Genomic DNA, 70,243 nt, shown 5'->3' with positions numbered 1-70,243 from the left:
GGAAATTTTCTTTTTCCATTCTTCATTATTTTTCTCATTTTGATACTTTTGCCATAGAAAGGCAGTTCACTCATATTGCTAGCTTGACAAAGGAATGAAATATTTAGAGTCTGCTCCCTAATGTAAAATGAAGGATCAGGAAATGTATTTTGCTTTGAATTTGTATCAAAAGTTGAAGTCAGAGCCTCTAGAAAACATAATACGTGGCATCGCACCATAATATTGAAATATATATGAGAAAACTCGAGAGCATGCGTCATCTTATGATACATATAAAAACTAATCTTCTGCCATCCGATGCTCGATAATGTCACGCGTTACATTACGTCATTCAATATGAATTATAATGCGTATGTCTTTATCGAAACGATGGGAAATACGTATATCGGCAGTTCTCATTGACCTAATTATAAATATGAGACCTGATGGCATATGGAAGAAAAGTCAATACGAAAAGGTCAACTATATAATTTCAGCTCTCTATATGTTAGTTGCACGCCAAAAGTTCTGATATCCGCTCTCTATTAATTGATTAATTAATTAGTTTAGCACATTTAAAAAGCATTCTCAAGCCAATAAATTCTAAAATACAAGGATGACTTGTATTTGATGTTTACAAAGAAAATGTCAACTCAATATTTATGCATTAATGCAACAAATATAAATATCAATTAGATATGTATTGATTTGGTCATTCTCTGTCTCCAAAAGTTTTTCGATATACATATGTTAATTGTTTCATTAAATGGCCACGCTTAATATGCCTTTTTCTTTTTCCTTTTTTTTTTTCCTAGTTATAAGGGGTGTTCATAGATGTTTGTAAGGCGATAGAGAGACAGGAAAATAAAGGGACATTGAAAATTTCACTGGTTTAATTAAATATAGAATTTCTTGATCTCAAGTGAGGGCATGTATAATTGTATTACACCTTTTTACTATGATTAATATGATTATTAAGATAATGTATATATGTATGCATGTGTATGTATGTGTAGGGAAAAATTAAAACATTGCGATTGTAAGAAAACTAGGACCACGTGACTCATATTGGTGGGTATCCCTTAATTAAAAAGATATATAAAAGTCAAATGAGATCTTTTTCTTGCCCTCTAATTGTAATCAATCTTTCCATGAACCATGCATGATCTCTACTTAATTAGTCTTTATTATTCAATTTCCAAATCTACATCTCTACGTGTCATCATGCTTTCTATGCCACACGTCGAGATTAGCAGCCGCAAAATCTCGTAAGAAAGGGGGAAACATACGTATTCAATGTGAGAAAGATGATTTGGGATAAAGGTGATGTGTTAAGTTATCGAGGACTATGGATAGCAGATTTAGAAGAGGTATTCATACTTATGTTTATAACTGCGAATTGTATGCTCTTTTTTTTTTCCTAATTACTTTTACGGTACGTTAGGTTTGCCGGCATACTAAAAAGTACTAAAAAAATACGTTTAAAAACTATAAATCCCATGAAAAGTAATGTTCGACAATTGCTGGAGTCGATCCAACAACAAGAACATGCTTTGGGGTTTATATACACCAGAAGTTTTATTTTCAGGAAATTAGTGTTCATTTTGCTGTTGATCGCTTTGTTCATCATGTTTAAGGAAGGGCTCCTTCCAGAACATATAAATAATTTAAGATTTTATGCAATAAGGCTTTTCTCAATCACACATTTTTCATGGAATGTGTTAGGTTAATTATTCATCATGAACATATAGTTTACTCATGGTGGTTCGAAAACTAAATCTAACCTACTTATTACCATGATATTACTATGAACCAAAAGATCATTAAGTGGTAACTAGTTCATCCAAAATCCGCACTTGAATATTTTTATGCACTTTTCCACCTTACCGACGTCCGAGAAATTAATTATCAATCGCCAAGATGATGAAAAGTTCAGAAAAAGTAGTGGATTCGGTGCAATTGCAATTGTCTTCAAACTGGAAATAAAAATGTTATGGATTTAAATTTTCATAATTAGAATTTTCCTAAACACTTTGATCATTTTCCTCTCTTTTGTTTCGTATTGGGCTCATGAACTTCCTTTATAACTTTTAAAAAGAAAAAACACACTCATGATGCGTGCTTTTAGCCCCTAAAGAAAAAAAAAATGATGATGAAAAGTGCCAGGGCAAATCATGGAATAAGGAAAAGATTTAGTTGTTTAATCCGCCATGGATAAACTAATACCTCCCTTTCCACTACTAAGTGACACATTTACCATTTGCTTTGTTTTAAATTATTACTGCTTCCTGCACCACCAAAAAAAAGAAGAGGCAACAAATAGATATAAATTTGGTGGGTTTGGCAAAAAGATTGTGCAGGTGTTTTACATAGGCAATTGCAATTATAAACTACATATACTATAATAAAAAGTGCATGTATATGCAAAGTAGAACAAACTATTGGGACCATGAAGGTGGAAGCTGAGAGGCTGAACGGAAAGCAAAGTTCATATGAATTGGGTGATTGAGTTGGGTAAATTCTGGTTTACAACTGATTGTTTAAACTAATTTTGATGGGTTCCTTTCATGTTTTTTGACAAGCACCAAGCTGTCATATTGAACTTTCGTTAACCAGCTTGTAATTGAATGACACCGGATTTTGGTACTGGTTTTAGAGCTAGGCTAATTAATAAAGTGAAACAAGTGATATATGTGTTCTTATTACAAAGAAATGGCATGCATGATATCATATGATATCTTTCGTTAACCAGCTTGTAATCGAACGTACCACATGAAGGCAACAGATGTGCATTTTTTTTCCTCTTTCGGTTAATACCGGGGCCAAAGCCCTTTATTTAGAAAAATCAAACAATGCATAGTATAGGGACCGTAGTCCCGATTACATCCTCAAAAAGAAGCTAACACAAACAAATCTGCAGTTCGATATCGTGAACACTGCACTTGAGCAACCATCAGGAGTGCTCGTCATGGATCACATTTCGCGGGATGTATGTGCCCATTTATGTAGTCGTTCATTCATATATATTTATTTATTCTGGGACTTCGGCCCTCGTTGCGTTGCATTGGCCCTTTACCAGGATATACGTACACTCACATATAAACAAAGAGAATGCAATAAACAATTATTCATAACATAACATGCATCCAGCTCCTTTCGTCTCCCATGTTGTCCAAAGGGATGTTTCCGGTCGCCTTCTCCTTTCATCAACCCCTTTTTGTTTTCTTTTGCCCACTCTCAAGTGAAAACCATCCACTAGCCCAAAATCAAACTATAATAGAGATTCTAAATTCGATTATCGCGGATGTAGCGAATTTTTTAATTTGAATTTTTATTTTTTATATGAAATTTATGGATTTCATGTTGTATTCCACTGGGAAAAAATTACGGTTGTCACTCGACCACGATTTAACAGTGCCCAAAGCTTAACCGACACACAGAATACGAAGGACTATTTATACTGGATTAACGTCGGAACGATCGATCCAGTATAATCGGTCGTGTTGGTATTGAATAGATCATTCATGAGCTGAGACCATCCGAATAGTTTGGGATAGAAGAAACTCTGTTCCGAGCCCGTCTCAATCCATCTCCCGGTCAAGATCACGCGCCCATTGCCACAGCACGTGACACGTGCACCTCACTCTCTTCCCGGACTCTCCTTCTCCGAGGGGGGCCCAAAGCCCATGAATATGAATGAATTAGAATTAGCTGGAGGGAGATTCCGTGTGTAAAGTTTCAAGCTGGCTATTGAAAGCAGCTTCTCTCACTGTCTCGTTCCCTTCTCTCTCTCTCTCTCTCTCTCTCTCTACAAAACTATTGGGAGCCTAACCCTATAAATACCCATTCCCCTTCACTCCCTCCCCTTCACAACTAGCTTCTTCTCCTTCTTCCCCTACTGATCATCGCGTCACATTTCTCAACAAACCCCTCCCGAGACTTAAAACAAAAGTCACAATAACAAAAGCAAGACATGGTTCAACTCTTCTCCCTGGCCTTGATCTTCCTCTTTATCTACCTCGTCCATATCCTCGTTAAGTTCTTGCTCTCACCCGACCGCCGCCGCCCCAAGCTGCCCCTCCCGCCGGGCACCCTCGGGTGGCCCTACGTCGGGGAGACCTTCCAGCTCTACTCCCAGAACCCCAACGTCTTCTTCGCCTCCAAAGTGGAGAGGTAGACTAGACACCTGAATCGATAAATTAGTCACCCGCCCGGTATTGCTAGACTCCGGGTTGTCCGATGTTTGTACTGATATGGTCGGGTTTTTTTTTTTTGTTAATTAGGTATGGTCCAATCTTCAAGACCCACATACTGGGGTGCCCCTGCGTGATGATATCGAGCCCGGAGGCGGCCAAGTTCGTGCTCGTGACCAAATCCCACCTGTTCAAGCCCACATTCCCGGCCAGCAAAGAGAGGATGCTGGGCAAGCAGGCCATCTTCTTCCACCAGGGCCAGTACCACTCCAAGCTGAGGAAGCTCGTCCTCCGCGCCTTCATGCCCGACTCGATCCGCTCCAAGGTCTCCGACATCGAGTCCATCGCCCTAGACTCCCTCAAGTCCTTGGAGGGGAGGTCCATCGACAACACCTTCCTCGAATTGAAGACGGTGAGTTGAGTTCACTCTTGAATATTCACCAAAAGAAATGGACAAAAGAAAACAGAGCTTCCCCTGTTTCTTCCAAAAATAGAGCAAATCATCGGATGGATAAAAGATAATAATTGTTTCTAAAGCTTCGGCTGATCAAATTCTGGTCGGGTTTCGTGTCTGCAGTACGCGTTCAATGTGGCGCTGTTGTCCATCTTTGGGAAGGACGAGATCAAGTACAGAGAGGACCTGAAGAGGTGCTACTACATTCTCGAGAAGGGATACAACTCCATGCCCATCAACCTGCCGGGGACGCTGTTCCACAAGTCAATGAAGGCCCGCCGGGAGCTCAGCCAGATCCTGGCCAGGATCCTCCACACCCGGCGGCAGATGAAGCTCGACGACCAGCAGCACCCCGACCTGCTCGGCTCCTTCATGGGGGACAAGGAGGGGCTCACCGACGAGCAGATCGCCGACAACATCATCGGCGTCATCTTCGCCGCCCGGGACACCACCGCCAGCGTGCTCACCTGGATCATCAAGTTCCTCGGCGAGAACCCCAGCGTCCTCGAAGCCGTGACGGTGAGCAAAAAAATCACACACACACTCAGCCAGCCCCCCAATTCCTCCTCCCCACTTTGCAGCCGTAGGATCTAACCGGGTCCCACCAGCTGATGAGCTCACTCTCTCTCTCAGCTGGTCCCCACCAATCAATCATTATTTTATTTATTACATATATATTTTATGTTTAGTAAATTAATTAAAAGTTCGTATGTATATGGTGGCTTGGCCGTACAGGAGGAGCAAGAGGCTGTGATGAGGAGCAAGGAGGAGAGTGGAAAAGAGAGGCTGTTGACTTGGGAAGATACCAAGAACATGCCTTTGACTTCAAGAGTGATCCAAGAGACCCTAAGGGTTGCTTCAATCTTGTCCTTCACCTTCAGAGAAGCTGTTGAAGATGTTGAGTATGGAGGTGAGCTACTTCAGTTCAACCCTTTTGTCATTTCTATTTTTCCCCATTAAAAAGCCGTATTTCCTTATCGGGTTTTGCTGATATCCTTTTTCATCTCGATAATCGCTCTCAGGGTACCTCATTCCGAAAGGATGGAAAGTCTTGCCCCTCTTCAGGAACATTCACCACAGCCCGGAGCTCTTCCCCGAGCCGGAGAAGTTCGACCCATCCAGATTCGAGGTAAATATTTTCGCGAAGAGAAATAACTTTTGATATTTCTTCTTCTCTTCGGCTTTGAAATGATAAAATGGTTATTCAGCGCGTACGGTTATAAAAAATTCCTCCTTAACTGATTTGTTGCCTACTGACAACCTGACAGGTCGCACCAAAGCCCAACACATTTTTGGCATTTGGCAACGGGACCCACTCATGCCCAGGGAATGAGTTGGCTAAATTGGAGATTTTGGTACTTCTACATCACTTGACCACTAAGTACAGGTTAGTATATATTTCATATCTTTATTTATTTTATTTATTTCCAAAAAAGCAGAGGAAAAAAAAAAGGGTTTACACTTTTTTTTCCAATGACAGCTGTTTTTTGCTATTTTTAGTTAGGAACTGAGGTTGGGCTTCTATGGTGTGCAGATGGTCGTTGATGGGTTCTCAGAACGGAATTCAGTATGGGCCCTTCGCTCTTCCCCAGAATGGTCTGCCCATCAAGTTATTCCGGAAATAATGCAATTTCTCCTCAACTAATGTTCGGACTCTCGAACTCAAAAAAAAAAAAAAAAAAAGTTAAGTATGCCAAGCACAACAGCGAGTGGGCGGGTCGGTTTGGATCTCGTTTGTGCTCCGTCTTGATCCAATACTACTAAGTGGAGCAGCGAGCACTCGGATTACGGACCTACTAGATGATATATGATGGTTGCAAGTCGCGACGTATTAATAACTCAGTGGACGCCCCATATACAGGAAGACTTCTCAGATTCTACTCGATCAAAAGATCTAACTCGTGGAAGCAATTAAGAAGGGAGCCAAGTGTACATAGCAAGCCCTTGACACTCATTTATCTCAAAAGAATAAGATGATAAATGAAAACCAATAGAAAGAAGAACAAGAGAATAGCAGATGGCAAGCGATTAAAATTCATATTCTTTTGTTTTGAGAAATGGCAAAATAGGTAGGTTCAGTGGATGGGATCAAATGTATGTAATTGGGTTTTTTGGCCAAGATTTTTTTTTTCTTTTGTCTTCTTTTATCATTTGCAAATGAAGTCCGCAAGGCAATAATCAATAGACAATTTCTCATGGAATTCTTCCTCACATATTTTGCCTATTCCTCTCTCTATCTGAATTATTTCAGTCATTTATATTCCTTTCTGCAAAAAAAGAAAAGGGGGAAAAAAAAAAAGAGGAGTCAAATTGGCATATATGTTTGCTTTTTCCAAACACGAGTTTGACGAGTTTCATGTAGAAAGACGTACATAAACATCAATCTATTCTTCGTGCTCTCTCATGGGGCCAGGATTTCCGACAAAACAAGTTACGTACTTCAGTCCTATACGTACTATTACGAAAATGGATTGAAGTTAGCCACCCTTCTTTCTCAAAGTGAAAGCAAAATAGTTCTCTTCGACAATGTTTGGGAGTTGTTTTTAATAGAATATATATCTTGTGAAATTTGTATTAACTCTTATACCAGCCAATGTCTGGTCGTCGGGATAATGAGTCAGATAAGATTTTTAACATCCTAAACCCACGTTCGGGGATCATAGAATAGGGATTGGGTTTGGGTTTCATCAGGATATAATTATTGAGGATCTTGTTCTAGTTAGGGGGCAAGTTAAGCGTGGATAAGGATATTATTTTATCCAAAAAGACATAAATTGCCTTGCTCCTGATTTCAATTTACGAAAGTTACCATCATCACTTTCTTATTTGGGCCTCCTACTGTTGACTGAAGAAATAAGGTCACTGATGAACTCTGTAACCACCGACGACCTCAATTAGCGTGATGGGTGGTTGGCATCTAGACATCACCGTGCCTCTTGCCCTCCTCCTCTCTCTGTTCGTTGAGAGAGAGAAGGGGGACGATTTTCACAGCGGTGGTGGCCCAACACCGACCACCACTACCCAGATGAGGTTGCCAGCGATCTCTAGGCGCGGGCCTTACAGCCCGATAATCGTCCCCCTCTCTCTTAGCTCGAAGAGAGAGGAAGTATATCAAGGCTGCGGTGGCTTAATTCCTGCCATCACAGTCCCGATTCTCTCTCTCCCCCGACGAGAAAGAGAAGGAGGATCATTTTCACAATAGTGGTGCCTGACGTCGGCCACCACTGCCCAGACAAGGTCGCCGTCGACCTCTGAGAGCGTTGATGACCTTGCCAGGGCGGTGGTCGCCGGTATTGAGCAATCACTGCCCATCCCTTCATCTCCATTTCATGATCTCTCTTTTTTTAGAATTTTTATTTAAAATCTAATTTTCAAAGTTTATTACTTTTAAAATTACAAATATTTATTTTGGGGGATAAGTTGGTCATTTCACTTTAATATCCTAGTCTTAAACCTAAAGATACTCTAAAAACTTGATTAGAACATTGTAAATCCAAGGAATCTAAAATCCCATCCCATCCCACCCAGCCCTATGCTAATCCTTAATCCGACGATCAAAATTAGCCTATGAGTTTGAGGATTGGGCTCATTCCAACTCAAAAACTAATTGGACTAATGAATGATGGAGCAAGTCTCATATAAATCTCAAGTTATATGTAACCGATGTGAGAATTGTCATGTATTATTTTGACTTCCCAACATACTTGTTGAGAATTTTATGAGAAATAGATCATGTACCAGCCACTTGGAGATGAACCCAACACTTGTAAGCCCAATAAACCTTATGACAAGGTATAACAGGAATTTTACGCTGTCATGTCATGCCCATGATTAGGGCAAGCATTCAGGCTTGTGTGTCTAATACGTGATGGCTTAATAGTATAAAAGCTCACTTATGTAATTGACATGTGAAGGAGTTTTTCAATGTGATTTAAATTCATGTATTAAATTGACACGTGAAGGTAAATGTTAAAGTGAACGTTAAAGATTATTTATCTCATTTAAACCTAATAAAAAACATAAATATGCTATCTGATTGTGGCGATTGTAATTGTCACCACAATCAATTTTTTTATATCAAATCATCTATCAATTTAAACTTCAAATTTATTTTTTTATAGATTGGCGACCTCTAACGATTCTTGAGGTTTGTACAATTGTTTACACATCCACACAACTTTTAGAGATCCAAGGCCGATGGCTCCACCGTCCACCATATCTAAGCTTACAGCTAGCTATACATTCATCGGTGCATGTTATATGATTTGACGTACAACGTATAAAGCAAAGAATTGAGATTGTTCAAATGACTACAACTCATTATTGGATTTTGACCAACCGAAAAACATGTCGTCCATAGTTGAATGCGGAAAGTTTTTCCAAATAATACAAGCCATAACATAAATATCATCGTATTGGCCCAGCTTGTCATTTCAAATTTGACTGAGGGATTTCGTGATATTTTTCCTGGAAAAATTAATTCCATGTGTATACTATTCTACCTATTACATGAATGAAGACATACTCTAGCATCAACAAATAATTTTATGAAAAAAAAAGAAATATATACGACGCAGTGTCACATATTCTCACTAAGTATTAACATGTGGATTTGCACGGAAATTGAGGGGTAAATATGAGATTAACTGTATATTCTCAAAAGTTATATATATATATATATCAATAATTTAATAAAAATGCATAAACATTATGATACATACATATTTATATGTAATTGGAGAGGGAGTGGCAGGTGGATTGGGGCCAAGAAGGATGGAGAAATTTTAAGAGAAATAGAGATGGTCGAAAAATTTAACTTTATATGTTTAATTTGTGAAGAATAGCGCTATTTATATGAATTTCAGTATGAAGACAGTTAAAGCGTATGAAAAACATTTTATATCTAAAGATGCCTTTCTAAGTTTTCGAGTAATATTTTTCATTTAAAAAAAAACACCTTAATGTGTACCAATAACTTGGACTACTCAGAGATAATTCGCATTAATTCAATTATATAAAAAAAACTTAGAAGACTCGTATTTTCACGCGGAAGTCCACGAAATTAATTAGTTTCAGTCATGCCACCAACTAATTTGCGAACTGTATGACAAAAATATTTATTGCAAAATTCAATTCCAAAAAACAGCAGTAGGTTTTGCTTATATCTCATATATATGTCATGATTTTTTTATAAAATGTATTTCTTTTTCTTCACATTAATAACGAGAGGTGGCAGTTCTTGTTGGCCACCGTAACTGAATTTCGTATTAGCGTCTTTTTTGTTCTAATAAACTGAGCTATTAGCTAGTTATCTCTTCCGACGTGTAAAATAATAAACTTTATTTCTAAATCGTTACGGATTATGTGCAAAAGTTCCATCTGGTGGAAACAGTTCACAGTTGAAGGTACCTATCAGAGAAACTCGATATTATCACATGGAGGAAAATCGATATAGTGACATATATTTTCGGTCTGAAATCAGTGATTCTAGAATTCGATTGTCAACAATGAGACTTTCCGTAATGGTTTATTTTCTCCTAATGTCCTATCTCGTTCTAGATCAACAGGCTGATCTTGAAAATAAGGGAGAAAAAAAAAAGGAATTCATAAGCAAATATATGAGTTAATAGTTTGACTAAAGCTAATTCAATGATCATGACTCATGCGTGATAAACGTTCGATCTATGCGTTCCTTTCAGAATCTTAATTTCAATTATTTCAACTTTTAAGAAATGACTTGTATACATATCCTATGTCCCCATCAAGCATCGGTTAACAATGACGAAAAGGTTGGGCCACTTCATATTACCAACACCACTTAATGCTTTCATCTATTTTAACTTCTAGGAAATTTTCGGGCTCTTACGGTGCGTATGTTTCTGCATAGTTTTCGTTCTGTATCTTTCTTTTTTTTCTTTTTTTACCTGAATAGCTTTCGTTCTGGATCAAGTGAACACAAGAAGTTTGTTTACACATATAGTATTGGTTGTTTCAGTCACTATGTATATATCATGCATAACTTGTACTCGACATCTATATATCATTACGATAGCAAAGGACAATCCCCACCCCAACCCGCCAAGATTACCTGCAGCGTCAGTGATCTCTAGCGACCTTAACAATCGATTCTGCCATCTTCAAATGACCTCAGTTGACAAGGTCACTCAAGCGACAATAAGAACACGTGGCAATATATTGTTGAGACATGTTATCCCATATGCGAAAAACTAAAGAGAAATCAGCGGGAGTGATTGGATAGCACAACCTATCAACTCGAATTTTTGGGTTGAAGATAAATTTAATGGCTTATAGGCCTAGTGAAATTTTACATATATTGATGGTGGCTGTGGTGCCTGAGGACTAGTATGGATATGTTTTGATTTGGGAAAATGTTTTAAAGAGAGATTATCGACATATAGTTTATATTTGTCAAATTGTAACTGATCCTTTAGTTGATCGAAGCTGAATTTCCGTTAGTATTTTAGAGTTTTCCACTGAACAAACAATAGTATGTCAGAAATTCATTCGATTAAACTTCAGTTATAGTGATCTTAATAATATATTGAATTGAAACAAATGGGTTTAAGACAGATGGAATTCCCTTGAGCAATCTGCCTGAATTGGTGAGGAACTTGACTTTGTTCTTTGGGTTGAATCATCAGACGTTACATGTGGGAACATGTTATCAAATTTCAGAGATTACCTCATGTCCTGCCGTGTGTTCTTATTGTGAATTAATTTCAAAATGTCCATTCATCAGCCTCGTGAAAATATTATCCTAAAGCATTCGGAACTGAACTCGTCTTAGCTACAGGTGGCAGCAATCTGAGGCTCATAATGATCCAGTATCAAGCGTGGGCCCAAAAGAAAAGGAAAGGTCCTAGATAAGACTGGTCTTTATTTTATTTATTTATTTTTGGTGTGCTAAGACTAGCTTTTTCTGATATAAAGAATTCTGATCGTCCAAATAAAATACAATAAAAAACTTAATAGTTATTAATATAGATTAGCTTAATCAGTTTGACACTTATTTCTTTTTAAAAAAGTTTCGTTTTCGAGTATTTTAAATGGAGAAAATTCATGTTATGAGAGCTTAATCCCCTTAATGGATTGATCACGCTCGAACTAGCTTTGTCGGGGTTCGTTGGACTTCTGATTATCAGGACATACATCGAAAAATTCTAATAACTAATAAAACGACACAAATAGTCACATGATGGGAATTGAACCTTCAACCTTTTGGTTGACTGGCTGTATGTCAAAAAATTAGATAGTTGATTAGCCACTTAACGTGACATTGATATATATATATATACATACATATACACACACAATAGAGACCCATTGATCTAATGTTGGACGTGGAAGAGAACATTGAGTAGCACAAATAGTCACATTCATTCATGATAATCGGATCTACAACCCCTTATTAGGTTGAGAGGGCAAGTATTATTATATTGTACCTCATCTATCACTATTAATTATTTAGATTAATCGCTAATCCGAAACGCTAACGGGAATTCATATGATGGAATTACCATGGCATCTTCGTTTTCTTGAACTTTCAGTTATAAAATATGCCAATTATTTCACTAATTGATAGAAAAATATGAAATAAAAAGGTATATGAACAAGTCCTACTAATGGGATTTGTACCTAAATTAAATGTGTAAGTTTTAGGTCGAATATTACTTCATTAAACCCATTTTCCTCCTAAGAGAACAAAAAATGATACGTCTACTAGGTCATGGATCTTCTCTATCCATTAGAAATTAAATAATTAAATAAATAAAATAAAATATGAACTTGTGTTACATGGTTTTATGACGAAGTATGCTCATAGAGTTAGCAAGCCATGCAGCTGATTAATTATAGTTAAGAAATCAAGCGTTTCAATTAACAATTTTGCGGTAAGACGTGGGAGCTGCTCCTTTCATGACGCTTTTCATCCGTCACTCATATTATTGCGAACATTTTATTGAAAAAAATAAAAGGGGAAAAAAGCTTTCACCCAAACAAAAAAAAAGGAAAAAAATTGAATAGCTAGTCAAAGAAAATCCTCCCTAGATTTTGCGGCGGGTTACCTGTGACCGTTAACATAATTCTGGGCTGGACTTGGGCCCAACACTTTCACTATTCAAATTGAATTTAAAGCCCAAGCCCACTCGAGCCAATAAATGAAAAACATGGCAGGTTCATCCTTTATACGTACTACTAGTAGTGAAAAAAGAAACATGACGTGCCCTTCCCTTGAGATAAGCGTACTTGTTTATTTATGTATTAATTATATTGTTATGCCTAATCTCTGTATAACAATACCCATTTAACCAAAAAATTAAATGAATAAACAGAGGCTATAGCTTTTTGTTTTCTTTGAACAATAATATTTCCATTAGACCTCTTAAATTTACTTGTCTCTCTCAACTCTTGGTTTTGTTTATTTCTAAGAGGAACTCCGAAGTGTTTATATCTATTAGTTTATCCTTGATTTAAGGGTGATACTTTTCTTTTGCGCCAAAATTCATTAAAATTATTTCCATTGTCCAATTTTCAATTTAACGAGTAACATGATGTTTTATTAGATTAGGACATCTAAGAACTTTTAAAACTCTCTCTGTCAATATTGAATATACTTACAATAATAAAAAGATAAAAGTAAATTTATCTAAGAATTTGTGCAATGAGGATAAAATTATCTTTTTTTAATTTAATTGATTAATTTTTTTCCACTTTCAGTTCGATGAATGTTTAATTACATTATTAAAAACGGAAAAGGATTCGAATTTCGTCTCTGATTATAACACGAATTCCATAATACTTTAAGAGCCTCAGACTTAAATTTGAATATTTAATCCTGATTGTTGTTCTCCTTCTTCGACTTCTTCGCGATTCCACTCAAATTCTTCCTCAATCCTCTCCGCTTTCATGGTTCCAAAAATGAAACTCCCCAGTAGATCGATACGAGAAGGCCGAGACAACGGAAAGAGATAAATTCTTTACATTTGGCTTTCATAAACGCGCGCGCGCATATATATATATATATATATATATATCATACACGCCCCTTAAAACCACATTTAATTTCTGACGATTTGCACAAAATGAATTACACATTATTCTGACCAAATAAAATAAAAGTTAGAATATTACTAACAATCTCCATATCTAGATGGCAACGGAAATATAATTTGCTAAAAAATAATATGCAATAGAATCTTTATTTGAGCATAATGTTTCTACACACTGATTCTAACACATAGATGCCCTCTCAAACCCTACATTGACAATCTCTATAGACTCATAGGGAGTACTTCATATAGAGCATGGAGATTATAACTAATGAGGATACAAGTGCCGATATTATAGAAAGCCGGAGAGGCACTTCCTAAAGTAGCGCTTGGGGTGATCGGTTGCTAGGAGATATAGTTCTCCTGCACAAAACGATGGGGATATGGCAAGCGCGCACAGTACAACAGTCACTGAGCAAAGTGATGAATCACAACACCGATCTGAATATGAAGACAGTAAAAAACGAGAAGAGCATTACTATACCGGGCATTATCATTACCATCCAAGTCACGGCTTCAATTGGCTCCTCATTTTTTCCGTTGTCCATCTCACGGTGAGCCGCATACGCCATCTCACGGGGAACTTTCCGAATATTTTTTGTCCCAAAGGATGAAAGATTGTTGGGAGCGCAGTAGGATTTTCTTTCGCATAAATGCTTTGTGGTCAGTCAGTCTGTTGGAAAAATTCCTCCTAGAGAAATGCTATCTCCTCCTCTCAATCTTGCCGAACTTTCCTGAAAAAATAGAAATGTCTTCCTCCTCTACAATAGATGCAATTTGAGGTATGTGTACCATGTATTCAAAATCTCAACCATTTAAATTATTTGAAATTTCACTTTTGAAATTTTAAGATTAAATCTCAGTAATTAAATACATATATGTACCGTACATACATTTAAAACAAAAGTATCGTAGAATTTTTCCCTAGAGAAACGCTGTCTCCTTCACTTGTCCTCTTTTCTTTTTTCTTTTTCTCTACCATATCTGCCCCTAATGTAACGTGCGACCCCAACACGCAGCGTAAAAAACAAGAGGTATTCACAATTCATCCCAATTGCCATATAATCACAACTTCTTTGGAATTCAACTCAAATTAAAAAAATAAAATTTCCAAATATTGACTTACATGAATAATCATTGACTGCAGTTAGCTCCACATTCCTGGAAGAGATTCAAAAACTCAAGATGGGATTTGAATGAAAATGCAAAATAAATCTTTAACTGCGATATGTGTAGTACTGAAAGGATTATATAGTAATGTCTTAAAATTAATTAAGATATAAATCTCATTAAACAAATACTATGCAAAATAATTTATTAATGCGGATAAGCAATGCTTCAAAAATTGGGATTTCAGGTAGAAATGATGAAGGGTCCACCAAATCAAAACAAAAAATTGAATAGTAAAATCATAAGTTCTTTTTGTGGCAATGAATACAGTATTCCAAAAATATTTTGTTTAATATCTATATGTGCAATAACTCCTGCAAGTTTAATTAAAGTTCAAGATACACCTCTAGTAATAGTATAAAAAGTATAAATGAAGCAAAAGCTAAGCTATTAATTATTATGATTTTTATTTTATTTTAATAGTAATGTGCTATAACTGAGAAAGGAAAAAAAAAAGCAAAAGGTAAGCTTTTTTATCTCACTTTCTTTTTCCTTAATTATCGTTATTATTCATATTTCAAGTAATGATAGCTCTTATATTGATAATAAAATTGTAAAAAAAAAAAGCTATTCCGCTCTCCTGTGTCCTATTTTTTCTCCTCCTTTTTCTCGTCCTCTCCCTATCTATTGACTAAATATTCACTTTTCAAAATTATTTCCTTCATAATTTTTTCTCTACAACAAACTTATTACTATTTTCTACTATCATTAACTTCTTGTAATACTCATATATATATATATATATATGTTACATGTAATGTCTCAATAAATTGTTTTTTTCAGTAGACGTCTCAACAAATAGTATTTATTTGATAATTTATCTCATAATGCGATGCATGTCAACGCCTCCCCTGCCGGGGTGAGAGAGAAATCTGGGGGTTCGGGCCTCTCAGGCACGCTGGTGGCCGGTGGAGGCACGTCTGAGTCCCCTAGATCTCTATCTCTAAAAGAGTAAGTAGGCAATTTGGTTCCTGATTTACATACGCTACGTCAGTTGGGCCCCTGAGAAATATATTGCATCAAACTGGTCTCCAACTTTGTATATTTGCATCAAATTGGTTTGTGCAACGTTAGTTTGGTCCCTTGGTTGAGAAATTGCATCAATTAAATCCTTGATGGTAAGTGGCACGTCGACTGGGTCCCATATTACATCAGATGGGTCCTGGGTGACATCATCCTGCAACTCTGAGGTATGTCGCTGGCATGACGACGTCTGATAGCCGTTAAGTGTTTGGGACCTATCAAATGTAAAAGAAAACACAGTTGATGTAATGCTTTTGAACGAGATTAAGTTGTTACATCATATAGGTCCTCTGTTCAGTCGTATTTTGTGCTTCTTCTCTCTCCCAGACTCTCTCAATCTCCATTTTGATCTCCTTCGTGAAGTGTGTTCATATTATTTTTCATGAAAAAGGGGTCATTGAGACAAATTAATCTTTGATCCTCTTCGTTTTGTTGCTGCATTAGATCTTTAGTTTGTTAGCAATAGAAGGGAGGTGAGGTCAGCTGCTAAGCTTCCACAACTACTGCAATGATCTGGGTAGATTAAAGGCGAGAGGTAGGGAAGAAAAATTGGCAGATCAATGCTGCTGAGCTTCCACGAAAATGAATTGCTCGAAATGCGTAGTACAACACGAAGATGAAGAAGATGATGGTGGTGAATTGCTCATATCAATACTCCATTGATGCGCTGAATCTCCCAAGTTTCAATTTTTTCCCCTTTAAATTTTGGATTGTACTCGTGAATCTCAGTTGGGTAGGAGAGGAGTGGCTCCCACCGGCTGGCTCAATCAGGGGTCGCTGAGGGGGCGCTCCCTCCCCGACTCAACCCATATCTCAGAGAGAGATCCCTCGCTATAGTAGAAAAAATAAATAATAAATAAAAAGCAAAAAAACAGACAGAAGAGGGAGAAGAAGAGAGGGAGAGGCGCTGAGCAGAGGAGAGGGTCAGCTGCGATGAGCGGGCCAACGAGATCTCTAATGACAGCCTAGGCAGTTGCGGAGGTAGTTTGCAGAGGATATGAGAGAAGAGGAAGAGAGGATAGTCGAGGAGGGAAAGAGATGGATTTTTTTCTTTTAATTTTATTTTTTTTATTTCATTTTAATTTTATTTGCCACATTGGATGCTTTAATGCATGAAGGACCAATTTGATGTTTCGTTGGACCAAATTGATGTAGCATTGACCCCTCATTTAACAGCATCAACACCCTACAATTAATGGAATGCCATGGAAGACCTTATTGATGTGAGATGACAAAGGATCAAACTGATGTATACATTGGACTAACATGATGTATTTTACCATTCAAAGGACCAAATTGATATACTAAGAACCTAAAAGATGTACAATATATACCAAATTGATGTAATTGTTTTAATGAAGGACCCAATTGATGTATTAAGAACATTTTTTTATGCAAATTTACAAATTCGGGGACCAATTTTATGTACAAATTCCTTAGGGACCCAACTAATGTAGCACACATAAATTAGGGACCAAATTGCCTATTTACTCTCTCTCAAATTCTTCTTTATTCTACAGAGGCATTCATATTCTAACTAACAAGCTCAACAGGAAACATTGTATTGGCCAAGATTTTCGCAATTCACTTACAAATTATGCAAGATCTTTGACAAGTTTCTTTTGATAAGCATTAAATTTTGTACGTCAACTTATCACAAGAAGATGCATAATTATTAGCAGACATTGTCATCCAGGGGTGTATATATATATATATACACACACACACACACAATCTTATTAAGACATGAAATGTATGCAAGATTTTGCCGGTAGAAGTCAAAAGAAAGTTAGATGAATGTCGCGAATCATTGGTAATATACCTGTATGTGTATATATATGTAGTTGAAAAATTTTGTCCGTAAAGGAGTGTTTCCAGATTTTGATAAAGGGAGAAAGACAATTTTCGATTTTTCGATTTTTTTGGAAAATTAGATAATTTATTTTCCCTTCACATAAAATTCTTGTGGGTGGTTTCGGCATTTCTCTAAATCGAGGACTTTGTGTGGAGAAAGGATATATAAAATATATATGGATAGCTCGTGAGTTTAAATGAATGAACGAAATTAGAATTCCATTCATTTAGAGAGGAGTACATCACGAGTACATATGAATAGAAATGAAATTCAAACCGAAGAGTCTTCAAGGATGGCCTACAGCAAACGGAATGACTATGCCGATGTAGTTTAGGCCCGAGGATCTCCAACTGGGGGGCGCTCGAACCTTCGAGGAAGAAATGAATTGGTACCGCGTTGAGACGTCGAGATGAATTGCCGCGGGATCAAACTCTAACCTCCTAGATGATTCGAACTTGAATGGATCGATGTTGTTGAAGACAAGCTTGGCCGCCACCGATGTATGATAGCTGGAGTCGCTGAAGACGAACTTGCTGCCACGAGGTCGATTGAGTCGTTGAGGACGAAGATCCTGCCACCACGAACACGCGTTGGCTAGAACCGTTGAGGGTGAGGCCCAGCCACCACAAGCCGGGGGTTATTTACATTACCGCTACTCCTACGATAGGGCCACAAGGGACTGAAGATAAAAGCTACAGAGCAATATTGTGTGTTTGATTGAGTGTGTTCCAAATATGCGGAAGCCTCCTCTATTTAAAGAGTTTGGGTGTAATTTAAACGCAAGGAAAAGATAAGAATGCTTGGAGTGGGGAAGAAAGTGGGTAAGTAATTTCCATCCATTAAGTGAATTAGCAAAATATTAGGAGATAAGGCTCTTGCAGGCTTTGATCACATGTTTAAAAATGGATTAAACATGTGCTTCATTCTCTCAATGCCACGTGTCCTTATTGCATGTTTTACAAGTGATTCAATTGGGCACTGACACGTGTCATGGAATGAATCCTTCAAGAAATTAATTTTATACCGGTAACAGATACACTGAAATTTGCATATTGGGGCATGTGCCCCCATGCGCATTATGAATAAATAGAGGGGTAGTGTCATCTCGGGCGCAATTTCGAATGTGAACGCACCAGATTTCAAATAATGACTTGACAAAGTCGAAAGATAATTTGGCGGTGTTTATAGGAAAGAGTTGCAGAATGCAAAAGATCAGCAATTGCCGAAATATGAGTTCGAATTATGGGTTTGCATTCAGAATTCTGACCAAGAGTTTATCTGAGTATGAGCAAGAAATTTGGAGATTTAGAATTCATTCCCATGAATGCAAACTCTGAAAGTGAATTCAAAATTTTGAGCAGGTGGATCAGCTAAGCATGGGCCGCATGAACTGAAAGGGTGACCATCCATAGAAGGCCATACAAGCATAATATGTGGGTTGTTTTGGGATTCCTCTAAATCAAGGACTTCAAGTGGAAAAAGGATAGATAAAATATATATGATTAGCTGGTGAGTTGAAAGGAAAGAGCGAAATTAGAATTCCGTTCATTAAGAAAGGAATACATCACGAGTACATATAAATAGAAATGAAATTCAAACCGAAGAATCTTCGAGGATGGCCTACAGGGAACGGAATGACTATGCCGATGTAGTTTAGGCCTGAAAATCTCTGACTTGAGGGCGCTCGAACCATCGAGGAATGAATGAATTGGTACTGCATTGAGACGTCAAGACGGGGTCGATTGCTCAAACTCGGATGGACCGATGTCGTTGAAGACGAACTAGGCCGCCACTGGCGTTTGATGGCCCGAGTCATTGAAGACGAACTTGCCAACACGGGGTTGATTGCTTGAGCCATTGAGGACGAAGATCCTGCAACCACAAACAAGCTTTGGCTCGAACCATTAAGGGCAGGACCCTAGCCACCACGAGCCAGGGATTATCTATATTACCGCTACTCCTACAATAAGGGCCGTGAAGGGCCGAAGATAAAAGCTACAGAGTAATATTGTGTGTGTCCCAAATTTGTGGAAGCCTCCTCTATTTTTAGGCAAAGTTTGAGCATAATTTAGAAGCAAGAAGAAGGTAAGAATGCTTGTAGTGAGGGAGAACGTGGGTAAGTAACTTCCACTCACTAAGTGAATTAGCAAGATAATAAGAGATACTGCTCTTGGAGGCTTTGACCACATGTTTTAAAAGGGATTAAACATGTGCTTCATTCTCTCAATGTCACATGTACTTGTTGCATATTTTACAAGTGATTTAATCGAACATTGGCATGTATCCTCCAATGAATCCTTCAAGAAATTAATTATTCCAATTAAGATGGACTATAGGATGATAATTGGAAAACTAAAAATATCTCTATTTTGTTGACCCAAGACAGACAGGACAGATCGAATGCAACGTTCAAAGGCTCCTCAAACTTAATTTAAATGATAAGTAGTCGGGCTCCAGTCCCGTAATTCACCAAAAAAAAAATTGATAAGTAGTCTATCCTTGTTACATGTACATACCAAAGATTAGTTCAATTTCGGTGCTAATTTATCATCTAAACCTAGACCAACTCAGATTTTCTTTTTTTTTTGGCTAGACTACCTAAGATTGATTACTGTTGAGTTGGTAGGCCCAATAAAATTTTACAATTACATAAAAAGAAAAAAGAAAACAAGACGTATGCCTTCATTCACTGCGTGCGATTTTTTTTTAAATTATAATTATAATGTTCAAAATATGAATTGATATAATTATTTTGTTTCGATATAAACACTGGTATCCAGAAGATGCATGGACTCTATCTTATTCAGTCGAGTCGATCGGCCCACTAAGTATTAAAAAATTGCATGTAAAAAATATATAAATTAAGTTAAAAAAATCCTGAATAATTGGAGGATTTATTGGAGAGGAAGTAGGAATGTAATCTAGTCGAGTCGAACTCAAGTATAGACAAGCTCAACTCCACTCGTTCTTGAAATGCTAAGCTTGGGCTCAGCCGATACTCGAGTAGCTCAAGCACGGTTCGTTCAAGCTCATTTACTTTAGTTTGAGTGAGCTCATGAACGTAAGCTCCGCTCAACTTTGAGCTCTTTGATCAAGATCAAGGAGAAGCTCGAGTAGCCTCTCAAGTATGCAATAAGGGTAGAGCCACTAATAAAAGAACATACATGTAAAGTTAAATAGAAATTTGAGTAGTCTCAAGCTCGACGAGCCGAGTACCACTGAACCCGAGCTCAGCTCACTCAGTTGAAAAGCTCAGCTCAAGCTCAACAAGATCAAATCGAATTCGAGTTCTCATCAAGTCGATCTCGTGTAACTCACGAGTAGCTCAACTCACTATCACCCCTAGAGAGGAGAGAATGCAGGTTTCGGGAGAGAAAGGGGGGAGAGAGGAGGGAACGAGCGAAAACAGAGGGAATTACGTCGTATAATATACCTACGATTTATTGGTTTATAATTAACACAATCATTGGAGTACGGGCAAAAACAGAAAACAAAAGTCACACCAATTAGCCCTCTCTGATGTAGTAGTAATAGACAGATGTCCATGTTCAATTCGATCAATGGCTTCCTCTGCTAAACGTCGTAAACCCGCCCCCTACTCTGCTCAAGTATGACCCGATTTTCCCGGATCATCTTGAACGCTAGCTTCCCCTGGTGCAATCCCTGCAGTACTGACAATTATTACAATTTATTAATTTTTAGACTTATTTGTGAAACATTAAACCTTGTCCAGAAAAAACATATTATAAACCTGTCAGATTTTCATCAACGTGAGCTTTCCGGCAATTGACTTAGACGCCCCAGAAACTTACCCGAGTTGGCGCTCCGCATGCGTAACTGCTGCAACCGACTGGGTAATACCTTGGAAGAAGTTTGGAAGAGGAAAAGCAGAAAGATCTTGCGAGTTCGATATGGGGTAGCTTTCGGATAGCCCGTTAAAGCCTGGTAACTGCAAGTTGATCTCCTGAGTTGGGCCACCGAAGCTCACCGTGGTGAAATGGTTATCTTGTCCCCTTCTATAGGGCAACTGAGGTGTGTTGGTCGCCAAAGGGTGCAAAAGAGTAGGAGCAGACAATGGTTCGGCCATATAATTTCCTTGAATGTTTTGCGCTTCGGCGAATGATGGGTGCCTTGCAATCTGTGAAAAGCAGGAGAAAGACTTGTCAATGGTGATTAATAGTGTCACCAGCACCAACCCAACCGATCACTTCTAGTCCCAACAAAAGGAATATTATCGCTCACTATGATCCCCCTTTACCTGTTCCAATGAATTCGCCAGCTCTCTACTCCCTGTAAAATTTTAAAACAGCTTTAATGTAAAAAAATTTCTGAAACTACGCAAGTTTCATTCAGTCTTGTCAAGGAAAGAAACTTTAAGCTATTGAAATTCATGGAAACTAGAAAATCTGCAGAATGATTTGATTAGCAGGAAATACTGAACCGCTTTTCACGCCAAAAGTATTTCTGCAACCTTCACACCGGCATGCATCACAGCATCTGACACGGGCCTGTAACCAGAAAAGGAAAAAGTTCTAACCATTAGAATCCTTTAGAAGCCTGATGAGTGTTGGAAGAAATGAGAAGAAATACAAAGACACCGAGTGCAGCAGACAGATCCAAAATATTGAGCGGGTCAAAATGACTTTGTATGAACCTGATAGCATTCACAATATCCTTTCTTGCACAAGGAATGCTTGCAGTTGCATCCAACTCTATGCCTCGCAGTAGATGTGGTGCTGACATAGTTTCCTTGTTCCTATATATATGATCCAAAGGTTAACATGTATCCACCCCATGAGAACATATTAAACAACATAAAGTGAACATTGTCACGTAGAATAGACGAAGGCAACCTGTGCAAGAATTTCAGTGTTGTTGATAACTCTTGGCTCAAATGCAGCACTGTCACGGGACAAGACACTTTGCCGGGCCTCCATGATTTTGTCTTTGGATTTGTGATCATTAAGGCAATTTTGGCATTTGCAAGTCGTCTGGCAATAAATTCCTACTGCGAAGCATCCACAGTGTCTACCAACATTCAACAAGTAGTGCCAAAATCACAAAAGATAGAAAGGTTAGAGCAGTGACGGAACGCAGCAAATTCAAAAGATCGTAAGTTTGAAGCCCCAATATACATGGACTTATGCGTATGTATAAACTTATGGGTGTTTATGGATCCTAGGATGGCATCCATTAAAATTTTATAGCGTCCGTCGTCATACATAAGAGAGAGAGAGAGAGAGAGAGAGATTTGATGTACCATTAAAATCAGAAAATCACTTACCGTGAGTTGCACTTGGTTTTCTTGCAATTGCATGATCGAGAAGTCGAATTGTTAGTCATGTTCTCTACATTCGTCCTATAGAATACAAAAGTTTCGAATAATTAACTATTTCGACAAACATTCAATAGAATGAAAACTAAGAATCTATTTCCATTTTTTTTTAGAATTAAATATCGTGCATGCTTGCCTGTTGATCTGTTGGAGGCTCTGTTGATTAGTTGCACTAGGTTGCCATCCATTACGAATATAATTGAACGTTTTTTGTCTTGGATCGTCCATCATTGCCGATGAGAAATCGGGGTTACTAACTTGAATCGCCATTCTGCCATTTGAAATAGTACCTGAAATTCACACTCTTTTAATGAAATGGCCTAAATCAGTGTACAGTTAATATACTGCTTTAAGAGGGACTTACTGACCATTCATTGCTCGGGAAAAGCCTCCTCCTCCAACAGGCAAAGAAACCGCTCTGCCTGTATTCGTGAAGTATGGTTGTTGGGGAAAATATCCACCGGGAGTAAAGTTCGTGTTCCACAAACTGTGGGTGCTCCCATCATGCCTTCCGTAGACGGCTTTTCCAGCCCAGTATGGAAGTTGCCCCTCACATCCAGCTTGGGGATTTAGACCATTGCCTTGCATCGGTGAGATAAAACCATTCTGCTGCATTTGCTTTCAACAGAAACATGAAAATTAATTTGTTCAGAGTACCAGAAAGGAAAATTTCGCATCAGTGAGAAAGAGTTCCTTCTTTTTAGTTAGGGGAAAAATATTGGCTTTCTCATCAAAGAAAAGAAGGGAAACAGTCTCCTATGCCTACCGGATTGGGTAGTTCATCTCCGGGAAGCTGAGAAGAATTGAAGGTGGCAGGGGGCTGCTGGGTCTGATGCCTAGGAATCACATAGAAATTGACATAGAACACATGTTATTAACAATGAGAAAGTAAAACTAGATATAATAATGGAAAACTGACATTTGTTTACGTTCCATGTACAGTTTTCCGAACCTTGGCAAAACACTGATTGTGCTCTTTCCATTGACAGAGGGATGAGGAGATGATGCGACGATTGGAGAATCAAGGGGCAGATCATAATTGCCCTCAGCAAAGCTCGGCATAGAATTCCAGTCCACTTCAGATTCCGGTAGGTAGGTGAACTCTCCATAAGCAAAATCCTACGATTGAAAAAAGGAAGAAAAGAAAGGGATCCCGGTGATTAGGATTTATTTTAGTATCTATTTAACAGTTAAACTATTTCCTTACAATCAGAGTTCTAAACAAGTCATGAAAGCAACTGTACTTCTTATAATAATCTTTCATCGACTATATAAGAGAACCGACACACGAGACAGAAAAGATCCATTTATATAGTGTAAACAAGGGGGAGTGTTTCGGTAAATTCTGAAATAAACTTGATAACTCAAATCGAAATCCCAGCAAAGTAATGGCGATCGAGCTCGCACTTGGAGGGATGGAGTGGAAGGACCCGTAGGCTGTAATGGTTGCTGAGCCATGGCCACTACCCTAGAGGTGGCTGAGGAGCGGCCTGGATGCTGTCGCTTTCCTCGCTCTTCGGTTGCGAAATCTCTCTTCTTTGTGCTTAGGTTTCCTGTTTATTGAGGAGAGTTTGATCATGAGACGGTACTTTTAAAGCACCTGACATGGGAGATTCTATTTGATGCGGACTTATCTGTTTGCCGTGAACTTAGTGGATTGACCTGCCGGATCTAAGGTACAGATAGTTTTTGATATATTAGATTTGTGTAAAATTATATGAAGAGATTACAACTAGATAATATCGGTGAAGAAAAATATAAAAGGATTTTGCAGGGGAGGGAACGGATTCAATTGAAAAGAGAAAAAAGGGATGCCACCAGTAATTGTGGTCAACATTTTTATTGTCTTGATTGATCTTTTGTAAGGTTATAGCCAAGAAATTCGATTATATAAAGTTCAAAGCCACAAATTTAGGCCAAAAAAGATTATAAGTAGACATCGGTAACACATCGTGTTAAAGATACATATCGTTACTAATCCATAGGATATGGTGTCTAAGAAATACACCGGATTTAATTATGCTAGATTTTAGCGGAACTCTCTCTATTGGAATTTTCTTTACAGCTATACTTTTTGGTTGAATGTTTTCTGCAGTTGATATCTTCTCTATAAACCCCCTTTTTTTTTAATCGATTTATATCCATAAAATATATCTGTTGGAGATGCTATTGCAGTTGGTACGCAAAAACAACCATCACGGTTATTTTATTTTTGGCTGTTGGATATTTATACTTAAAATTATAGCCATACAAATGTCTAATATTTTTTTACTTTAAGATTCACTCATAATATTTTGACTATCTATAATTTCGGTCACGTATCTTTTCGTCGATGTTTGGTCTAGCCCGTGAATGAGCCGAATCCAGTTAGATATTAAACCGGACAGAATTGCTCCCATTCAACCAAATTAAAAATAATTAATTACTTAAAAAACAATAGCAGTAAAGGAAAAAAAAAATCTCATCTTCCACATCTCCTCTAATCCAACAAACGACAATTGATTACAAGCATCCAATTTAGGGGAAACAAGATTTTCCTCTCTAATAAAAATCGCAAGTTGGTTATCTGGTCCTGAAAGTGGATAGAGTTCATCACTAGTCCTACAAAAGAGGGCCGACCAGAGACAATAATGTCAACTTTTTCTCCCTCGGTTTCTCACCATTTACATTTGACAACATCCTTAGTCTTTATCCATTGACAGCCCGATAAATGTTTGTTGATAACAGCCCAACAATTAAAACACGAGAGCTTGTCCTTCGCAAGATGAATCAACTTAGTGATCGCGGAGTAGTGGGATATGTTGTGATTCTGTTGCATCAATGAATTAGGTTTCGATATCAACGGCACCACCACCCGGGATAAGGGTTACCAGTGAACTCAGATTGCACAGGTGACCTCATCTCAGGGGCGGGGGGCCATAGCGGGAAGTTCCCAAACCCCCCCACACTGAGAGATCCCAAATCCGGTCTGGAATGAGGGCTGGAAGGCTCGAGCGGAGACTTGGGGCCATAGTTGAGGAGGAAGGGAAGGAGTCAGGCTCGGAGCTGGAGGCAGAGTCGGGGACTCGAAGTTGGAGGCTGAGCCGGGGAGGAAGCAAGGAGCTGAGCTAGGAGCTTTCGTCGTGTGAGGCCGGGAGGGAAGGGGGAGGAAGGGGAGGAGCCGGGCTTAGAGCTGGGGGAAGATCCAGGAAGGGCGGCCTTGGGGCGTAGTCAATCGTCGACTCGACATCGAGGGTTTCTTCTGCATTCAATTATCGTTCGTTAGAATAGAAGAGAAGATGTGAAAAACGACTTCTTCTTTCTTTTTTTTTTTACTGTTTTTGTTTTTTAAGTAATTAAATTATTTTTATTTGTTTGAATTCATGCAATTTGATCCGGTTTAATAACGACGGATTCCGCTCTTTCACGAGTGAGACCAAACATCGACGAGAAGATTTATTGTCGAATTTATGGATAGTCAAAAATATTAGGAGTGAATTTTAAAGTAAAAAAATATTGGACACTTGCATGATCATGATTTTAAGTAAGAAAATCCGACGGTCAAAAATAAAATAAGCGTAATCAAGAGAGGAAATAGCACAGTGGTGAACCTCTCGCCTGGTAATCAAGAGGTCTCAAGTTTGATACCCAGTGGAATCACTCGTGTCCCTTTATTAGATATTTATAATTTATATTTCAATATACTAGGCGCATGGGCCACTCTTATAATCGAAAAAAATAAAAGAAAATAAGCGTAATGGTTGTTTTGGGTGCCAGCCGTCGTAGCATCACCCATATATCTATAAACCTTTTTTTTTTCTTCCGATTAAAGATGAGACCACGGGCATAGAACTGAAGGTAATAGGATAAAAGGAAATAACCCAGCAAAAAAAAAAGATAAAAGGAAATGAGTTAATTTCATAAAAAAATCATGAACTTTCACCAAATTCTCAAATTTAGCATCAACTTTTTTTTCCCAAATCTAGCTGCAATTTGTCGACGTTAGACCAAATCTAAGATCCATCCAATTCCATCAATTTTGCTAACATGGCGAGTAACGGCGACTGACGTGACTAATGTTTTGTAAGCTCCAATAGAATGATGACACTGGATGTACGACCCCACTCACTTGTTTAAAAAGACCCTGATATTTTTAAAAAAATTTGGCTCCATATTTGACCTTAGAAAGTAGAAGGTGATCAAGATGAGGATGCGGTGATGAGCTGTGGAAGAAGAGGGTGAGGGCAGCGACTGTGATGGAAGGAAGCAGAAGGTGATGAAAGTAGAAGAAGAGAGGGAGTCGAGGATGGTGATGCTGTGAAGGAGATGATGGTGGAGTCGGTGATGGAGGGAAGAGCAAAAAGTGAAGGTGTTGGTGATGGTGATGGTGGCTATGGCATGGAGAAAAGGGCTGTGATGGCGGTTATGGCATGGTGAATGGGAGCCGAGAGCTAGTGATGAAGACAAATTTGCTGAAGGTGGATGGTGATGGAAGTGGTGAGCTGTGGCGGTGTCTAAGGTGATGGAGATGGCCAAGGGAAGGGTGAGAAAGGAAGCTCTGGTTTATGTGTCTTCAGCCCGATAAAGAGAGAGAGGGCAGAGAAAGAAGAAGTAGATGATGATGGAAGCTATTGCTTCTCTATGTGTTGTTGTTCTATGGGAGTTTAAATTTTTCGTTAGCCACATCACCGTCATTATCTAGCCACATCAAAAAAAATTAACGGATTCGGGACAGATGCTACATTTGACTAACGTTGGCTTGTTATTATTGGGGAAAAATAAAAGTTAATGCTAGATTTGGGAATTTGGTGAAAGTTCATGATTTTTGGTGAAAAGGAAATAAACGGCATACGAACTACAATGATGAAAATCAAATCTAAGATATCTTGATCCCAGTTGAGAATGACATCACCGTATCAAACTCCCTTTTCTCATTATTGACATAATTACGTACTTTATCTAATTAGTCCTTTCTTATTTTTTTAATATTCTTGTTCCGATTAGAAATTTATTCATTTTTCAGTTACAATAGAGGTCAATGAGTCTAGTATATTGAAATAGAAATCCTAAATATCTAATAAAGTGGCAGAAGTAGTCTCACTAGATATTAAATCTGAGACATCTTAGTCACCAGGCAAGAAGTGCGCCACTGCAAGAAAAAAAGTCTGTGAATTTGATTATGACAACATATCTCCAAGAAAAAAGATGTTAAAACAGGAAATTCCTAGAACAACAAGGGACTTTTGGTTATCATTGCTCTTATTGATGCTCCTAACTAATTACTTCAACAATCAAGACCCATATCTCCCGCCTTTTTCTCCCTCTTCAAACATTGAATCAGTTCATCCAATTTCTTGTAAGAAGACCCGCCAATTTCCACTGCTTCCCTTGCCTTCCTCGCTATCTCCCCTGCCCTCTCCCTGGCCTGCCTTCCTCTCTCTCCCCCCATCAGTTCCTTCACCCCCTTCGATATCAAATCGGCCCCGATTATCCCTCCGACAGCCCCCTCCTCCTTCAGCATGATCCCAGCCCCAAACCTCTTCGCCACAATTCGAGCATTTAGCGGTTGATCATGGTCCACTGGCCAAGCCAGTATAGGCACCCCGGAACACAAGCTTTCGAGCACTGAGTTCCATCCACAGTGGCTGATGAACCCCCGCACTAAAGGGTGTGTTAGGATGGCCCGTTGGTGCACCCAGTCTCGCACCACCAACCCCTTGTCCTTCACCCTTGCTTCCCACCCTATGTCGGAACACGCCCAACTTGTCGACCTAACCACCCAGACGAATGCCTTTCCTGACATTTCCAGCCCGCGGGCAATCTCATCCATCTGCTTATCCGATAGGTGAGACTGTGTTCCAAACGATACGTAAATCACACCGTCCATTTCCACCAATTTGACGTTGAGCCACTCCATGTATGGGTTAGATTTGTGATTTTGGGGCAGGATATCGGCTTGGCAAGGCAGCTTCCATAGCAGTCCTGGGCCAACACACCAAGCCCTTGCCCCATGATTGAAAACACTTTCCAGGGAAGCAACATAGTCGCCCTCCAGTCCCTCAAAGCTGTTCACTAGGACACCCCAGCTGTTCTCGTCTGATTTTTCAGTCTCCGCCAGGGCTTTCCTCCATGGATTGTTCAGATCCTTCAACCTATTCAGGGCAGGAATGTCGGTCTTGTAAACTGTGAACGCAAGGCTTATACCCAGGGGTTTCAGATCAAGAGGGCGAGAATCCTCAGGATCATGCTCACCTCTAATGCCGTCCAATCCAAGGGCATTCCGGAAAGCAGCCTTGGAGATAGACATCGTCAGCACACCCAAACCATGGAACACAATCCTAGGAATGCCGAATAAGTTACATACATCGAGCGTCCATTCCAGGAAGAAGTCCGAGATGACGCACAGAGGGGCACGCCCGGTCTCGCACGCATTCCTCAGGAAATCCTCGAATGGTTGCTTGAGGGACTTAGTCGCAGCCACAAAAGGGAGGAAGAGATCCCCAGAGGGCAAATCAGCGGTGTTCTCACAGCCCTCAGGGATGCCCTCAACTCTGGGAAATGGGAGTATGGAAAGGGCGATGTTTGGGTTCATCGAGACTTCTGATAGGATCTTTGGGGCATTCGATGGGGTCGTGATGATTGTGACTTTGACCCCGAAACCCGAAATGGCCATGGACAAGTCCAGCAACGGCAGGGTGTGGCCTTGAGCCATGAAAGGGAAAACTACCACATAGTGCTCAGAAGAAGCCATAACAACGTTGGATTGGAAAATCTATTGACTACAATTCAAGCTAATTGACAAAGTACAATGTTGCAAAGCAGAGATGAACATTTTATACTACTAGTGTGGAGCTTTAGGAGCCTTCTGCATTAAATGGGTATTCGGAAGTGCAAAATTTGTAGTGGAATTCAATTCAAAACCTTCCTATATTCTCAAAATTGAGTAATAATTATGCACCCAAAAAAAAAACTGAGTAATAATTATGCATGCACAGGAAAAAAAAAAGATGAGTAATAAATATGTCTTTTCACGACGTTTTACCACATACAGGTCAATTAGAAAATGTAGATGAAATGTCAATCCATATATATATATATGCAAAAGTGAAATTGACTTCCAAAGTAATAAATGATCCTTCATTAATGCAATAAAATTATTAAAATGATTTATTAAAAAGATAAATAGAGTCGATTTAATCCCGTTTATGAAAACTCAATATCTCCTCATCCTGTTTAGAAAAAGCCAAACTTAAAAAAAGGAACAAATAAGTATATATTTAATTGGATGTTAATCTAAATTTTACTATAAGATTATAACTAGTTGATGCGGTAATTTTTTATGTTGAATATTTATCATATATGAGGTACTAATGGATATAGATATAAAAAACTACATAATAAAAATCTTATATTTTATCAAGTAGACATAATAAATGCTACAAATTATGAAAGAACAAATATCATGATGGCAACCAACAAAGTGTTGGTTGAGTGATAAGTAGTCCCAACCTCCGTAAGAAGGAGAATACAAGTTCTAGTCCTGCAATGCGCACTTGTTGAGTGGGAGAATAACTTATAATACGTGATCATTGAAATTGCGAGAGTAATGTCTCCCACAATTTTATTCACAAAAGAAAAAATCATGATGACAGACAAATATGTAATCAAGCCATATGATTATATGTATAGAAAGTTAGTAATCCTATAGTATTAACTCTAAGGTTGGCATGCGTGGCTGAAAGACTTGTCTTATGGGTGGAATTCATTGTGTGATTGTAATGACTAGTCAGGCGAAATCCGAATACTCATTGATATAGGAAAATATATTATAAATTTATAATTTGCATTGATGCAATAGAAAATAGAGGATTTAGAGCGTACGAAAAATTGTCGTGCATAAAAAGATGGTGCAAAAAGAAGAATTTTCATTTCGTATATGAAAATAAGGATGCCGTGAACACTATTTTAGAATAAAAAAGGACGAAATAATTTTTATTCTAGTTACTAAAATTAATATGGACAAACCTAAATCAGTTATAATATATAAAAGCCATGACGCAAGACGCGGTTGCGCCACACAAGGCCAATTGTAAAACCCGTAGTTCAATTTTGGTGGACCTTTTAATTCCAGTTAAATGAATTGCTACTATATTTTATTTGTAATATATTCAACGAACTTTTATATTTATCCATATTATTTGTATGTATTTATATATAATTATGAGTTTTATTAAAAATCAAAAACATTTTTGATAATTTTCACAAACTCCTCGAGATACGAGATATCTTTTCAAGCTCAATGTCCCAAATATCCTATAAATAGATGTCATATTTAATTTCGCGTACATAATCTTTCTATTCGTTTTTTTTTCCTACTCCTTTAAGTCATAGACGATTTCTCTCTATATGTATTACAATCTCATGTTTATAAGACTCCAATAGGTATATGTTTTTTCGTCATAATTCACTTTTTTGTATCTCATTCACTATTTATATTAACATATCTACTAGGCACGTGCATTTTTTTTCTATTTATATTTATTCGTACTATATGTGTTGAAATATTACTGCACGATGCGCGGGTATCAACTAATTAACTAATAAAGGTGATGCATAATAATTGAGATTATATGTCTCACATAATTATTCTAATAATTCACTTACTCTAATTCTAATTGGTAGTTATTGAAGTTTATTATTCGAAAATTAAAAATAATAATTTCAAATTATTATTTTTTATAAGGAAATTGGTGTTTTATATGTGAAAAATTATTATAATAAATGATATAGAAATATATCAAAACGAGTTTGTGTAACGTACAAGGGGAGAAAGAAAATGGAGGGAGAGAAAAGGAGATTCCTGACTCTCAACCAGCATGCATGCAGGCGGTCCATTTGGTGAATCACTTCTAAAATTTGTCAGACAAGTTACTCTCATGTTACTGCCACTCAATTGATTGCTATAAATTATTGATATAATATTTTAGAGTTAGTTTACTTTTTTCTTTAAAAGAAAAAACTTTCATGTTGTAAATCTAAACGTGTAACTTTAAATTGAGCCAGAAGGGTGGTGGCGGAGATCACTGCTGGCCTCAGACCCCTGCCGGCTAGGCTGGCCTCAACGATCACCAAAAACCCCACTTTTGCCGTCAGTGGTAGCTGAAGTTGAGCTCCTATCTAGGAGGATGTACGGGTACCGGATATATCCGGAACCGGTCGAAACCTACCCGGTAAAGTATGGTCCAGATAGCTCGTATTGAAAATAGGATAGGATTCGGGTATTAAAATCAGGAACCGGTGAAAATCGATTTCAATTCCTGCCTACAGGATACTCAGAACCGAAACCGGAACCGGGGCCAGTACCTGGAACCGGATATTTATTTTTAAAGAGAGAGAGAGAGAGTAAAGTTAACAGAAGCCCTTGGCACTTGCAATCGCGGAAATTTCTTCTAATCTCCATTCTTTCTCTTATAATCAGATGAACTCGGTCGAAACCGAAACAATCGAAACCTAATCATCATTCTCTTCTCCCCGTCTCTTCTCTCCGTCTCTTCTCCAACCATATCCGAGACAGAGACTCCGATTTCTCTCTCTCGCTCTCTATTGCCAACCCCGACTCTTCAGAGGCTCCCCTCCGTCTTCGACTCTCCGCCAAGGTAAAGTTCAATACTGTCCGTTTTGTGACAAAAGTCCGTGTGTTCTCTTTTCAGGTGATGTATGCTGGATTTTGATTCTTCATGTTCGTATTCTCTAATTCATTGGGTCGGTCAGCTACTTGTTCAGAGTCGTCATTCTTCTTTGTATTGAGTGGGGGAGATATTACTTTGTAATTACTATTCTGCTAGAACTCGCGTTATCGACTTTTAATGCTTGCTTATCCACTGTTCATTGGTTATCAATGGAAAATTTGCGATTCTAGCGATTTCTCTGTGTGCTTATATTCCAGAAACTAGAAAAAAAGAGAAGTAGGTTGGCTATATCATGTTCTTAGGATTAATTTGGCTTGAATTTTAGGGACAATTTTAAAACGAGAGTAAGATCATGATGTGTGAAAACAATTGGCTATTATTAGATTTACATCACGATCAAGATCGGATTTAATTAAAATTCAATTCAGCCTTTTATAGTATTTTTGGGGTCATTAGCTGCTCTTAGGCTCATTACCAGATTGCCTATCTATCTGGTTGTTAGATGTATTGTGCTAAATGCTAATTGTTAAATTCCTGAACTGATTCACTCTCCTTCTATTAAGCTGATTTTGCATTTTTGGATTTCTCTATCCATAAATTTTCCATTTACTGTGCTTGTTTCCGATGTGCTTTGAAGTATGAAATACTGTATGTTCTTCCAGGCCTTCAGCTCCACCGTTGGGAAGAATGGAGGTCTCTCCTCGGGAAATTTGTCAGCACAATACAGGCACAAAAATGCAGGTATGAGTGAACACGATGCCGAATTGGACAAAGGCTGTACAGAGACCTTGATGAAAATTAAGCCATCTCGATGTTGTGTTCGTTTGATGAGTAAGCTGGATTTCTTGCATGGGATTTGGTTTGGTGAGAATGCTCCGACTATTCAGATCTTCACCCACATGCACGGGAGTATTAGTGAACTGCAAGAGCGTTTCGGTTGCCTTCTTCTCTTGGGTAACGAGTTTTGGAAGCTCTGGAGAATGATCATCAATTTTATTGCCCAAAGTTACTGAACCAGAGACACAAAACACTAGAAAAGATTCGTTATCCCTTGAATCGAGTAGATTTCAAACCGGAACAAAAAAATTTACAGATTCCAACAGGGTACCCGGAACCTGTGGTATAATACAAGTTTCGGGTAGGTTCTGGGTCCAAAATCTTGAAACCGGTCCCTTACAGGATAAGGTCCGGATATCGTGAAAAAAACATGGTACCCGGAATCGATCATCCCTACTCTTATCGACCATCTCCATCCCTCCTTTCACTCTATTGTGGAGAGAGTCGAGGGGACGAATAGAGGTAATGAGGGCCAAATCCTACGTACCTCAACTCCCTAGCTAAGATCAGTCGCTTGCTAGCTATCGAGTTGCCGACTACCTCGCTTGAATTGCCATTGGTGGTGGCAGGCGTTGGGCCTTGAGCACCTATTGATTCCCCTATATCTCTAACTCAAAGAGAGGGGAAACGAAGAAGTGGTGGAGACCCAATGTCGACTATAAAATTGATACCATATTAAACTCTCAACTTAATATTATGATGAATTTTCATTGAATTTATAAGAGATTGAAACTCGTAAAAGTTTTAATTTGTTGATTATATAGAAATAAACAAGGATTTTCTGTTTTCATACTTAACTCTCGACCTTTATCAGAAACAAATTGAATTTCTTGTGGTAGTGGATAAAGCAGCAACAAGTTTTTACTTCCCTATGAAAAGGCAAGACGAACTATCAAAGGAAAAAAAATGAAAAGGCAAGACGAGTAAGCAGCCTGCCACCTGCAACATTACCCGAGGATGGATGCATTCACCTCAACGGGGCCATCCAGTTCTTACCTATAGATCTACTCTATTCCCCTACTACAGTATCCACATCTTCGATGTACTAGTGAGACATCACGATGATCACATTTCTCAAAATACCAACCACTGGGCGAATTCTCGAGGTCGCTTCGACAGTATCACTTTCAGATTTGTACTCGAATGTAGAATGATCCATAGACAAATCATGCTTTGCACGTAGTGGGTTTAATATCAAACCCTAGAACCATGATCTATTTTCCAGAAAACCCAAAATTGGGACCAACTGAGAATGATCGATAATCTCGGATTCCTTCCATCATTTAATTGCACAGTTTGAGCAGCAAACTATTACACAACTCATTTACCAATATTCATACTCCTATTCTGGGGTTCATGTTCAACAAGATGAATCGAATAGCTATCAAACTATAAAGACAAATTACAGAACGATTAGAAAAAAAAAAAAAAAACTAGAGTTCAAAACCATACTTCAATCCATTGACATGTCTAATAAGGCACAGGGAGTACCTATTGAAGTTCCATCAAGACGAATCTTTTTTACAAGTTGCCTCAAGATGCAATATTCTGATTCAGTGCCTTGCCTGCCAGTAATTCAATGCCATTGCTCACATGATCTTCCACAGTTGAATACAAATCCCACAACATGACATCAATAAAAAATAAGCTGGGAAAGTTTCATGAATTCGCTAGTCTACGGAGATCACAAATACATCCGATGAAATTTCAAAATCTCACTGACTTCAACATCTTCATGAACTACTAAATCTATGCTATGGTCAGCTAGTTTAATCAGTTACTGAGTATGGGAATGAGAACGGAGAGTGAAACGCACAAATGCTATCTGATGGCTCCATTTAGCGGGATTTGGCATTTACTGATTATTAGAAACCATTGCTGGTGCAAACATACATGAGTCCTCAAATCTGATAAAACCAGGAAGTACAAAATACTGACATGCAAAGCAGTTTGACTATAGCCTCTTCCAATGTGAGCGCGAGTGGAATCTCACTAAACTATAATTAGCGTGCATGTAATTTTTTTTCCCCAAAAGCATAAAGGCCAATACCAAGAAGCAATCTAATCTCCTAGAGAGAAAAAGATGAGACCCATACCTTTTCCATGGCAGTGACCACTGCTGCAAAGTCTTCCTGCCTTTCCTTGAGTAATTCAATTCGTGCACGAGTGGCACGATTACGTTCTTCAACCTAATGACACAAATCATTATGAACAGCTGATATCTTCTCCATCTTATCTGGTAGATTTGCACATAACCAAACTGCTCAAATGTCAAGAGCATGTTTATATAATGGGAAAAACAATTCCTCTGGCAATTGCTCTTCCACAAGCTGCATTAGTGTTTTACACGACCAGCCATAAGAGCCCGAATAAAAATATTTTTATTCCCATCTTTGCTGGCGGCAGAATTTATGAAAAATGCACTTATTTGTTTATCAGTCTTTAAGAGCACTGACTTATTCCACACTATCATGTGCTTTGGCTTACGTAGCGGATACAGAGAACTGAAATTTGCCAGTCACCAGAGGAACTCATAAAATTCCAGCATAAGTTCATGTGTAAATCTCCTAAATGGCTAAATCTTATGAGGAGTTTCCCAATTGCTCTGGTCAACATCTCAATTTGCAATTGATGTAAGTAGTTCTTCAGACTGACACCCTTGGAAATATATGTTCTACTACAAAGAATGAAAACTCATATTGTTAATTGATCTTATAGTCTCAAAAGACCAGCTTCACTGTCTATGGTCATTTATACATGACAGATCCAATCTAAGAAAGGTTTTTGGGAAAGTTCTAAATGCAACTTACAGCATTTAGCTCAGCCAGCAAGGACTGTATCTCATTGTTCTTTGCTGCTAACAAATCTTCTGCAGTATCCAATACGTTACTCCTGCATTTTGTGTTCCAGAGTTTAAACAAATTTGTTCATTAATAGACCCATATAACAAATGATGCAACCAACTTCCACACAGAACCAACAGTATCAACACTAAAAGTGAAAACCACTGGAGATATAACAATAAAATCAAACAACAATGACCGAGGTAAAACTAGATGTTCACATCTACTCCCAAATGCAAAAAAAGTTACAAGACTATCACACTAATTTCTGTTAAGAAGTTGAGGACAAGCCTCCTCCAATAGGCCTTTGACTTTGTAAGCCATGTTCCCACCGCCACAAGAAAAATTTTTAGATCCCATTCAAGTACGGTATCATATTAAGCATACAACAATATGCTATTGATAATATATGCTACAGAGTGATTATCTATCATGACAAACAATTCAGGTTTGTGGCTAAAGCTGAATGCATATACTGATACATCTGACAAAACCATATTGAATTGAGCGAGTGTAAGAAGAGAATACATTGTATATAGATCACGAAATCATTTGGCAGTTATGATCAAGTCATTTACTAAGGCATTGTTATATGGATATGTTGACCTACTTATCTGACAAAATGTCCAGACTCTGCTCCTCAATTAGTTCTTCTACGATATCAAGACACGTTCCCACCTGCAGATCCAGCAACAGAGACGTAATGAGATAACTGCATGTTCAAATTCTATATATTGCAAATTTTCTCTGCAACATTCAAGGATGCAACAAGTAAATGAATGCAAGTCCAATATTCAGAATGGTTTATCTTTTGTCTATTGCCTGGTACTTCAAAGCAAGAATAAGCCAGAAAATATAAGCGCTGAAAACTTAGCTGCAATTGACATTATATGGTTAAGGGGGCCGATGCTCTAACACTAATATCCTTTGAAAGCTGAATCATTGTTATTTGCAATGCTTCGAGGTTCTTACCCACTACTGGGAGACTACTGCGCAAAAGGAGTCCATAACCAGGTAGAGAAGTATCAAACATCTGCTCATCTAGTATCAATATGTTGCTGGTAACCAGAAATTTATATGCATCGAGTCCATAATAACTAAATGAAAATGTTTATCAAATTGTAGATAAATACAATTGCCGTCATTTCGAAATAATATGTGCAATAACGATGTTTTGTTTTAAGACAAAAATCTAAGCACTAATTTCATATTTTATATTCATTATCTTTATGCATGATTGATATATTTTCGTTAGTTGCCACCTAAATAATATCGTCTGTAAAAGATAGGCAAGAAAACTTTTTATAGTGGGATATTAAATGCAATATTTATTCATAAAGTATAAAAGATAGTGCATAACTAGCAAGCATCAACGATAATGCAGACGGGAAGTGTCAGAAATAATAAGATTACCTGCATTTCGTCGCACAAAGATTCAAATACCTCCTGAAAGTGAAAAAAAAATGTAATGGTTTAATTCTAGCAATCGGTAAACTATCAAGACTAATGAACTGAATAGCAATTGATCCGACAGATTAATACTATACATCCAACAGTTAATTTATCATTATGTCGGGAGTTCTTGTCCACAGACACAGAATACCAGAATCCTAGCAGCCTGTCATTTAACGAGAATAGGGATGTATAACTTCAAAGCAATCTTTTTTATTTTGCATTTATTCCAGAAAGAGTTAATAAATAAGATGAGTCGAGAGAGCGAGGAGGTAATATGCATGTTGATGAAACATTAGCACTTATAGTTTGGATTCCTGCAACAGATCAAAACAAGTCAAGAATAAAAATTGTCTTGAAAAGGTACCTCTATATGTCCATGCAAAGAAGTGATGACCTGCCAATTTGGACCATGATCAGTATACTCTAGAAATAAAATTGATAAGGCATTGCCAAGAATCAAATAATCTCAAGAACCAAACACCATATAAGATTTTCACATCACATATGAATAAGAAAGCAGATATTTGGTGGCCAGGTTGGGGGGTGGGGGTGGTCACTAGGGAGTAGTGTGCAACCCTCATTCTTAGTTCAGATCAACCATTCTAAAAATTATGTGCTGTCATTTTGTTCTCAATATTATCCTTTTTTGTTTAAATAGTGAGCATTATTTCCTAAGGAAGAAAGAACGGCATGAGGATAAGCACAATGTAAGTACCTATACATAAACTCGAGCAACTGGAATTCAACAGAAAGTCATTCCAGGAAGAAAGGGAAATCATTCTTCACAATGGTCTTAGAAGCAAAACAATGACAGTATATTGAGACCTTAATTTGGCTTATAAATAATTGAGCTATGATAATGCCAAAATTTGATACGGAAGGAACATTTCTATACCAAAAGAATTTGCTTGCTTTGTATAAAACTATGTTACACCTAAAACGAAGACTGTTGAGCTTTAAGAATTGTTCAAGTCAAGAGGCTTCATCTAAAACACAACCCAAAAAAACAGTACCTTGATGAAAAGCCGATGAAGATACTTCTGCTCATCCTTAGAGAAGCCGGGAAATGCTTTGCAGATTGCCTGACAAAGCAACATAGTTATACATCTACTTCCGCACACAAAGGATGCATATAGTTTTCTAGAGTCCACATCTAGAGGGCACATGACATATTCTTTTCCTATCGAATCAGCCGTATAGCCATTATAACTTCCACAATTAGAACCTTAAACATTGTCCCATCCAATTTAGCTAGGTTACGGAAACAGCTGACAGCCAAATTCCGGCAACAGCACGTGCTATTAAGAGTGGATGAATGCTATCAAGTTCGCACATCAAATATTCAATCGAACAACTGATGCAGAACCAAATCGTCGAGATGACCGAAACATCAATAAGAGAGTCGAAGGGGCGCTGAGATGATGTAAGCAGACTAATCCATTGAACAAAATAATGCACACTCTGATTTTCAGTAGAAAGCTGAACCTAATTACTCATCGCCTGGGAGATAACTGAGAGAGAGAGAGAGCGAGAGAGAGAGACACCTCCATGGAGCAGGTGGAGAGAAGAGGGTGAAGAGCGCGCCTGAAGGATCTCTTCAATTTGGACTGCTTTGAACCCATTGGGACCGACGCCATTTCGCTCCTTCCTTCCATTTCGAAAATCCACAGAGCTTGCAGCTTCGTCGGACGAGTTGATGGCGAAGACTGAACTGAAGGGAGTGAAAGAGAAGGATGGCAGGGGAGAGAGAGAGAGAGAGAGAGAGAGAGAGAGAGAGAGAGAGAGAGAGGGGAGGGGAGGGACTTTCTTCTTCTTCTAATAAATAAAATCAACCTTTCCTTTTGATTTTTCGCGCTCGCGCTCTCCAGAAAAAAAGGTTTTAATTGTCTGGTCCCGGTTCACTGTACACCCAGAAATGCTGAAAAAGTGGGCCCCCGGATATTCCGCTGTTGGGTTCACGGCTAGGGATCTGCCACGATTTGGGCCTTTTTGCCGGGGGGGGGGGGGCGCTTCTTCTGTCGCATTTGCGGAATGGGCTTTTTACATTTAGAACATTAAAGCCCATTTGCTCTGAGGTCACTCCACGGTGGCCTCGGCCAGAAGGATGGTGGCCGCTGACGGGGCACTCTCGAGATCCAACGTACCAAAGACTGCCAGTGACCTTGAGTGGGTGGGAGTGGTGGCCACTTGCAAGACCTCCACTCCACTATCACTGTCGCTTTCTCAAGCAATTCGTACTCTTCATTTTTTTTTTAATTTATCAAGATATTTATTTAATTTCTAATATTAACATACACAGACACACACATATATATATATATAATAGACAAACAGCATCCGCTACGCACTGGCAAAAGAAAAAACAGAGAGAGAAATGATTAGGAGAAAAAGGAAAATAAGAAAGGGGACGGGTGAGAAAAATAGAAGGAGAGAGTGGACTTGAAAGTTATTTTATGAAATTATTAAAACACATATATATATATATAAAAGACAAACAGCGTCCTCTATGCACTGGCAAAAAAAAATAGAGAGAGAAATTATTAGAAGAAAAAAGGTGTTGAAGAGTAAAATGGGATAAATTCAACATCGGAAAAGAAAAGAAAAATCCATGGATTAATATATGATTTGGGTACCACCACTTATCAGTTTGAGCTTTTAGTGGAAATGGACCCAAACCCGTATAAGCCCAATATAAATTTAATAAAGGGAAATAAGAAGGGGACGGGTGAGAAAAATAGATGGAGAGAATGGACTTGGAAGTTATTTGGTGAAATTATTAAATAGTTCAAAATATAATGGTTGTAATTAATTAGAGAAAATGTGTCATTGGCATTTTTAGAAATAAAAAAGTGACCTAAATATAAGATTTTGCCTTTATATAATAGTATAGATAATAATAAGCTCTTAAGTCGGTCTGTCGCGACACCACATCATCAAAAACTGAATTCATCCTCTAAAATTGAAATGTCAACAAAGCTATATGGTCTTCTCATGCCACAACATCGTCAAGACTGCAGTTGGTATCTTCTGTTATTTACTCCCTCGTTAACTTCTGGTGTAGGGCCCTCGTTTTGCCTAAGAGAGTGATTAAAGAATTTGAGAGAAAATGTAAGGCTTATTTGTGGAAGGGGACTGATTCTGATGCAAGAGAAGCCAGAGCTGATTGGGATACTGTTTGTCTCCAAAGATATAAGGTGGATTGGGGTTAAGGAAACTAGATGTGTGGAAAGAAGCATTGTATACTCGGTTATATCTGGTTGCTTTTTTGTACTGCTGGGTCTATTTGGATTGCTTGGGTTAAGAATTATCTTTTTGTTATCAAAGGCCGAAGCATTTGGTCTTTACGGCAACCTGGAGATTGTTCATGGAACTGGAGGAAACATATGCAGCTTAGAGCTTCGATGTTTCCTTATATCAGTTACAGTGATGGCTCAGGCAAGAGTGTATCTTTTTGGTACGATACCTGACTACCAGTAGGACCATTGATTAACTTTTGTTCCCGGGGATCGCAGTGTTTTCCATCACTTAGAGAACATGCAACAGTTAGTATGGTTCTGGAGGGGGGTTGTTGGCACTAGCCAAGGAGCTCGAACCCGTAAGCCGCTCTCATTCGAGACCTGGCTGCAACAATTGAACTCTCCAATCATGATAAATTCATATGGGACACCTCACAAATCTGGGCAATTTTCTATAGCTAGTGCCTGGAAGCGTTTCAAAACCATAGGACCGAAAATGGAATGGAGGAATGCAGTTTGGTTTGATGGGCAGCTACCTCGATCTTCTTTTATAAGTTGGCTTTGTGCGCATAATAGGTTAAATACAAAGGACCGGTTACTAAAATGGAAGATTCCGCTAGTTGCAGCTGAATGTGAATTTTGCAGTATGCAGTTGAAAACTCGAGACCATCTCTTTTTTGAATGACCAATTACTCGAGGAATTTGGAGAAGTTTACTGGCTCGACTTGGCTTGCACAGATCCACCGTGGATTGGAATATGAAGTTCTGCTGGATCTTTTCTCTTCACGGCAAGAAGCTCGATGTTATCTGTCTCAAACTTCTTTGGACTCATTGGCATTTTTAGAAATAAAAAAGTGGTATTACATATATTGCATTTGGGGGAGATAAATGCTAGGCTTTATCAAAAGTAAGTCTCGTCACCAGCGGCTACAGTTCGAAGGATCGTTGCAGATGTACAAGCGAAGTTGTCTATTCATCCTCGAGTCTCATTTAAGATTGTACATTCTGTCTTAGCGGTGCACATACTACACTTTTGATATTGCTCACAGCTAAATTGTATATTTTGGGGTAGACTTCTGAGGTTCCTTATTCTGTAAGGATTGTACAGGTTCTTTTGATGTAAATATTTTTTGCTATTAATGAAGTTTTGCCATTTATCCAAAAAAAAAAGAATTATCTTTTGAAGGGAATAAGCTTTTGGTCTGTTACAGTCCCTAGTGACTGCTCTTATGCATGGAGAAAATTGCTTAAACTCTGGCACAAAGCTTATTCACTGATGAAGCATATAACATAGGGAATGGAAGGAACACACATTATTGGTTTGATAACTGGTTGTCTGTTAGTCCTCTAATAAACCAGTTTCCGAATGGGTCCTTTAATTACTGGGATTTCTCCTCAAGTCACTGTTGAGACTGCATTTTCTAGTGATTTTTGGAGAAGAGAGAAAGGATTAGGCATAGACAGATGCAATCAGCTTTTCATGCTGTTGCCATTGAAATCAGTCCAGATGACAGTAATGAGGACAAAATTGTTTGGCTTGCTGATAATAAAGGGAATTATTCTGTTGCAGGTACATGGAATGTCTTGAGGCATGAGAGGGAGAAGGTGGACTGGTACAAGTTTGTCTGGTTCCACCCTTGTGTACCACATTGGACAGAGTTTTATCACATGGTTGGCTTTCCTCAATAGGCTGCCCACATTGGATAGAGCTTTGCAGATGGATTGAAGGTATTAGCAGCCACTGAAACTAGAGATCATTTATTCTTCGGTTGCGAGATTGCAAGGCAAGTATGGAGCAGAGTTTTGGTCGTTATTGGTATTACTCGAAGTGTGGATGATTGGAGTGGTGAGGTGAGATGAGCATGCTAGGGGGTAAAGTCGTTGCAGGCAGTTTGTGTAGAAGCTTGTTTGGCAGGCCCACGCATGTATGATGTGGAAAGCCAGGAATGAGAAGATCCATGCGGTTCCGGATCCCGTAGCCGAGAAGAACATTGCTAGTATCAAGTCTGTAGTTCGAGGTAGGCTTATGGGGGTTGAGAATCTGCAGAGGAAAGTAAGGACTACACATCATAAGAGATTACTTGAAGCCTTGGGGGTTCCTCAGTCGCTTGCTGTGTCCTATTTTCTTCTTCCGTTTGTATTGCAGTTTCTGTTTTCTTTTGTTTCCCCCAAATACTTGAGCTTGTAATTTTGATGGGTGTTATCAATAAAGAGCTAAGCCTCATGATTAAAAAAGAAAAAAAATAAATATATATATATATATAAGAAAATTTAAAGGATATGGAAAAAAATTTTAAAACAAAGATAATAATTAAAAGTATTTAATATATGCAATTAAATGTACATAAATCTCTTATTAAATACAATCGAGAGAAAAATTTTGTTGCAATTTTTCAATTTATATATAAGTGATAAATGTATATAAGTAATTAATATAACGTGGCATTATGAAAATTGAGCCTAGCTTATAGAAATTAATTTAAAAAATTTTATATTCCTACGAAAATAAATGAAGCATGTATATAATTTACCATCAAAACTAAACATATATATGTATGAGCATATTGAAAAGAAAAAATTTAATGTGTTAAAAATAAGAATCATGAATTACATAAATTACCTTTAATAAATTATAAAATAATAAGAAATACATTAAAAGTATATCTAAAAAATCGAGTTAATATACATATATAAAATATATATATATATATAATCTCATTATATATAGAATGATAACAATCCTTATCCAAGAAAGAAAATTATATAAATTGAAAAAAATGATATTATATAGACTAATAAAAATCTTTATCTAGAAGGAAGATTTCATAAATTTGAAAAGTAATATAAGAGAATAAATATATATAAAATAAATAAATATATATATATATAACACAAACTAATATCGTGAAAAAAAGTTCAAATAAATTCACAAGACATAATAAGAATGTTGATTATAAACTTATGATTGCATCATTCAAAAGCATTCATACAACCCTATTGAAAATTATTTTTGAAAATTGATTATTGAAAACTTTTTATTTTTAATAATAATATTAATTAATTAATATATAAATATATAAATAAAAACCTGCGTAACTCACGGGATTGAACCCTAGTAACACAATATAATATGATTACACCAAAGAAACTTCCTAAAACTTGGGGAAGTTTAGGACCTTTAATTATTGTCATGATTATTTTTCGTGCTCCTAATTACATTGAACATTCAAACCCTTCTCTCTTGCCTTTCTCCTTCTTCAGACACCGAATCAATTCATCCAACTTTTTATAAGAAGACCCACCAATTTCCACTGCTTCCCTTGCCATCCTCGCTATCTCCTCTGCCCTCTCCCTGGCCTTCCTTCCACTCTCTCCCCCCATCAATTCCTTTACCCCCTCCGATATCGAATCGGCCTCGATTTTCCCTCCAACACCCCCTTCCTCCTTGAGCATGATTCCGGCCCCAAACCCCTTAGCCACAATCCGAGCATTTAGCGGCTGATCATAATTCAACGGCCAAGCCAATATCGGCACCCCCGAGCATAAGCTCTCAAGCACCGAATTCCATCCACAGTGGCTCATAAACCCCTGCACCGAAGGGTGTGATAGGATGGCCTGTTGGTGCACCCAGTCGCGCACCACCAATCCTTTGTCCCTCAACCTTTCTTCCCATCCTATGTCGGAGCACGCCCAACTTGTCGACCTGACCACCCAAACGAATGCCTTCCCTGACATCTCTAGCCCTCGCGCAATCTCATCCATCTGCTCATCGGACAGGTGACTCTGTGACCCAAAAGACACATAAATCACGCCGTCCCCTTCCAGCGACTTGCCGTCAAGCCACTCCATGTGTGAATAGGACTTGTAATCTCCACGGACGATATCAGATTGGTCACCCCGCTTCCATAGCATCCCTGGGCCCACACACCAAGCCCTGGCCCCATCAATGTTGAAGCTTTCCAGTGAAGCAACATAGTCTCCCTCCAGTCCTTCAAAGCTATTCATTAGAACACCCCAGCTGTTCTCCTCTGATTTTGCGATCTCTGCCATGGCTCTTCGCCACGGATTTTTAGTATCCCTCACTGACTTCAGGGTAGGAATATCAGACCCGTACACCGTGAATGGAAGGCTTATGCCCAGGAGTTTCAGATCGAGAGGGCGAGAATCCTCAGGATGGTGCTCACCACTAATGCCCTCTGATGCAAGGGCATTCCGAAAAGAAGCTTTGTAGATAGACCTAGTGAGGACACCATTACCATGGAACACTATTCTAGGAATCCCAAATAAGTTACATACGTCAAGCGTCCATTCCAGGAAAAAGTCCGAGATTACGCACAGGGGGGCACAGCCGGTCTCGCACGTGTTCTTCAGGAAATCCTCAAAGGGCTGCCTGAGAGACTTAGTCGCAACCATGAAAGGGAAGAAGAGGTCCATGGAAGGGAGATCGGCAGTGTTCTCACAGCCCGGGGGGATGCCCTCAGCTCTAGGGAACGGGAGGATGAAGAGGACAATATTCGGGTCCGTCGAGACATTTGATCGGATCTTCGGGGCATTCGATGGGGTTGTGATGATTGTGACGTTGACCCCGAATCCCGAAATGGCCATAGACATGTCCAACAGTGGCAGAATGTGGCCTTGAGCCATGAAGGGGAAAACTACCACATGGTGCTGAGGAGAAGCCATATCAACGTTGGATTGGAAAATCAATTGACTTATCAATTCAAGCTAATTGACATAGTACAATGTGGTGAGGGAAGATGAATATTTTATACTACTCCTAGTGTGGAGTTTTAATTAGATAGGAGCCTTCTGCATTAAATTGGTAGTTAGTGCAAATTTTTTGATAGAATCCAATTCAATAAACTTCTATTATGGTCAGGATTAAGTACTAAATGTGAGTCTATATATATATGATGTTTTGAAATATATAACAAGTCAAAGAGAAGATGTAGACTACCACTGCTAACAAATTTTCAGACTAGTAACTATCATTTACTTCACTTAATTAATTGGGTTAAATGCACTTTGCCTCCCGACTTATGATGTGAAATTAGGTTTGCCCCCCGACCTATGAAATTTGGCAGAGTGCCCCCTCACCTAATCCAAAAATAAGCGATGTGACTTCCAGACCAAATTCCGGTCAAAATTTCGGCCAAAACAAGTTTTCCTTAATCAATTAATGTTGTAGCTCCGAGAAATCTCAACTCCTAATTACGAAAACGAGTAACAACTACTGAATAAAATAATTCATAATTTCAGATTCCTCAAAAAAAATCAATTTTGATTGATACATCTGTATTTATGACTAATTTTCTTTATCCACTACATTACATATATATATATATATACTTTTTTTTCTTTTCTTTTCTTTTTGCTGACCCGGATGTTCGAGTTTCGCCCGGTTAATCATTGGGGCTCCATGAATCCCAGGCAATCTAATATAATATTGTTTATTCGTCTAGTCTAAAATCTAGCTGAACACTTTACTCTTAAATCCTATGTATTTCTAATATGTAAAATATATGATAATCATATTCAAATGAAAAGAAGCATATCAACAAATTTATGCTTGCATGATAAATATATATATATATATATATATTATCATATATCGCATAGTGTATCTCATAATTGGTTTTTAGGGGCAGAGGTGAACGGTTGGAGTCATGGGGAAAAAAGGAAGACCAATTGATGATCAGATTAATGATAATCAATTTCTGAAAACTTGTTTTGGCCGGAATTTTGACTAAAATTTGATCCGGGAATCATATCGCTTATTTTTAGATTAGGTGAGGGGGCATTCTGCCAAATTTCATTGGTCGGGGGCAACTCTAATTTCATCTCATAAGTCGGGAGGCAAAGTGCATTTAACCCTAATTATTTTGTTAGAAACCTTTTCCGAATTACTTGTATGAAAATGCACACGTGTTGCACGTGACACCACTTCAAAATGCATCTAAATAATATCATTTATTGAATGGTTCGTCGATTGGTAAATATGCATATATATATATATATATATATATATATATATTTGTGTACATACCTATTACCTATTACGCGATTTTCAAATGAGTCGCACGATTCCACGGCCTGTCATTTGGAAATTAGTGACATATTTTCTTTGTCAATGTACTCATCAAATGTACTCAATATTATTATTTGTAGCATCGTGCCAGCATATTATTATCTAATATATGAGAAAAATATCGCCGGTAGTTTCTTACTTGTAATATGTAATCAGAAGGCTTGCATCCGCAAATGAAGTATACGAAGCTAGCTTGTTACTTTAAAATGCTGCCATACTGTCAAATGTCAATAGAAGTTCTCAAAAAGACTAATTCCTCGTCTAAAAAGAGAAAAAAAAAAAAAAAAAAAAAAAGATCGTCAAAAATTGGTTACGTGTTATTAATTCTGTTAAATTATTTTTAAAAACTTTAAAATGAATAATCAAAATGTTCTTTTTGACGTAATATATGGACAGGAAAAAATACAGGTTGAGTTTAATTATCAACTTTGAATGGGCAAAATCCAGTAAGAGTGCTTGTAAGTTGCAATATGTGTGTTCACTGTAAGGCAAATCTCTAACTTTCAGATATTCTGATTGGGTTCTACATAGTTAAGTGACTGAGTAATAATCATCGTATATTTACTCGATGGACAGAGGAGGGCTGGAGGAGGAATCGGGCCCGGTAAGTGTCAAGGAAGGTTCCTGACCTTTGTTGCTAACCGTACATTGAATGGTTGCATATATAGAAGCGATAGAAAAATGGCTTCGACACTCTTAATTCTTGCTCGAAGGAGCATCATAGGAAGAAAGAAGTATATGTTGATGTTGGACATGCATTGGACATTCTTTATCTGCCAACCGATCGAGGACACCGGCCCCTTCCTCGGCTCCCAATCAACGCCTCCAATCGGATATATAAATAACACATTCATCCCATGAAGGCAGCCGCAATGACTTTAGAACCAGTGACTGAAGTTTTGGTCGTCGGGAATGCTTGAAAGTGGAAAAAGAACTCCGTACGGTCTCAATACCATGCTCTCACTCATTAGCAGAAATTGTATTAACCTTAACAAATCATATTTTCATTGCTGATGTTCTCGAAGATGGTATACGGTGCAAAATCAATACGTCCATTTTTTTTTTTCTGCAACTTAAGCAGCTCGTTTTGTCCTTCGCTGGCTTTGCTGAAATGAGGAGGAACTCGTGAAACGTAAGATGAAAATTTGCAGAAAGCATCATAGCTGATAATAAACAACTGATAATGGACAATCACTGCAAAAAAAACTCTTTTAAGTATTAACATACATAGCCGCAAAAGAGATTGCAAATCTTCTAATATAGCCACTCGAGCTGCAAAAACCGTTTGCAGAACACCTTCCGTTCATGTTCTGTTGCCTGCGCATGAAGATTAATGCCACCGAAGTTTCCTCATCTGGACGATGTTCTCTGGGATCAACAGCCCGCACGCAGATAATAAATCGAATATCCAAGTGAAACAGGAGAAAGCAACTTCATTCTGCTGTCTTTCCGATCCCATTTCTGTGTTCTAAGCAAAAATGGACTTATCTTTCCGAGGCATGGTGGTGTCCCTTCGGGTGGCCGTGCTCACGCTGCCTGTTGGCTGTCGCTTCAGATCCTCATCAAGAAGGCTGAGCAGAGAATGGAGCATGTGGCAACTAAAGCTAATATAGCCGATCCCATGTACACACCGCCCTTTACAAGGTAACACTCCCCATCTAGCCATCCTTTTCCGTAACGCTGCTCTCTGTTCATGCTCGTGGCTGCGCCGAGTAATGTAACTGCAATCACGAAGCTGATCCTGCAACAGTACAAAGGCTTTTATTTAGATGACCATTTTCTTTCAACTTGATATGTTCCTTTAGAAAAGCTAAGCAAAGTTCAATTCCGTCAATTCAGCAAACTTAAGCAACAATTTTTTTTTCCCGGTTACAAAAGAGGTTCATGGATCTAACATAATGAACTAGAAATCCTAATAGTTGATACAGAGACACAAGTAGTCCACCGCGAGTATTGAACTTGAAACCTCTTGTTACCAAGCGAGAACATGCGTCACCGCAATGTACTCTCTTTGATACTAAAGCAACAAATTATAAAAGATGAACATGCATATAATTTGGAATAACATCTTGATCAATAGGCATTAAATTAGAATAGCTCTCTAGTTGTCCTTTTGAAGGGGTTTTGTAGTTTTGATTGTATAGCTTTTTTTTTTGTGTAATCTGATATTCATAAGTCCAATAAGCCATGATTTTGAGTTTGGTCAATCTATTAAAGGGTAAAACTCTTTCATTCAAAGATCTTCTCCATTCATAAATACTCGAATCTAAAGCATTCTTGTTTAGAATAATGATCGCCGAATTATTTGAATTAACCCTTATTAGCACTGTATAGATTTTTTTGTTTTCTTAGTTTTGCTCTTTTTTTTTTTTGATAAGTGTAATAGAACTTTGAGTGCTTAATAAGATCATCACTTATTTTAAGAAAAAAAAAAGCATAATAAATCCATCGGGTGTTCTATACGTCCAACCCAAAATATCACCATTATTCTTCCAAGTTCACTATATTCTATTAAATATCATTTCATTCATTTCCATTTCATTCCACCGCACCAAAGGAGGAGGGGCTTATGCATTATGGATCAGTCATGGGCCACGGAGCACACTGGACCGGGTTGAGGTTTGGTAGCACCAGTTCAAACTTCTAGGCCCATTGGGCCTAAACTGGCCCAGAGTAAGCCCACCAGTTAAATATCATGGCCAAGACTAGGCAGGGAAAGCAGGCATGGCAAGTTAGCACGCTACTAAGTTTGGCGTGGTGACCTTAGGCAGGCTCGGGCCTTACCTTTTTCAGTATGCGGGCTCGGACTTGAATTTTGAGCTCGATTATTAGGTTGGCTTGGGCTTGAACTGGTCCACAAAAAGTCAGACCGAGTTTAGTGCAATCCCCGCTCGCTCTCGATCCTGATCAAGAGCTGTGGGATCGATTTTTATTAGTGAGACTTTTGCGGACCCACTTATCTCCCTCTCCCTATCGCCTTCCGGGCCCAAGGAAATGACTAATTAGACGAAACGTGTAAAACAGAGCAAATCACGTGGGAGAGTATGGAGACGGTGATAAAACTAATGACCTAAAGACAGAAAAGAAGGGAAAAAAAAAAAGTGCAATAGTGCAATATAGTTAGACTGGTTACCTACCAGGATACAACCAAGAGGCCAGTTGTAATTATTGCCGGTCTCTTATCATCCTTCAATCTCCCTGTGATCTTCTTCCTCGAACAGACAGTCCATACAATCCCAGAATTCCCGATGAACTGACCGACGCAGAGAAAAATCAAAGCACCAACCCCGTATTTGAACGCGCCACTTTCCGGCAAATAGCATAGCTTCCCGTCTAACTTCAGCTCCTCCTTCTGCACCGAGAATATATAGCCTTAACATGCAATCCTCAGAATTTACCGAATACAGCTAAGCCCGACCGTCAAGGAAAGAGGAGAAAGCAAATTTGAATGGGAGAAAGAATGAGCTTGTAGTTCAGAAGAAACCTTGGTTCTTTTCAGCTCGGAGGGAATACACGCGAGAGACGAGAGGAGGCCGAGGACTGCAGCAGCTATGCAAAGAAAGAACGAGCCGAGCCCCCGAGATTCTTCCATAATTTTATGGTTCCTTCGAGTCTTTTCCTATCCGATCAATCCTTTTGCTTGTTGCTACCGGAGTAGTTACGGAATATTTGCGGAAGTGGAAGGAGAACATGGAACAAATGAGATATGAAACATCTGGGAGGCTTGGGTTTCACTCAAGGAATTGATTATATGATGTGGAAAAGGAAATTAGCGGTGGGATGGACCACTTTCGTTTGGTTGTTTCCTTTGTGGTGGTTGAGAAAAATATCATTTTCCAAAGGGGAGTCTTTCGTGACTTCTTTTATTCTTCTTTGGACCCAAAGACTTCGATTCTTCTCTTTCTCCTTCTTTTACTTATTTTCAAACAATACGGAGGCAGTGGAATGGATTCACCTAATTGTATAGTGGGTGGGTGTGATCTTAAATAGGTGGATTATCCAAATATCAATTTTGGAAATAATATTAACAATTATATTACCAGAAATACTCTTAATTTTAGGATTATCCAAATATTAATTTAGGAAATAATATCTTAGGATTTCAGGGTTTTAAGATTAGGCTTTTAGGATTAATTTAGAATTAATGTCATGTTCTTGACACATGGTTCAATCATTATATTTGGTCTGGCCACATCATGTAAGGCATTTTCATGCAATAATCTGTCCCAATAAGGCTGGTCTAAGCTACAAGGGAAAATAGAAGGCTGATACAATTGATGCCAGTTTTGTTGAGGTAAAAGATGATAATATTGCTCTCCTGGAGTTTTAGACTTGAATAGTTGCAAAGTCGTCACCGAATCTAACAACACGAAAATTTCCTGTAGTGCTCCCCTTTTTATGAAAAGGACAAAGACTGATGACTTATATATTCTTTAGAGCTCACCTTTAGCAGTAGTTTCCTCTTCCATGTCGGAATATAACTCGACTAAGAGAGCACGGTAGGAGGTGTCACAATTACTTTTCCTTATAATTTTAAGTAAATTTAGTATTTTATAAGAGTTTTAAAACCACAATTTGGATCGAAATTGCTGTTGCAAACATAATTTTATTAAGCAAGTTAATAGGTTGTTATGAAATCTGCTTTTACTTATTCTATTTCAAGTATTAATAATGGTTTTTTTTTTACTTTCAGCAATTTTAAATTAGTTTTTCCAAGTACTTTAACTTATTTTGAAATCATGACTTATTTTTCGCAATGTTGTTTTAGTACTTCTTCATCAACAACAACACCCTCAAACCAAGCTTAAGTTGTGACAAATGCTTTTAGGCATATGAACGAGAATGGTATGTTTATCTTGACCAACAGAGGTCTTTTATATGACCAATGTGAGTTTGTTTAAGCGGTTCGACACTTGTTCACCTTGAACAAGGTTTCGGATTCGAGTATTATGAATAGAGAAAATCTATATTAGGAGAGCTCTACCCTACTTAGTGGGCTGATTTAGTTAAAATTGGATTAGTCGAGACCCATTAGACTTGCGGATATCAAGATACACAAAAAAAAATGAGGTCTCATATATGCACCGAGAGTTAAGAAACTCGACTATGTGAACATTGTATCTTTGTATAACTGAAGATAGGGACGTACCTAGGATTTTGGTTTGGGGGGGCGAGTCTTTAGGGGAGTTAGGAGGGCGAATATAATTAATTTATATACACACACATATATATATATATATGAAAATAAAGTCTTTAATTGAATTCTCATACCGCTACATCATCAAAAAATATATAACAAAACTCTCTCGTATTGCCACGTCATCACTTATGGATTTAGAAAATTTTGTATATTCTTTTATCATTAATTATGTAGTATAATATATAGATTATATGCAATATCATGCATATAGTCCAACAAAATATATACAAGTGAACAAAATATGCAGTGGACTACTATTACCGATTATACATATGCCATATATATCGTATAGTATAACTTAAACTATTATATCCTGAATAAAAATTTCATTATATTGAAATTTTTATATTCAATATGAAATTTCCTTATTAATTTGTATGACCTTTGCACTATATATATTGTACATGTTTATTCGATATACTAACACTAATATCTTACATCAATTTTATCAATTCGCAAGACTTTATAAGTATTCACTAGACTTCGTCAAGTTTTTTCAAAATCCAATATCATCAAATTTATGTATTTTTTTTATCAAAGTATTTTTTTAGGATATTATCTTTTTTATTGGATGTTAATTTGTTTAGTGCGTTTATTATTTGCTGAGAACTATTATATTTGCATGAAAATTTTTATTTATCATTTATTTTTTAATCTATACCTTAATAAATTTTGAGGTGGTACAATAGTTTATTATATATTAAAAGAATTGGGACTAGAAGAAGTAACCAAATTATCAATTTCAATATGTTTTTCCTTGATAAAGAAGATTATTTTGCGTGCTTGACTAAGTATATTATTTTATTAATCAAAATTATATTATTATTAATTTATTATTTCTAATGAAGTTGGGATTCATTTATGCATGTAAGTAAAAGAAAGTCTTAGATTGTTTTGTTTCAGGCCTTACTTTAATAAGAAGCTTTTTTACAATTAATATTTTCAAGATAATTACACATCCATCAAAATATCGTCCAGTTGAAAGATATCGCTTTTTCTTAGTGTATATAGATGATTTTTTGTAATCTATTGATATCCTTAACATAATTCATTCGGTTTTGCACGGGTTGTCAACTAGTTTAACTAAAAATGGTAAAAAAACTTACAATTTTCCATATAATGTCAAAATTTTAGTGGGGGCGACTACCACCCCAGCCCCTTCACCCTCCTTCAATCCATCCCTAGCTAAGGAGATGCTACTAGAAAATCCAAAATTTGCGACAAAATTTCCCGACAAATTTTGAGGGAAGAAATTCCTCGAAAATCCTTGTAAAAACTTTCAAAAAGCTTTTCCAGAGACTTACCGTGGAATTTTTGAGGGACTTTTCCCTCGAAAATGCCATTGATGGAAAAAAATCCTCTTCATAATATATTCCTTAATAATTTCCATGAAGAACATTGTACTAGATGGAGAATCTTAACTAGAGTTACAAATTCAACCTAATTATATATTATCACATTTATTTGTACTTCAAACAAATAATTGATCAGTATTTTCCCAATGTGGCACGAATTGAAATGACATATTTGATCCAATTTTCAGAAATTTATTACAATATCCAAGATTCAATGTGATAAGCTGATGAATTTCAAGCAATTATTAAAGGAATGAATTTTAATTAAAAACATGATCAATAGTGATAGAGATCTAATACAATAAGCATATATATATATATATATATTTATTTATTTATTTATAAATAGTTATTTCTAAAACTGTGGTACATATTAAAAAGTGTATAACATTAGAGTACACCAAAATTGTATTCAAAACTAAATATGCAAGAAAAGAAAAAAGAAAAAGTTCTTTTGACTTCTCTTGTATTTATTCGTCCATTCTCTTTCTATCTCCCTCAATTTTCCATTTCTTTGTTAGTATCTTTTAAAGCACTCATTCTAGTTTATTTCTTAAAAAGAATACACTTGAATATATTTCTTCAATTTGATATTTTGATACTTTATTTTAGACTTCCATCATTTAGAGCATGTGATTTATCATGTTTCTAATATGTACTCAATTTGAAAAATAAATAAAAGTTTGTATAGATTTGATTAGCAATGATCATATATATATTTTAATTTATATTAAAATATGAAAGGGATTTACTCAATCTATATTATAAATTAATTATAATTGATTCTTGTTATGTGAAAGGCACATTTTTTTTAATGCGTACCATACTATGAAATATGTACTTTCACTCTGTTAAGATTTGATAAAATAAGGATTAGGGCCAATTTATATATATATAACCATTACTTTGAGGTCTTTTCACGAATTTTTTCTTGGATCTAATATCCCAAAAAAACAATTACAAAGTGTAACAAATATAAGTTGGTTCAAGTGATTTTCAACACTTCTTTTTGTAAGAGGAATTCGTGTCTTGTCTATGAAGAAATTTCATGATTGTGAGAGTTGTACTACTTAATGGGCCAACCCAACTTGTTGTATTAGTCGGAACTCATTGGATTTCTTGATATCATGCTCCAAAACCCAAAAGGAATAAAAATTGTAAATAGACATATAATATTATTTTAATAGATAAAAGTAAAAAAATTGAGGCAAATTCGAGTCTTGTGTGTGGAGAAAATTAACGATTTGGAGAGTTTTCCATTTAGTAGACCTAGCACGGACTTGATTACTCAAAATCCATTAGACTTCTCGATATCATACTCTAAAACCTTGAAAGAAATAGAAAATACAAATAGACAAGTAATTCTATTTTAATAGACAAAAGTAAAAAAGAAATTGAGGCAAATTCGAGTCTTGCATGGTGAGAAAATTAACGATAGAAAGAGTTTTGCCTCTTAATAATAGACTTAAAAAAATATAAAACATGTAAGTAAAAAAAATATTTTAATATTGAAAAGATGAAAAAATAACAGAGAGAAAGTACAAAAAATAGGTCGACTCACTCTATAGGTCTAAATTAAAAATAATAATACTTTAATATAAAAGGCCAAAAAAAAAAGAAAGGTATAAAAAATAGTTCCACTCGCCATGGAGATTTAATATCAAAAAGACAAAAAAAAAAGGTATAAAAATCGGGTGTACTCGGCTTGAGATGAACCTGTTTTAATTGCTTTATAAATATAAATAAATAAATATCCAAACGAAGAATTAATGGCGGCCAAGCCAACAATTTCGTCGTCGTCGTTGCCGCCCTCGTCATCTTTGTTCTCCGGCGAGTGTATCAGTAGCAGTCTTCTCCTCTGCTCTGCAATCAATTGTGCTTTATACACTCTCCGATTCACCGCTAAAGTTTTCAACTTTCCCGCTCACTCTCTCTCTCTCGCCTTCTTCGATAATCTTCGCGGTTGATTCACTCATCGGCGGCGGCAAACTGCTTCGACATTCTCTCCTCCAGAGGTTCTCTCGCATTCTCTTTCTCTCTCTCTCTTTCTTCTGTAGAGATTTCGCTGATAGACAATTCACTGATGTTTGCTCTCGACGCTGACGGCTGATTACAGCTGATCGGTGTGTCAATGTTCATCATAAAAGGTGAAGATGTGGCTTAACGCAATTACTTCTGAAGTGACTTGACCATAGTGTTTCCTTTTGGGCGAATTCGTTGACCATGATGTCAAGCTTCCATGAAAAGAACTCTGCTTATGAGGGTTTTAGTTTGATTGTTTTCCTGTAATGGAAGCTATGACTGAGAACTCTAAAGCGTCGGGTCTTAGGCACCCTCCTAAGATGTTTCCATCTTCGGAAAACAACAATTCGTTCATTCAACCACCGCCCCATTTACAGCCCCGCGAGTTCCCGTCCCACGTGGATGCTCCCGATATCTCCCCAATGGCGAAAATCCTCTGTGAGATCCTTGTTCGGGCCCCACCCGGGAACATTGAGGGTGTCCTCGGGTCCACGGGAATCCCATCAAGCCCTGCCCTCGTGGAAGAAGTCCTCCAGTTTTCATATAACTATCCTGGGTCGGCTGTGAAGTTCTTTCGCTGGGCAGGGCACTCCCACAAGCATTCGACTTATTCGTGGAACCTCATGGTTGATTTGCTTGGCAAAAACCAGCTGTTTGAGCAAATGTGGGATGCGATAAGATCGATGAAGCAAGAGGGCGCCCTCTCACTGACGACGTTCACATCCATTTTTGGGAACTACTGCAGTGCTGGGAGGTTCAACGAGGCCATTATGACCTTCGATGTGATGAACAAGTACGGAGTTGAACAGGACGTGCTTGCTGTCAATTCACTGCTGAGTGCGATCTGCCGTGAGGACAATCAGACTTCGAAGGCACTCGAGTTCTACGATAAGATCAAGACAAAGATAAACCCTGATGGAGATACATTCACCCTTCTGTTCGAAGGGTGGGAGAAGGAAGGCAATGTCACCAAGGCCAAGACAACTTTTGGCGAGATGGTAGTCCACGTGGGGTGGAGCCCATTGAACGTGTCGGCTTATGATGCTTTCTTGACGACTCTTGTTCGGGGGTCTCAGGCTGAGGAGGCTATCAAGTTTCTTCGAGTGATGAAGAGAAAGAACTGCTTGCCAGGTTTGAAATTCCTTTCCAACGCACTTGATATTCTCATTAAGAACAATGATTCCAGCAACGCTCTCCAGTTGTGGGATATTATGGTTGGGAGGGGGTTGATGCCCAACTTGACGATGTACAATGCGATGATCGGTCTCCTGTGCAAACAAAATGAGATCAATCACGCATTTTGCCTGCTTGATGATATGGTATTCCACGGAGTTTTTCCAGATTCGCTGTCCTACAACATGATCTTCCATTGTCTGGTCAAGAACAAGAAGGTTCCTGAAGCAGCCAAGTTTTTCTCTGAGATGATCAAGAATGAGTTCCCCCCAACACATTCTAATTGTGCTGCAGCTATAGCCATGTTTTTCGATGGTGATGACCCTGAAACAGGAACAGAGATATGGAACTACATGATCGAGAACCGTTTTTCGCATCTCGATGCCAGTGCAAATGCACTCCTTCTGGGGCTCCAGAGTTTGGGAAGGTTGTCAGAGGTTAGGAGGTTCTTAGAAGATATGCTTGACAAGAGAATTGGTATCTCTGAGTCAACAATGGGAAAGCTAAAAGATTCCTTCTATAGGGTGGGGAGGAGTTCAAGAGAAACTTATGACCGTATTTCCAGGAGGTGGAAAGCTTCATAAGTGTTCCCTTTTGCAAGTTTCATCCCAATTCTTCTGGAAGCATTTATTCATTTTTTAGTACATATGCTAGAGATATTTTTGCTACATTGGATTGCACTGCTTGTTTCTCCAAGTAATATAAAGCTCTCGCCATTATTATCTTTCGTACCTAATTAAAGGCTCTCTCAGATTATCTTCTCCGAAATTTCTATCGACTTCTCTTTTTGTACCATAAAGCTAATCGTGCCTTTTCTTCCATGAGTAAAAAAAAAAAAAAAAACATTTCTGAGAATTTAGAGAAGAATCGTGCTGGCTTCTTATTTTGCGTCAATAGAGTCCATTCCTGTGTCTCTTATCTTATTCACTGCATCTATATTCTGATGATGTTCGTACTAAAATTAACCTTTCTCAAGGATTTTTGTTAAGAGAATAATCTCTTTCACTGATCTTTTACTGCATTATCTATTAAGGTACTCGTTAGAACTAGACTCTGTGTTATCTTGGCATACCATGCCGAGTTTTGGTCTTCGATACTGAAAACAGCTTTGGGCAATGCAGTTCAACAATTTCTTGCCCACAGAAAAGCTACCACTTTGCTAAGTGGTAGGTGATAACCACTATACAATCATCAACTTTCTCATAACTCGACAAGGAGTTGATATCACATCTTAAATTTTGCTTCTTTTTCCCTTGGGGCAAAAAATTATCTGCCCCTTTTGTTTTAATTCCATCCATTGGTTCATGGCATTTTTCATGCCCTACCAGTCGGACTTGAAACCTTGAAGTTCATTTCTCAACTTTCATTGTATGGTTGAGGTCTGAGCTGGATGAGGCCATTTTGTGGAGACCTTATTCTAGTACTTTTGGATCGGCAGCTTCATGATGACGACATTCTTGGCAAGAAATTCACAGTCAATTAGCTTCTCAACTGCTTATGAGTTGCAATTTTGTGAAGAGGGGTGAAGATTGAAAGCGAGTCACGACAATTGAACAAGTGACTGGCCTGACCAAGAAACAGTCTGGGTTGGATAGTGATGTTCATATGGTCTCTATGCTATGACAGAAGTCAGCCTCGATTATAAGGTTCTTTATGGTGGCAAGTTGCTCCATACGCATGGTTTGCAGCGTAGCAACAAATGAAGAGACAAAATTGCTTCTTTCTCGCCTCAATTTTAAGCATGACACGAGCACATATGAACAAAGTTTAGTGGCAACTTTTTGAGTGTCTTACAGTTGGTGAGCATGGGTTGTGTAAAGCTTCTGGATTTCAAGGTAGGGTTGAAACTTCAGAAGCTATGCTTCAACCGATGTTGCGGAAGGATTTGGTGGTTTTAAGTGTCGGGTCAATAACATGTTGCACCCCCTAGGTTACAAGGATGTCATGTACCTTCACTTCATTTTTTGAAATGCCAACAATACCTTTTATGCCACAATTTTGCTTAGTGAGCGTAGTTGTTTGGGGGAAACAAGAATTAATAATTGTAAAAACTACAATGTGGCCAAATATCCTGATCAACTGATTAGGGTACGTAACAGGACATATTGGCTGAAGAGTCACTTGCATGGGTATGAGAACTAAAAATCTTTCTAATTTTAGCCTAAGAAAAATAGTTGCATGTTTCATTGATCAGTTTAACAATTAACTCCATAGATTGAACCACTTGTGAACTTGAAAACTCCTAGTTATCCACCATCTCAACACTTGTATTGACATGACCACTAACATGATAGCTTTCGTCACGATGATGGAGCGAAAGTAGCTTCACATTTATTAGGTTCATAGGGTATAACGAAGTGAATATTCCCCCAAATGACTCTTTAATTGATCAGGCTATATCTGTTCAGTTTCATTCAGAATTGCGTCTGCCATGATGATTCGATGCGGTTTATCGAGGATTGGGATCTGTTATGGGGATGGTTCAAGTAGCTGGACCCCCCCAAATGTTCTCAATCGTCGCTCAAATCAGTGCCTGGCTAAAGATTAGCAGCATCCCTTTTAATGGGAGTTTGCTGCAACATTTTGTTTTGAGAAGAAATTGGCAGGGTCACATGGAAATTGATACTTGCTATTGGAATAGCAGAAAATCTATGGTATAAATTTCTATACATGCTACCGTAACTCAGAAGGGTGAACGTAAACAGCGAGAGGATTAGCGACTCAAACCACAGTATGTAGGAAGATGTGGTTGGGTGTATTGTAAGTTCATCTTCCGGTTTCTGTTTAGTCCTTTCTGGAGTTTGACAGTTCGGGTTTACATGCATTTTACAGGATGTGCTGGAAGGAGCGAGTTCTATCCGTTGGTCAGCACAGGTTATTTCACTATCTGAGCAGCTCTTGTTGTTTCGCCTAGTCGATGGTGAAGGATATATTAGGTGTCTCATAAATGCTCGTTTTATGCATGGGCCAGAAAGAGTAGTCTTCTTCTCAGTTTGGATGATCTGAGTAAACAAAGCAGTTTCTGGAGTCCGATTTGGGCTGCTTGATTCATGCCATTCCGTTTCTTCCGTTAGGTCTCCCTTAGATAAACTTCCACGCACTGATGAAATGCAGGACTTCACCAGTAATGCTTTCATTCGATTCTGTCTTGACATAAATACAGTGTTTTCTGTCGAGAAGCACTGTCCGTTGTAGGATTTGCTGTATCCGAGTGTTTTGTCGGTGTTATTATAGGCTGGTATTTTCTTCTGATGTGCGAGAATTTAACTGCCTAGTGTCTAGTAATTGGAAGATGCTCTCAGTTTACATGATGATAGTAGGGGTGGGCACGGGATGGGATGGTTCTGTTGTAGGGGCTATCGTACTGGTCCCGAATTATAGTGAATGAAATTTTCCTAGCCAAAATCGATCCCGTAATCATATTACAATTATAAATCTGTCTCGAAAAATAACCATTTTTTCGTTCGGGTTTCGAATCAAGAAAATTACCCTGTAAGTCTTAAATTCATAAAGTCTAATCGTTCTACAAGAGCGTAATTAACACGAATTAAAGTGTAAAAAAAATGAAAACAAGCACGTTTATATACTAATCAAATTTTTTCGAAATTCTAATTGCACAAAAATATCAAAATTGCCATCATTTCTCAACGGCTCTCAATCTTCTGCATAATGACTATGATTTTTGAATTTGCTTTTCCAACTTTTTTTTTCTGAAGAAAAAAAAGAAAGTGCAAATATTTAAATTCAAATCTATAAATAAATATAATAAAATATGTAATTTATATATTTTTATATATATTCGGGATGGGACGATTAATCATGATTTTGAAATTAGAAAGTGTAACTGTCCCGAAACCAAATTAATTGAGAATTTAGGAACCGAATTTTTCACCAAAACAAATAATTGAGTTATTCTTCGATTTGGAATGGGACGGTCATTGGGATGGTTCAATTATCGGTTCTTTTTGCACACCCCTACATAATAGACAACTGGCTAAGTACCTTGACTTCACAGCCAGGCAGGGAAAACCGAAATCGGAAAGTCGGGAATTCAGAATCTGTTTTTTGCTGGTCTCCTTCATGGTTAAGTGATAAAACAAGGAGGCTGCTTCGCAAGTACTTGCAAGAGCATTCGACGAATGAGCATGTAAATATATCATCCTGGTCGAGTGCTGCAACCCGAATTGCCCGAACTAATCGCGATTAACAGGTTCGGGTTTTGTGCTTTAAAGGATGTCCTCTCTATTCATCTAGTCTAATATGTAGAATCAGACGGGGGGGGGAATGAGGGATAGCATCGGAATCCCGTGGAGACCAATCAACGGATTGTTTTTTCCCATGTCGGGACCCAAGTCAGGATCCGTATCACAAACAAGAAGGAATCTGACGGCTGAAATTAATTCATAATAAGATTAGTAATTTGCTTCGCGTTCAAGTACAAAGTGGGAAGACACAGAAATGAGTTGTTTTCTTTTTCGGAAAAATTAATGGACGGCGGCCCAGACATCTGTATTAAGTAATGCAAGTTTGGTATTTTGCACTTTTTGTAAACTTTATCTTTGGTGAAATCATGGTGCTCTTGATATATTGATTTAGATTAATTTTCATTTCAGAAACTGTATGATATTAATCACGAGATATTTTCAGCGAATTTTGATCCCGTACCCTAGATGAGGTTTGTTTATTGCAGCTTGCCGTTCAGCTACATTTTCGTGTTTCTATTTTCGTCGGCTTAAAGCTGTGTGGATTCCCTGTTCACCCAAATGACGGCTTATAATTTCCTCGTATCAAAAATTCGTCCATTGTAATATATCTTAGTTATTGAATATTATATATCGTAATATTATATTATTATATATACAAACATATATATATATATATATATATAGAAAGCATGAAAGATACCAAAACCTTCTCCACCATTTAGAGCAAAGAACCCAAAATCTTAAAACCTCCACGCCACGCCCTCGCCCTCGCCCTTCTCCTCTCCACCTGCAACCTCACCCCGGAGGGCAAGTCAATCAGATTCTTTTGCCGCCGAATGTTGTCGGTCTTAGGAAGACCACCGCGCTCCTCCTCGTCCTCGTCCTCATCCTCGTCCTCGTCCTCCTTCTAATGACACCGAAAAAGTACGTAATCGGCTCCCAGGGCAGGCGCACCCACCCCCTCATCTGGTGTGCTGCCGTCATTTGCGCAATCCTAGCGATCGCAGTCATAACCGCTGGCATCGTCGTCTTTGTCGGCTATATTATCATCCACCCTCGGGTCCCCGTCATCTCCGTCCTCTCAGCGAGCCTCGACACTTTCCGGTACTGCTCTAACATACACTGAAAGTGCCGTAATATATATATATATATTCAATACAAGAAAAATTAAATCACCATACTGACGAGAAATAGCCAACTGTGGGGTTGAATCCTTGCCCGTCTGATAGGTACGATGAGGCCGGCCTCCTCGTGACGCAGATCACGATTGATATTTTGGCTGAGAATGCCAACGCGAAGGCCCATGCAACCTTCCAGGACACTAGCTTTTTCCTGATTTTTGGCGGGATGGAGATAGCGCAGCTCGTGGCACCCCCTTTCGACGTAAAAAAGAATGGCTCCCAGGATATCCACTACGTGGTTGAGTCTAGCCCGATACCACTGGATCCAGAAAAGATGGAGCTCGTGAACCTGTTCATAAGACGGAACGACGTCGTGTTCGAACTGAAGGGGAAGTTCAGGGCGCAGTGGAGGGTCGGACTACTCGGTTCAGTTAAGTTTTGGTCTCACTTAAACTGTTGGCTCCATTTCCATCCCTGGAATGGGACCTATACCAACCCAAAGCGCTGCAGTTCTAAAGCTAAATGACGCCCTTCTCCGCCACGCCCTCCGGCCAGATTCTACCGGTCGATCGGGTTTGTCTAGATTTGGCACTTTATTTCTTTCTACTCCAGAGCCAGCCCGAATACGACAGGTGAATGGGCCCCACAAGTCCAATCACGCTGCTGGTGACTCTAGTATAAAGGCCTGATCTAGATAACTCTTCGAAGACGCAAAGGTGGGGATTTGATTTTCTGACTTGCAGCGGGTAAATGTTTCTCTCGTCATATTGATTTTAGGTCTAGTTAGCTAATTAAAGGATATAAAACTTTTTTCGGTGAAATAATGAGATCGAATCCCGTATCCACGGATTCCGATGAGTACAACTCGAAAGATCACAGTGTAGAATTTATCTGTTAATCTGTCCATCAGCCAATGTTATGGATATTCCGTGTTATAACCTTATTTCTTGCTTTGATCACGCGACGAGCAATTATCTACGTGCATATGTTATAAGTCCGTAAGGTTACACAATAAACAGAGGATGCAATTTGAATTTTCTGGAATTAAGAAACCTTTCGAAATCAGTTTGAGGGAATTGTAAATGGCGAAGGAAAGGCGCTCCACCCACGCACAGAGAAATGGGCCCAAGAGCTTTTGCCGATCGACTTTTCCTTTGGAATTAAGCAAAGCAATGAGCCCTCCCATCTCTTTCCATTTCACCTTGCTGGATCGATCTAAATACACAATTTAAAAAGCACTTGAACACCAATTACAAAGTTCGAAAGCAAGGGGAGTTAGGTAGAATGATTAATGACGCGCTCGGAGAGACTGCGACCGTATATGTATGTTGCGCAGAACAATCACGACTCATATAAAAAATCTTTCTTTAACTGATCATGCAAAATTCTGTCCAGATCTCGCAACGGTTTGTCGTGATCAATAACGTAGGTACCTCGCACCCGTATTCGCTGCTGTTATTTTAATTACTGGATGCAGGCTCTTGCAGGACATCATGGGCAAGATCTTTCTTCTTTAATCAACTGTATGGTTGGGTTTTTGATGCGTTTGGAAATAAGGACCACTACATGAAACCAATAAAAGACATCACCCAAAATTGATATGTAAGGACCCATAGCCTAATAGCATGAACATGTATAAAGTGTCCTTTCGAATTCGAATTTGAACCAAGTAATCGCCAATCGAGATACGCAACTTTTCTGAGATTTATTCATTATTTTCACACAATTGTACTCATTTAAACATTGGAGAGGGGAATCGGGATTATCTCCTGATATTCCCTTCCTTACATGTTATTCGAGCGTGGAGTTCGAGAAGATAGGGAACAAATGCCCATTGCTTAAATACGATATGGAGCACCCAGTTTTCTGATCAAGATCAGTTCTTGTGATTCTTTAGTGGAATAGTCAACATTCAATCTGGGGTTTGATGAAGTACTCGAATTTTGTGGGCCATTTTTTTGATGATTCATTCAAACTTCTTTTTCTAATTGAATATATTTGACAGAAGACTGCATCAAATTTTCAAATTGGCTTACTTTGTGATTCCTTTTGTTTTAAGGAATTGTCCAGAGTTGTATCCTGAATAAAGTTCGATCAACTACCCTTCTCAGTTCAATCGCAGACATCCTTTTTCTTCTAGCGCGGTAGGTTCGTTGCACATTCTGAACATTCACTTTACTGTCGTTGCTTACCTAAGCTTGTATTATTTTCTCGAATGGTAAATTTATTATTTCGTGGCAATTAATACTGCATTTGATTTTAAAGTAAGATTTTAAAATTAGATTTTGATTTTGAAAAAGAGTAGTATAAATGGGACTCACGCTTTAACTTTGTATGAGTTATTTTATTTTGTTGTGGAAAAAGAGTAATATAAATAGGGCCCACCATTTGACTTTGTATAAGTTATTTTATTTTGTTGTGAGTAGAATTAAGTTAAAGTAGGATTTTAAAATCCTAATTTGAAACTAAACAAGCATTTCTAGATCGGTTGACGTTCAGTTATGGTGGAAGCATAATTATCCGGAATTCCTAACGTAATTAACTTGTTGATGAGCCCATTGACTGGAATTGCATGGTATGGTCACCGGAAGGAAACTGCGATTGAAAGCTATCTTCGGTTCCACTTTAGCCACATACACCAGAACACCAGAACTGGTCTGCTAGCTTATGAGACCTATCATGCATAAAGGGACTCCCAATGGAATGCAAGCGTTACAAAACAATGCTCCGACCTTAAATTCAAACCAAACACGGTTACCGAAAGAAAACGCTGCAACGTTTAGATGATCCCATCATATCATTCCAAAATACGATAAAATGATCAATGTGGGTTGGTTCAAGCTGGTCGGCATTTGTTTCTCTTAAGCAAAGTCTTTAGTTTGAGTCATTATGAATATAGAAGATTTACGCTGGAAGAGATTTACCCCTTAATATGAAGTTTTAGCTAGAGTGGTAGCGCTCGGATAGGGGTGCTACGTGTATGCTCCTAGTGAGTTAAAAGAGAAAAAACTAGTTCAAGTACGAACCCAGCCGGATGAGAACGTTTTCTTTTCTATCTCTTTGATTGGTTTTGATGGACCATAAAACACAGCAATAAAGACAGTTCTTGAAAGGGGCACAGTGGAAACCAGAACCTCTTTTCTTCAATCAACCAGAAATTAGTATAAATCGTACGAATTCAAGACATTGTTTTTTTCCTGAGGCATCACTGAAATGCGCGCAGCGCCGTGTCCCTGCTTGGTCAATTCTCCAATATTAGTGGCGTCCTGCCCTGCAACAAATGGCGACGGTATGTTCAATAAGAATCGCGATAGAGGTAATTTGTAGATGCTGTTTCACTGTACATCGTCGCTGTATGAAGAATCCGAGATGATGCTTTTCTCAGGCGGTTCATTGGAAATTCCAGGATTTAAGAAATTACAATCATCACTGAAGTAGGGAAAGAAGAATGCGTTGCTCCTAAGGTGGCATTGGTATGTAAAAATCTATGTGAATTTCTAGAAAAGTTTATATTAAATTCCTTGGGCTTATAAGATTCTCATGTTTAGTTGGATCATGACAATTCACATTTCTGTTATCATATACTTCCAAATGTATATTACCATCGGCGGTGGGAATGTGGATTCCCACCTTGATGGGAATGTACATTATTAGTAATTTAATTGCCGGGAATCTACCAGACGTATCCTAAGAGAAGAGAGGAGAGGAGACGAAGAACAAGAGCCTCAAATGATAGCATTCATAAGAAGGAGAAGAGGCAGATGAGAAGGCGAACTTATTCAGAAATAAAAGGAAAGTTGCAATCTTCAACAACAAATTTAGCCCATGTTAAATTTTTGAGCAGTTTGTCGTTCTAGATGCTTTATTGTTTAGCGATTATGCAGGGACTTCCATACCGCTCCGTCTTTATATCTCTTAATTTGTTTTTTCTTTTCTTGGGCTGAGGCCCTATTTGTCTACCCAAAAAAAAAACCTGTATCCCGTCACACTGAAAGATGAGTAAAAAAGTGTCGTTGCTGGCATCGCCTAAGCAATATGTTTGCCCCTTAAGTCATGTCGTGTCATCTCGCTCCTGTCTCTTGCCCCCGGCTCATAATAGTGTGCGTGGTGATTATCAATATATACTAACAGTTTTACTTCTTCAAGATGGCTATATAATTTGCCCCTAGTTATGGCTAGAACTAGAAGACAATTAACTCCCAACACTTTATTAGGTCTTCTAAACTTCTATCTAGAACTATGAATCTTCCATGGCAATCCAATCCTTTTAATAAATACTAAAGATCTTTTCAATATATATGTGACACTAATTCACTTGCTCTTCATTGCACGTCTTATTTCCAACCATCTGCAGAGTACCAAATCCTGAGGCTAGTTTTAGATAGGTTGAATGTGGCTCAATTGGAAAGCCTTTTCGGTGTGGTCGAAGAAGCATCGCCGAGGTTAATACTTCTCATCACGATCAGTTAGACTTTGTGAGGCCGAGAACAGCACCAACAGTGCTATTCCATCCTTGGGAGCTTCTTTGTTATCATCAAGGCACGGTGACCTCCTTAAATGTCGGATTGGCACCCTTATCTCACTTTCTATCACCCTGGATCGATCTTATGGGGTGATAAATAAAGAGCACGATACTTTGATAGTATCATAGATTTTCCCTTTGTTATCAGGGAGGATTGACAAGAAATCTCGGAAACCGAATATAACGCTGATTTAGAGCTAATATTTACTAGAAAAGGCTCCACATTGTCGAGGATTTATCTTATATAAGAATTAGATTTTAAATTATAATGATTTCAAAATAGTTATAATCAATACTAATAATATTGTTGTTTATAATGAAAATCCATATAATATACTTCTTATTTATTTCATTCTGCTTATGAACAATATCTTATTGTTGTAACAGTCTAATGATGTTGAAAATAAATATTTTATTCAAAATATATATAAAAATTGAGAACTGAACAAAAAAAAGACCTTTATAGAAAAACAAAATTTAAAAGGTTTTATGAAATAAATTTATGCAGGTGCGGTTATTACCTGAATAAATTATTATGAGTTACATTGAGTTTTTCTGGTAAGTCAAATCTTAAGACTTGAAATTTTTGAATTAAATTTTTATCAAATGCCTCTAAAATTCAAGGATTAATAATTATAGGAGGAAAACGCACACGCATTACACGTGGGAACATAAAGAGACGGAAACATATCATTATACTAGTAATTTGATGAAAAAGTTAACAATAAATTAGGATTAAAGAGAAATAATAATGATAGGTAATCTGATATATATTATAATCTGATATATATTATAATCGAATTAATAAAAAAATTAAAAGAAAAAAAGGGATAGGCGCCAATAGAGAGAAGCAGCAGTTTTATTCTTAAATGCAGTTGTTAGGGAGAAGTCATAAGTCAAACTCAAGGGATTTGGCTTAGTGGTTAATGAGCACTCAAGTTTGCTCCGAGACCCGGGTTCGAATCTCCTTAGGGCCACCGGAGCGCTTTTGGCATGATTACCCGCTCCGTGCGTCGCCGGGGATTCACGGAGCCCCGGGGATTAGTCGGGCGAAGCACACCCCGGATTAATAAAAAAAAAAAAAGGGAGAAGTCATAAGTCTGCGTTTATGAATCACCAAAATATCACACATCAGCATCTTTAACAGAAAAAAGTTATCAAAGAGTGAAAATAGAAAAGTAGAGATAGCTAATGGGTGAAATTAGAAAAGAAAATAGAAAGTGGTGAAAATAAAAATAAAAATAACTAAAGCTTCTCCACCAAAACTATACTTTTGCCCTTTTTTTTTTCTTAAGAATATCCCTCACTTAAGCTGATAACAAGCAGTAATTCAGACTCAGAATTCGATTTTCCCGAGGGTCGGTATCCGGGATTTAATTTGCGGGCTCTAAGTCGTACAATACACCGCTCAGTGAATTAGTTGGTTGCCACGAACCCGGACACCATTGACAGTCAAAAAAAAAATCTCTTACTTTTTTTTTTGGTTGGTACATCTCTCACAATTTTTAAATCCTTCTCCATCTTCATTAGTTGTCCGGCGCGGGCGCGCTCAGTTGCCGTACCCTTTACTCAGTACTCACAGTTCACAGTCACTCCCGTTCGTATCAGAACCATGCACGTGCATTAACTGTAGCCCCAAAAATTCCATTCCTACCCCTCCTCTTGTCTGCTTCTCCTTATATTTTAATAATAAATAAAATAAAAAAATGGGTGTCATGGAAATTGGAAATTGACTGTCAGTGGCAGGGCTGCAGGGTTAGGTATTTTCGCAATTTAAGGCATTGTCCATGCCCTCTCCTGTAATATCGTACCGTATAATTCCCCTACAATCGCCATACATTCTGCTAGGAAATTCCTGGCAGCCATGCCGTATCACGTGGTGCGAGGACGTAATGATAATACTGTAGCAAACGTGTTAATACGTTTTGAGCATGCGGATAATGTGGTATCCACTTTGCTAATCCTATTATTTGTCAAGTTTTTCCTTACCCCCAACGACTTAAAGCATGTCCAGCAGGAGACAAAATGGATCGCGGTGCCGTCACATGGTGGCACCGGCATCAGCACTCCCGCCGGCGGCCACACTCCTAGGGGAGTGCCCAGCCAATTGGGGCAAGGCCCGCCTACCCCTTTATATATATTAGTAATTGGTGGAAGAGCCGTTGGAGCTCTTTGACCAGTTTTACTTTTTTAAAATTTTTTTTTAAAAAATAAATAATTATGTAAAAATAATTTAATAATAAACGTAATTAGTTTGTAAAGTTTAATTAATTATTTAACAATTATATTTTATACATATATATGTATATAATTTAAATAGTGTATGGATCCCATTAGCATCCAAATAAAGTGCCAATAATTAAAGAAAATTTTTAAAATTGAACGTGAATGTCATGCTTTTTGATATAATAAACATGTGGCAAGCAATGGGCCCATATTGACACCCATTTGAGTGCCAAAAATTGGAAATGCTCTTATGGTCGCTAGTTACAATTCAAAATTTTTTTATATGTAGAGAACGACACGTAATGACTTCACGTAATTTCATTTTCTACACATTACGGATCAGATAGATACAATGTCTGCACTTTTATATATTCTCCAATTTGGCAATTTCACAGTTTTACTAAAGAAGGTAACCGAGATGATGATATTTCCATTTCCAGTAAAACAGTAAAATTATTAAGACTTATTTACCCAAAAAAAAAATTAAGACAGAAGGAGTGTGAGTATTGAAATAGAAAAGGAAAAGATTGAAAAGAAAAAGAAAAAGAAAAACTGAACGTCAGCGGAAAAAGTAAATAATAAATAAATAATAAAAAAGAGAGAGGAAAGAAGCGGAAAACCCTCCCGACCCATTCAGCCACCTCCAATCGCGGCGCTGCCTGCCGTCCACGTTTCAGCATCCTATTGGTCTGTTCTTCTTATAAATGACGCTCAATCCTCCCGAAACTCTCCGCGTAGCTTCTGTTTAGGGTTGTTAAGGTTCAACCCACATGTGGCGACTTCTCTCTCTCTCTCTCTTCCCCTGAAGAATCGGCTGAGCTGACGGTAGCTCGTCAGATTTGGATGCTTTCAGTTACCGGCGGTCTCTAATTCGCTTGGTGCAGGTCGGGAACCGGTTCTCCGGTCGGACGCCGACCGGCCAGGTGGCGCCCCACTGCTGGGCGGCAGCTTGGCGAAATGGATCCCGCCTTGCATCAACTGAATCGGAGACCGCGGTGAAGGTTGCATATAGATCTCAGCGTATCTCCTTCCTCTTCGTCCTCCTCTGCTCCACCGCGTTCAGATCTCAGCCCCTGACCTCTGCGAATCCCGTACTCGCTTCTGCTTTTGTTAATTGACACATATCTCTTGCGAATTAAACCTTTTGATGTTAGCTCTTGTGAGCTGAACATGTTCTGGTTTAGGTTGGAGAAATGGAGCATTCTCTCGATCTAA

At 38.1% G+C, this 70,243-nt stretch overlaps 8 protein-coding genes and 1 long non-coding RNA gene across 12 annotated transcripts; 4 read left to right on the top strand and 5 right to left on the bottom strand.

The window, feature by feature from the left end:
- The first annotated feature begins 3,846 nt into the window (after positions 1-3,846).
- Positions 3,847-6,837, top strand: LOC116206203 (abscisic acid 8'-hydroxylase CYP707A2-like). Of its 2 annotated transcripts, none has more exons than XM_031539012.1 (7): positions 3,847-4,152; positions 4,263-4,584; positions 4,750-5,145; positions 5,362-5,536; positions 5,649-5,755; positions 5,895-6,013; positions 6,161-6,837. In XM_031539012.1, the coding sequence occupies exons 1-7, from the start codon at positions 3,953-3,955 to the stop codon at positions 6,249-6,251; spliced, it is 1,410 nt and encodes a 469-aa protein (XP_031394872.1). In that variant the 5' UTR covers positions 3,847-3,952; the 3' UTR covers positions 6,252-6,837. The 2 variants fall into 2 exon arrangements, with proteins under 2 accessions (XP_031394872.1, XP_031394873.1); XM_031539013.1 differs by lacking the exon at positions 6,161-6,837 and adding an exon at positions 6,127-6,145.
- Positions 6,838-21,154: 14,317 nt separating this feature from the next.
- Positions 21,155-24,758, bottom strand: LOC116203314. Of its 3 annotated transcripts, none has more exons than XM_031535003.1 (12): positions 24,485-24,758; positions 24,030-24,196; positions 23,844-23,913; positions 23,446-23,695; positions 23,214-23,367; positions 23,027-23,101; positions 22,596-22,770; positions 22,397-22,498; positions 22,184-22,250; positions 22,001-22,032; positions 21,555-21,880; positions 21,155-21,405 (listed from the first exon to the last, which is right to left on the bottom strand). In XM_031535003.1, exons 1-12 carry the CDS (start codon positions 24,533-24,535, stop codon positions 21,384-21,386), a joined length of 1,491 nt encoding a protein of 496 aa, XP_031390863.1. In that variant the 5' UTR covers positions 24,536-24,758; the 3' UTR covers positions 21,155-21,383. The 3 variants fall into 3 exon arrangements, with proteins under 3 accessions (XP_031390863.1, XP_031390862.1, XP_031390861.1); XM_031535002.1 differs by having other exon boundaries at positions 21,155-21,413; positions 23,446-23,686; positions 24,485-24,757; XM_031535001.1 differs by having other exon boundaries at positions 21,155-21,413; positions 24,485-24,756.
- Positions 24,759-28,302: 3,544 nt separating this feature from the next.
- Positions 28,303-29,807, bottom strand: LOC116204127 (UDP-glycosyltransferase 90A1-like). The gene has a single exon (XM_031536206.1). The coding sequence runs from the start codon at positions 29,805-29,807 to the stop codon at positions 28,341-28,343; it is 1,467 nt and encodes a 488-aa protein (XP_031392066.1). The 3' UTR covers positions 28,303-28,340.
- Positions 29,808-32,453: 2,646 nt separating this feature from the next.
- Positions 32,454-33,839, top strand: LOC116202392. The gene is made up of 2 exons (XR_004156066.1): positions 32,454-32,712; positions 33,408-33,839. It is a non-coding gene; the product is annotated as an uncharacterized LOC116202392 (long non-coding RNA).
- A 979-nt stretch (positions 33,840-34,818) lies between these two features.
- Positions 34,819-39,666, bottom strand: LOC116202391. Its single transcript, XM_031533935.1, has 8 exons — positions 39,425-39,666; positions 38,894-38,962; positions 38,245-38,274; positions 37,839-37,871; positions 37,036-37,103; positions 36,393-36,474; positions 35,679-35,771; positions 34,819-35,147 (listed from the first exon to the last, which is right to left on the bottom strand). Exons 1-8 carry the CDS (start codon positions 39,533-39,535, stop codon positions 35,136-35,138), a joined length of 498 nt encoding a protein of 165 aa, XP_031389795.1. The 5' UTR covers positions 39,536-39,666; the 3' UTR covers positions 34,819-35,135.
- Positions 39,667-44,222: 4,556 nt separating this feature from the next.
- Positions 44,223-45,867, bottom strand: LOC116205816 (UDP-glycosyltransferase 90A1-like). Its single transcript, XM_031538482.1, has one exon. It carries the CDS (start codon positions 45,797-45,799, stop codon positions 44,330-44,332), a length of 1,470 nt encoding a protein of 489 aa, XP_031394342.1. The 5' UTR covers positions 45,800-45,867; the 3' UTR covers positions 44,223-44,329.
- Positions 45,868-48,332: 2,465 nt separating this feature from the next.
- Positions 48,333-51,158, bottom strand: LOC116205436 (protein MODIFYING WALL LIGNIN-1-like). Its single transcript, XM_031538048.1, has 3 exons — positions 50,689-51,158; positions 50,342-50,556; positions 48,333-48,945 (listed from the first exon to the last, which is right to left on the bottom strand). The coding sequence occupies exons 1-3, from the start codon at positions 50,794-50,796 to the stop codon at positions 48,756-48,758; spliced, it is 513 nt and encodes a 170-aa protein (XP_031393908.1). The 5' UTR covers positions 50,797-51,158; the 3' UTR covers positions 48,333-48,755.
- Positions 51,159-55,501: 4,343 nt separating this feature from the next.
- LOC116205435 (pentatricopeptide repeat-containing protein At3g62540, mitochondrial-like) lies at positions 55,502-57,695 on the top strand. Its single transcript, XM_031538047.1, has 2 exons — positions 55,502-55,774; positions 55,876-57,695. Exon 2 carries the CDS (start codon positions 56,048-56,050, stop codon positions 57,536-57,538), a length of 1,491 nt encoding a protein of 496 aa, XP_031393907.1. The 5' UTR covers positions 55,502-55,774; positions 55,876-56,047; the 3' UTR covers positions 57,539-57,695.
- Positions 57,696-61,849: 4,154 nt separating this feature from the next.
- LOC116202635 lies at positions 61,850-63,223 on the top strand. Its single transcript, XM_031534230.1, has 2 exons — positions 61,850-62,263; positions 62,389-63,223. Exons 1-2 carry the CDS (start codon positions 62,070-62,072, stop codon positions 62,804-62,806), a joined length of 612 nt encoding a protein of 203 aa, XP_031390090.1. The 5' UTR covers positions 61,850-62,069; the 3' UTR covers positions 62,807-63,223.
- The last annotated feature ends 7,020 nt before the right edge of the window (positions 63,224-70,243 follow it).

Source organism: Punica granatum, chromosome 4, assembly GCF_007655135.1.
Source record: "Punica granatum isolate Tunisia-2019 chromosome 4, ASM765513v2, whole genome shotgun sequence".
NCBI classification, from domain to species: Eukaryota; Viridiplantae; Streptophyta; class Magnoliopsida; order Myrtales; family Lythraceae; genus Punica; species Punica granatum.
The sequence above is the reverse complement of the archived record's forward strand: the minus strand, read 5'-3'. Positions and strand labels throughout refer to the sequence as shown.

What these genes read in the sequence shown, in the direction of transcription:
- LOC116206203 (XM_031539012.1), top strand. Translation starts at nt 3,953, where the DNA reads ATGGTTCAACTCTTCTCCCTGGCCTTGATCTTCCTCTTTATCTACCTC. An exon ending in CCTTCCTCGAATTGAAGACG is followed by an intron (nt 4,585 to 4,749) that starts GTGAGTTGAGTT and finishes TCGTGTCTGCAG; the next exon opens with TACGCGTTCAATGTGGCGCT. An exon ending in TGAAGATGTTGAGTATGGAG is followed by an intron (nt 5,537 to 5,648) that starts GTGAGCTACTTC and finishes AATCGCTCTCAG; the next exon opens with GGTACCTCATTCCGAAAGGA.
- LOC116203314 (XM_031535001.1), bottom strand. Translation starts at nt 24,535, where the DNA reads ATGGCTCAGCAACCATTACAGCCTACGGGTCCTTCCACTCCATCCCTC. An exon ending in CTTCCACTCCATCCCTCCAA is followed by an intron (nt 24,197 to 24,484) that starts GTGCGAGCTCGA and finishes TTTCAATCGTAG; the next exon opens with GATTTTGCTTATGGAGAGTT. An exon ending in ACACTGAAATTCTTGCACAG is followed by an intron (nt 22,499 to 22,595) that starts GTTGCCTTCGTC and finishes TCATATATATAG; the next exon opens with GAACAAGGAAACTATGTCAG.
- LOC116204127 (XM_031536206.1), bottom strand. Translation starts at nt 29,807, where the DNA reads ATGGCTTCTTCTGAGCACTATGTGGTAGTTTTCCCTTTCATGGCTCAA.
- LOC116202391 (XM_031533935.1), bottom strand. Translation starts at nt 39,535, where the DNA reads ATGGAAGGAAGGAGCGAAATGGCGTCGGTCCCAATGGGTTCAAAGCAG. An exon ending in TTCATCGGCTTTTCATCAAG is followed by an intron (nt 38,275 to 38,893) that starts GTACTGTTTTTT and finishes CCAAATTGGCAG; the next exon opens with GTCATCACTTCTTTGCATGG. An exon ending in CTGGACATTTTGTCAGATAA is followed by an intron (nt 36,475 to 37,035) that starts GTAGGTCAACAT and finishes CACAAAATGCAG; the next exon opens with GAGTAACGTATTGGATACTG.
- LOC116205816 (XM_031538482.1), bottom strand. Translation starts at nt 45,799, where the DNA reads ATGGCTTCTCCTCAGCACCATGTGGTAGTTTTCCCCTTCATGGCTCAA.
- LOC116205436 (XM_031538048.1), bottom strand. Translation starts at nt 50,796, where the DNA reads ATGGAAGAATCTCGGGGGCTCGGCTCGTTCTTTCTTTGCATAGCTGCT. An exon ending in CCGAGCTGAAAAGAACCAAG is followed by an intron (nt 50,557 to 50,688) that starts GTTTCTTCTGAA and finishes TTCTCGGTGCAG; the next exon opens with AAGGAGGAGCTGAAGTTAGA. An exon ending in GGCCTCTTGGTTGTATCCTG is followed by an intron (nt 48,946 to 50,341) that starts GTAGGTAACCAG and finishes GTACTGTTGCAG; the next exon opens with GATCAGCTTCGTGATTGCAG.
- LOC116205435 (XM_031538047.1), top strand. Translation starts at nt 56,048, where the DNA reads ATGGAAGCTATGACTGAGAACTCTAAAGCGTCGGGTCTTAGGCACCCT.
- LOC116202635 (XM_031534230.1), top strand. Translation starts at nt 62,070, where the DNA reads ATGACACCGAAAAAGTACGTAATCGGCTCCCAGGGCAGGCGCACCCAC. An exon ending in GCGAGCCTCGACACTTTCCG is followed by an intron (nt 62,264 to 62,388) that starts GTACTGCTCTAA and finishes CCCGTCTGATAG; the next exon opens with GTACGATGAGGCCGGCCTCC.